Raw genomic sequence first — 72,089 nt, forward strand, 5'->3', positions numbered from 1 at the left:
CTTTTTCTACTCCCTCATGTTTTTCCAAGCATTATTGTCTTTTCTAACGAATAGTGTCTTGTCATTATGTGTCCAAAGTATGACACATGATCACTGAAAGTGAGGGTGGCCTCACCCATGTTCCTCCTTACTAAGACTCCTCTTAAACACCTAATATGGACACAACAAGAACATATCTCTCTTCCCCATCTCCCTGGTTGTCTCCTTCACAAATCCCCCTTCCCCATGTGTTCATCTCCATATACACATCCCACCATCCATGCCCAATCATACACACACACACACCCCTTACCTATACCCATCCACAAACACCCACCCAGCCATTCACATACACACGCCTATCTTTGTATGTTCATGCACACCAGCCATGCCTATGCACATCCCACCTCAACACACAGCTTCCTAGTTAACACATCCAAGAGCATTCTCTTTGAGATAGCATTGAATCATATCTGCTTTGCTTGTGCACATACTATGCTAATAGCAGCCAAAATAAGGTTTGGGCCACCCCCAAATCACACCACACATGCAGGAGAATATCCTCTATGAGATGGCACTGTTATTTATATATTGGCTGTTAGTATGAGTATGCCATATTTGACAGTGTTCTGTGGGAAAAACGAAGCACTGGGTCAGATAATTCAATGCCTTTTTATAGAAGGCACTCGCCTGGATGTGTGGGTTTATGATTTGGAGTGGCCTAATTTGTTATTGTGGGGTGCACTCCCCTAGTTCTTTATTTTTTAACGCTTGGAGCATGCACAGATGATTGAGCGCCTTTGGTGCAAACAGAGGGATACTCATGAGTACTTAGCCCAAAGGGCTAGAAACATCTCTCCTGCAAACTGGTTCAGTACATTTGCAAAGTTGTACCTCTCACAGATATTAACAGAACAACATAATTATAATTTCAAATGATTTTATTAAAATTGAAAACCGAGAATAGTCTTATTATACATTCGACCAGGGTTGCTTAGTGAAGCCAAGTTGTCTTTGGACAAAATGTTGTTTCATGCCAAAAATCATCTGCTCTGATAATTACCAGAAAACTGTGTTTCATGTTGAATTATGCATAGACACATCATTGTGTCACATCAAGCTAAAACAGAAAAGAGAACTTTTGCCATCGTTCTGACATTGCCGATTAATTTTCGCAGCACTTGCTAGGCCAACGAAACGGAGAATATCACAACCAGCCAAGTCTTATGCTTGACAGAAAGTTGTTCTGTGCCAGAGTGAACAGCAGTATATTTTGATACAACCATTCAGAATATATCTTTGGTACAACGCAGATTAAAATCCGTCTAGTAGGACAGAAAATATTTGTATCAGTTTGTCCTACCTCATTTGATGTATTAAACATCCATCCATAAAAAACGTACTTTAAAAGTTAACCGATTCAAGCAATGCTTAACTTGCATTTTAACTCAACGTATGAAATCAGTAAGATACATAATGTAAAATGCTGTCATTTTCACAACTTTGAATTCTATAATGAATTGTTCAGCTATCTATTTTCTTCATGCCGTGTCCATTAACACTGCTAAAAATTTACTATCTAATTCCTATCTTCCTCAACAGCAATGATTCAGCATTTCTTTGAAGAGATCTATTGCTTCCCTAAAATCTTCATGCAACGTCTTTTAATACCGCTATAGATAAAAACAAAATATCCGCTTCATGTCTTTCTCTACAGCAATGATTCAACATTTCTTAGTTATTTGAAGAGATCTATTGCTTCCCTAAAATCTGATTTGTTACAAAATAAGACTTTAGCACTTAAAATTATAGACATAACTGCAATTATAATGCTTTCCAGTTGTCTATGATAACACGCATTTTTTTTCTTCTTCACTGTAATAGATTAAATATGCAGGATAAATTTGATGCTTCTCAAAGATGACAAAAATCGATGGGTCTACTAGGTTATCCACACAGCTGTCGTAACAGTGGACCATGTCAACTGATTTAGCTGGGGGACGAGTGTACGTTGCATTCCCTATAACAAAATCGCCAACCAGAACCTGAGCCACAAACATAGTCTTCACTTTTGCATTACGCTTACAGTAGTTGTTGGAATACTGTGCATCTCTGGCAAAGTAGCTTCCTACAAAGAAGCAAGAGAAGAAAAATTCAAAATGCTAACTCGATGGAAGATATAGTTGACTGCAGTTAAATAGATTTGACACTCATTTTGACAACTGACACTTTACGCAGCTGAAGGAGTTTAAAACCACAAGCAATTCTGCCAAGTCTGGCAAAAAGATAAACGAAAAGGTAATTACATGAAGGCTTTTCCTGTGTTGAGAACAATCAGTACTTTGTATTCCATGCAGTAATAGTCCTCATATTTTAAATGAATATTGTAAATGTTGATTTAGTAGATTTATAAGCTGCCTTGACACCGTTTGCGAAAGTATTATATAAATATAGGGCAATATTGAGCTATGACAGAGTGGAGTCATTCCTAGTATAAGAGTAGACTGCCTATGTCCATATAAACCAGCCCAAACCCTGTGTTCCTTGCTAGAGACCTTTCTTTGTGCGTTCCACCTCAGGGAGGTGTTGGAGGGTGGCTATATAAGAATGCGTCTTTTCAGTGGAATGTTCTGAGGCAGACATGCCTGGTGCCACCTTAGTCACCAGGCTAAGGTCTTTCTGTTAAACAAAGGCTTCAGTGAATGTTTCCTCCTACATTGGTGTTCATCTTGGGTTAGGTAGGACTTGGTCATTGTTAATATATTGCTAGAGCATTTTATGGATTTAGCATTGTCATTTTAATTTTTATGGTTTAAATTGTTTCCATGTACAGTATTTTATTTTGTTGAGTTGCTTTGAGACTTTTTTATTGTATAAAACTATAAATGAAATAAATAAATAGTAAGCTAATGAATTCACTTAAGTCTATTGATTTCAGTGGGATGACTCCAAGTATGACTGATTTTATTCATTCATTCAATTTATATCCCACCCTTCCTCCTGAAGGAGCGGGGGGGGGGCACACAATAAAAAACTCTTTAGAAGGCATTCTAAAAACAATTAAAACATTCAACCAGTGATTTCAGGGTTGCCAGGAACAGCCATCAAATGCCTGGGTAAACAGGAATGTTTTAACTTCATCCTGAAAGTCAATAATGAGGGGAACAGATGCACCTCACTGGGGGGAGGGGAATTCCACAAATGGTGAACCACCACTGAAAAGGCTCTGTCACAGGTTTATGCCAACTGAGCAAACCCCAGGGGCAGCACCACCACCAAATCCCCACTTGCCAATCATAGAGTCCATGATGATAGATATTGGGGAAGGCACTCTTTTGGGTAGTTGGGGCCAAGCCATTTAGGGCTTCGTATGCTAGTACTAACAATTTGAATTTGGCCTGGTAGCTCACTGGAAGCCATTGCAGTGTTTTCAGGACAAGTGACATATAGCCCCGTCAGGCTGCCCCTCCTACCAGCCTAGCAACTGCATTCTGCACTAGCTGCAGCCTTCGGGCTGTCTTTATGGACAGCTCCATATACAGTGCATTACAGTAGTTTAGACAGGAGGTCACCAGAGCATGGACAACTGAGGCCAGACTATGGTCTAGGAATGGCTGAAGCTGGTGAATCACTCTAAGCTGGGCATAAGCGCTCCTAGCCACAGAAGCCATGTGCAACTCTAGAGACAAGTTGGAACCCACTACTCCCAGGCTACAAACCTGTTCCTTCACGGAGAGTGCAACCCCTGCCAGAACAGGTCTTTCACCTAATTCCCGACACAGAAATCACACAGAGGATTTCCATCTTACTGGGATTTGGCTTCAGTTTATTGACCCCCATCCAGTCCATCACTATCTCCAGACACCTATCCAACACCTTCACAGCCTCTCCTGATTTAGATGGAATGGAGAGATAGAGCTGCATGATGGCACCATGCTCCAAAATCCACAGATGACAGCTTCCAACAGTTTCTTATAGATTTCAAATAGCACAGCAGACAGAATGGACCCTTGTGGGACCCACTGTCCTAAATCCATGTAGCTGAGTACTACTTTCTGATAGGAACCCTGCAGGTAGGAGTGGAACCACCATAATACAGTGCCTCCAGCTCCCACCTCTTTGAGTCACTCCAGAAGAGCACTGTGGCCAATATTGTCAAAAGTCACTGAGAGATCAAGGAGAACCAACAGGGTCACACCCTCCTCCTGTTTCTCTCCTGACAGAGGTCATCAAGGCTGTTTTGGTACCAAAACCAGGCCTGAATGGATCTAGATAATCTGCTTCCTCCAGGCACACCTGCAGCTGGCTGGCCACCACCATCTTGATCTCCTTACCCAAGAAGAGAATATTAGAGACTGGATGGTAGTTTTCCAAAACCTCTGGATCCAGGAAGACCCTCTTCATGAAGGACTGCACCATCACCTCTTTAAGGCGGTGGGCACCGACTACTCCCTGGACCTATCCAGTCTATTCCCTCCTATCAAGATTTTACTGCCCATGATGGGCAGAGATCAAAAGGGCATGTAAGTGGCCTCACCACTGCAAGTGTCCTGTCCAAGTTCTGAAGCTGCAACCACTAAAACCGATCCCACAAGCGGTAATTTGACGGTGCTCTAGGGATCTCCTACAAGCCTGAGCCAATTATGTTAGATATCACCCATTTTAAAGCAAGTGAAGAAAATATTATAGGGCATATTTTCCTGCAATGCTGTCCTGCACAAACCTCACTGAAATTAGTTAGCTGTGCAAGACCATGGTCAATGGCAATTACATAATAAAATATCTAAGGGCATTGCACCTATATTTAAATATGAGGAAAACCATTGCATGAAGTATTGAGTGATTTTGTGATTTAATATAAGCAAAGAGAAGATGCACATTGCTGAAAGGAAATCATAGTAATCCAGATAGATTTGAAAGCCAATGTTGTCCAGAAGACTGTTGTAGATCTTGAACTTGTATCAGGGAGACATGGGTTCAAATTCTGAACTCATCCATGAAGCTCACTAGAATACCTTGAGCCTGTCATTGTCTGTCTGCCTAACTTAGTTCAGTGTTGTAGTGAGGATCCAATGGGATAACACCCATGAACAACACCCCAAGCTTTTTACAGGAAGGACACGACACAAAGAAAGCACTCTTGAAAGTTACACTTTCATGATGTGCAGTGATGGGTATGCAAAAGAAATCCTGGGATCTTCTTTCAGTCCTTTAGGCTCAGAGCACTATGCTGGATTGCGATTCTCAATAAACTTACTAAGCAATATTCGAGACAAAATTATTTTATTACAGCGAGATGGAGCATGAGGTAGAAGGACAAGAGTTTAGTCAAATATCTGTATCAAAGGCTTGAGAGGAGACTGATATCCTCTGGAATGATACAAGCTAAGAGACGTACTTCTGATTTTATACACTGCAGCTCCTGATGTACAGTTGTCGGTGCTACCCCTTGGAAGACTGAGTGCAAACATTCCATTAATTGATTTGTCTCGCATGTTGCCCACCATTCAATTTTTGCATCTGATGAATCTCAGCCTATGAAAGCTAATACCCTTTCAATAAATTCAGTTAGTTTTTAAAGGTGCAACTGGAATCTTATATTAAGGTCTTACAATGATGAAATAGTTGGATAAAACCCCAGTCATACTCTGACTAATTAAAATCAATGGATTTAAGTTAGTGAAATCCATTGGTTTCAGTGGATCTATTCTGAATAAGCTGGATACAATCCAAAGATATACCTTCATTCACTATTTTTTTAATTTATCCTTGAATTTCCATAATGTTTAAGTGAAAAATGAATGGCAGTTAAATAGAGAGGTGAAGTTAGCACTCGCATCACTCTCCTGAATGGTATGTTAACAAGTTTTTATTTATGCCTGGCCATTAGCCCTATTTCAGTTATATATCATAAAATGATCATCAGATTAAGATCAATTTCCCACACATATACTTTTCTTTCCTGGAAACTACAAAGACGTTTGGGGGGTGGGGTTGTACAATGAGCTTGCTGCTACCTCATTTACCATTCATCCTACATACCTTTTCCAAAGACTGTCCCATTGGTCCCACAGATTCTCCAATCAAAGTTGTCATTACAGATGGCTTCTAAGCTAGAAGAAGTAGTCCCATGGAACAGGAGTCTCTCATCTATGGCCTGTCCACTTTTCTTCTTCATTTGTTCTTTTTGCCTAGTATAAAACAAATATTTCTCACCTCCTATTGACTTTTAGGCAGGCAGAAGCCATTGCCCTCTACTGGCATATTAGGATGATCTGCCCCATGAGACTAATGGGTGCTCCTATCAATGTCCTGACCTCTCTGTGGAAGACAGGCAGATGACTCAGACAGCACACATGATCACTCCTAAACACCCTCTTCTCACCAGACCCTTGGTATAATAGGGAGCTGGAGAGGTAACTACAATAAATGGAAAACACTGAGAAAATTCAGCTGACCATAGATAAAAGTTCATCATCGAGCTGACACCACAAGAGTGGCTTATTTTAACTTTTTTTAAACCAAAATATTTTCCCCATATATTAGTAACCATGATACATTGGAACATTCAGATATATGCTTCATTCCATCAGCAACTGGAAAAGATTCTTGGAAAGTGAGACACTTCCAGTTCTGCATCAATTCTTAATTCAAATACTGTACTAAGAGCAACTTGATTCTGCAACTTGCATAAATTAGTCAAGCAAAATTCATTGATACAATTTATTCTGCAATTTTTATTATTTTGAATAATTTATATTCACTGTGCCAGTCATGGGGTGGGGCAAGAAACTAAGTCTGCAGGACATTTAATCCACCAGCTGTGAACCTTATTCAGCAACCACTCTGGATTCTGAGATTTCAAAGAGGCATCCCACCCCTAAACCTTTGAGCATATCTTTGTAGATGTTTTTGAAAGAAGACAGAAAGCTGTGAGATGGTTGTGAGCTCACTTGTGCAAATAAATAATCATATGTCTGGTTTTTATTGAGCTCTCGGCCTACTTTGAGATTGCAGCTTCTTTTCCATTAATAGGAAAATCACAACAGGAAAATCACAAGTTGCATTTTTCCTGTTCGTGGAAAAGACCACTTAGCATTTACAGTACGTTTTAGAAGTGCTGAAAATTCTTCACATACATTCCTTTGTAATTCTTGCAAAAACTATACAAGGTTAGCCTGTATTATTATTCCCATTATAACTGAAGCAAGATTCAACCCAGGGACTTTCTGATTGATAATTCAGTCTGTTAGCTACAGTGTTATTAAAATGCAATCTAATATGACTGATACTCCATGTTGCACTGCTCATGCAAGTAGACTAAGAGAGGTGATCTGAAAAATGAGCTGGCTACTGATTGTGAAAACAGATTCTGAGTTCAATGCCCTGACTATATTCTTTATTGATACTAAAAGCAGGGGTTCTCACACTGGTCTGTGGACCACCAGTGGTTCACAAACTTCATTCAGGTGGTTTGCAGCACGTCTGTAAAAATACAATTAAAATTCACACAGCATCTGTCACAGTGCATTACAATTGCTACAACAGGCAGAAAAATAATTTAAGTGATCGAGCAAAACCCTCAGCAATTCTCAAACGGTCTGTAGGGGGGAAATGTTTTGAGACCACTCGTCTACATCAATTCCCTTCTGTTTTGTTTTTGATAGTGTCCCTGTGTCTAGAACCAGGATGAGTGGATTTTACTGAGATATCCATTTTTGCCTGAAAACCTGTTGCTTTTTGACCCAAGAAGCTTAAGAGACCCTGCCAAACTGCATTAAGATACAAGCTATCAGCGCCAGCTGGATCTTACACAGGAGATGCATGTATAAATCTGCTTATAGTCGGGATTTCTGCCGTTCAAACTGCAAGAAGTTTGAGTGAGGGGAACCAGACTGCCGGGTGTTTGAAATAAAAAAGGTAGTAGAGCAGTTTGAAACTAATGGGGGGGGAAGCCCACAGAAGCTGAGGAAGGTCCAATTCAGAACAAATCTCCCCCCCCGGGATGGAGATGAAAAAATCGATGAAGGTGTAGAACTAGGCACTGTGGATGCAGGGGCATGGGATAGCAGTTCAGAGAGGCCAAAGCACCACAGGCCAAAACATAAGTACCAAAGACACTTGAAGAAAGACCCTGTATGCCAAGCCTCTGAGCCAAGATGGATAAACTGGTGAGCTTGGTCTTAGAGGACAGCATCGATGTAGTGAGCATAATGGAAATCTGGTGGGATGGAGAGAACCAGGAAGGCCAGGGAAGGATGTACAGGAGTTGGTGTCACTCTGTATGTCAGAGAGGGCATTGCATCCAACAAGCTAGAAATCCTAGAAGGGACAGACTCCTCCACAGAATCATTGTGGGTGATGATTCTGGGTCCCCAAGAGCAATTTAATACTGGGGATGTGCTACTGTCATCCTGATCAAAATGCTTAGGCAGATCTTGAGTAAAATGAAGGAAGCATTCAAAAGAGGAAATGCTGTAGTAATGGGTGACCAACTACTCTCACATACGCTGGCTACACGTTTTCCTGTCATGATAAATGTAAAATTTCTAAATACCCTAAATGACTGTGCCCTAGAACAGTTGGTCATGGAACTGGCCAGAAGGATGGCAACCCTGGACTTAACCTCATGTGGCAACCAGGACCTGATGCGAGATGTGTTGTTGAACCTATTGGGAGCAGTGACCACAGTGCTATTAAATTTATATATATATATACACACACAAATGGCTAACTGCCAAGAAAAATCAATACATTTTACTTCAAAATACTAAACTTCTCCAAAATGGGGTGGTGGTGGTAAAAAGGAAGCTGAAAGGCAAAGTCAAGAGAGTCAACACTCTCCAAAATGCCTGGGAGTTGTTTACAGACACTATTAGAAGTTAAACTGGAGTGTATACCGCTGATCAGGAAAGGTATCACCAGGGCCAAGAGGATGCCAGCATGGTCAAAGCAATTAGAGTCAAGAAGGAGCCCCTCAAAAAATGGAAGTCTTGTCCAAATGGAGAGAACAAAGAGTAACAGTGATGGCTACCAACTTGGATGGATTTAAAAGAAGGCTGGACAAATTCCTGGAGGATATGGCTACCAATGGCTACTAGCCACAATGACTATGTTCTATCTCCACCATCAGAGGTAGTATGCTTCTGAATGGTGGGAATCGCAAGTGGAGAAAGCGCTATCGCACTCAGGTCTTGCTTGCACCTGGTTGGCCAAAGTGAGAACAGGATGCTGGACTAGATGGGCCTCTAGCTTAATCCAGCAGGCTCTTCTTACGTTCTTGGACATGGGCAGCAGGCAGACAGTGTTGTGTAGTGGATACAGTGTTGGGCGCAGACGAGGTTCATAATCCCATGCAGCCATGAAGTTCACTCAACTAATCACTATCTTTAAACTTAGCCTACCTCATGTTGTGAGGACAAAAAGGGGGAGAGCATTCCACACATAGAGGGCTACCACCATGTGGCCCATAAGAATCTGGCCACTGTGAGAAGAGGATGCTGAACTACATGGGCCGCTGGCCTGATCCAGCAGGGTCATTTTATGTTCTTAAGCTGGCAAATTGGGAAAAAGAACCAAAGTGGAGAAATGATTAGTATTTCCCCTCCCACTGTTTTGTCTTCTCAAAACTGCATTCTCTAAGTTCTTTTCATTCTATATTTTTACTGCTATGAATGAGAAAACTTCTGGAAAATGAGTATTTTGAATGGGCCCAGCAGGAAGGAAACAGTTAACCAGCCTGCCTTCATTTCCTACTCCTGATCATGTACTCAAAAACTTCCTTCAATAAATACTAATAAATCTAGTTTGGTCTTCAAACTTCCCTTGCATTGATGAATGGGATAATGTAATAAAATGGATACAAACCACTGGAATATTTGCCAGAGGGATGGATTCTGAATTCTCGTTATTCTCTGGATGACAAACTCTTTCATTGTCTTTTGAAAGAGATTCTCAATCTTAGTATATTCAGGAGACATTTTGATGAGTTCAACAGCCTAAAACGAAAGATATCACAAGGCACTGAATAAAGTTATTCCTATGGCTCCAGAAAAAAATGGCCCACTGTGTTTGCCATTTTTTAAAGAATCTACTGAATTAAAATGTATACAAAATACTAGAATGATACAGAATAATATTTAATACAGATTTTCACTATTTACTGTAATCATTAACCACATCTCACTCCTAAAATATTACATCCTACCTTATTCTTTCATTTCAGCACCAAGGAAGCATCAAATACTTCAATTTTAACTTGTTTCATAAATGTCATGAAAACAGACCAGAACTTTTGAACTGTTCCTTTTTCTATTTCCTTTCTCTCAATTGTACATTTTTTGTTAGACATCATTGTAATGTGTCACGCTTTATTAAGCCATTCTTGTACTGTAGGAATTGTGGGAGTACGCCATTTTGCAGCTAGTAACATTTTAGCAGCTAGTAAGTGATTCCTTACTCAATGTACTGAAGTAATATAGAAGTATTAATCTTTTAAGAGTTTAAAGGCAATGAATAATAATAGCTTTGAATATTTTTTACATAACCTTTTCCCATTGTTCTTTTAACTGTTCACAGCTCAAACACATATGCATGAAACCACACACTTTCAACACTGACTACAATAGATTGTAGCTAGATGCTGTGGGTTTAAATACCAACAATAAAAATCTTAAAAGTAAATATCTTTAATACTTAAACTTTTGAGATAATTCTAAATTGATGTTAAATATATTTTTCAATATTTCTTATGTATTATGTGTAAATCTGTATATTACCAAACATTATTATCCAGATGCTTCTGAATTCCTGATTTCTTTTTTACTTCAGAGATGAGAGGCTACTAGTTCTACTTGGAAAGCAATAAAGTAATAATGCTGCTGCTGCTACCAGATTGTCCTATTTGGAGATTATTATTATTATATTATTATTTATTAAATTTATATACGTTATATACGATCAATTTAACCCTATCCTCTTTACCTTCTCTCTGCCACAATTCCCCTGCGTATCTGTTTACCAGCATCCATCATGCAATTATACCCAATATATGTCATGTTGTTGTTGCTATGTGCCTTCAAGTCGATTAGGACTTATGGCGACCCTATGAATCAGTGACCTCCAAGAGCATCTGTCCTGAACCACCCTGTTCAGATCTTGTAAGTTCAGGTCTGTGGCTTCCTTTATGGAATCAATCCATCTCTTGTTTGGCCTTCCTCTTTTTCTACTCCTGTTTTTCCAGCATTATTGTCTTTTCTAGTGAATCATGTCTTCTCATGATGTGTCCAAAGTAGGATAACCTCAGTTTCATCATTTTTGCTTCTAGTGACAGATCTGGTTTCATTTCTTCTAACACCCAATTATTTGTCTTTTTCGTGGTCGATGCAAAATTGTCCTCCAACATCATATTTCGAATGAGTTGTTATTCCTTGTATCTGCTTTTTTCACTGTCCAACTTTCACATCCCTACATAGAGATCAGGAACACCATGGTCTGAATGATTCTGACTTTAGTGTTCAGTGATACATCTTTGCATTTGAGGACCTTTTCTAGTTCTCTCATAGCCGCCCTCCCCAGTCCTAGCCTTCTTCTAATTTATTATCTCTATTTTGGTTAGTGACTGTGCCAAGGTATCGATCCTTGACAAGTTCTATGTCCTGATTGTCAATTTTAAAGTTACATAAATCTTCTGTTCTCATTACTTTAGTCTTCTTGATGTTCAGCTGTAGTCCTGCTTTTGTGTTTTCCTCTTTAACTTTCAACAGCATTTGCTTCAAATCATTACTGGTTTCTGCTACTAGTATGGTATTGTCTGCATATCTTAAATTATTGATATTTCTCCCTCCAATATCCCTCCTTCATCTTGGTCCAATCCCACTTTCCGTATGATATGTTCTGCGAATAGATTAAACAAATAGGATGATAAAATACACCCCTGTGTCACACCCTTTCCAATTGGGAACCAATTGGTTTCTCCATATTCTGTCCTTACAGTAGCCTCTTGTCCAGAGTATAAGTTGCGCATCAGGACAATCAGATGCTGTGACACCCCTATTTCTTTTAAAGCATTCCATAGTTTTTCATGATCTACACAATCAAAGGCTTTGCTGTAATCTATAAAACACAGGGTAATTTTCTTCTGAAATTCCTTGGTCTGTTCCATCATCCAACGTATGTTTGCAATATGATCTCTGGTACCTCTCTTCCCTTTCTAAATTCTGTTTGGACATCAGGCATTTTGCACTCCATATATGGTAGAATCTTGAGGATTACTTTATTTGCATGGGATATTAAGGCAATAGGCAAAAGGATCCCCTTTCATTGGAATTGAGATATATATTGAATGCTTCCAGTCTGTGGGCCATTGTTCAGTTTTCCATATTTGTTGACAAATTTTTGTCAGAATTTGGACAGATTCGGTATCAGTAACTTGTAGCAACTGTTGGCATGCCACCTGTTCCTAGTGATTTGTTTCTTCCAAGTATTTTAAGAGCAACTTTCACCTCAGATTCTAAAATTTCTGGTTCTTCATCATATGGTTCCTCCGTGAATGAATGTCATCCTTGCATCTCTTTTATAGAGTTCTTCAGCGTATTGCTTCCATCTTCCTTTTATTTCATGTCGGTCAGTCAGTGTGTTCCCCTGTTGATTATTCAACATCCCTACTCATGGTCTGAATTTCCCTTTCATTTCTCTAATCTTTTGGAATAGGGGTCTTGTTCTACCCTTTTTGTTGTCCTCTTCTATTTCTATACAGTAACTATTGTAATAGTTCTTTGTCCCTATGTACTAGTTAATGTATTATTGCATTTAGGGTTCTAACCGTGTTTCTATCTCTTTTTGCTTTCACTTTCCTTCTAATCTTGAACCATTTTAAGTGTTTCTGCAGCCATCCATTGAAGTCTTTCTCTCTTTTTAACTAGTGGTATTGTCTTTTTGCATTCGTCTAATGTCTCTGACTTCAATCCATAGTTCTGGTTCTCTATCAACAAAATTTAAAGCCTCAAAGCTGTATTTGATCTTTATATTCTTCTGGGATGTTATTTAAATTGTATTTTGGCATTATGATTGCTTTGTTGTTCTTCTTTCGCCTTACTCTGATTTTCGTTATGACCAGTTCATGATTTGTACCACAGTCTGCCCCTGTCTGGTTTTCGCAGAAAGTATGGAACTTCTGCTACCAATTATATAATCAATATGATTCCTATGTTGACCATTTGGTGATGTCCACGTGTAAAGTCGTATTTTCGGTTGCTCAAAAAATGTCTTCGCAAGAAACAAATTATTGGCTTCACAGAATTCAGTAAGTCTCATGCTTCATTTCTATCTCCTAAGCCCTATTTTCCCACAATTTCTAGTTCCTCTCTGTTCCCTGCTTTTGCATTCCAGTCCCCATAATTATCAGAACGTCTTGTTTTGGTGTGTGATCAATTTCTTCATGTAGTTCTGCGTGAAATCTCTCCAATTCCTCTTCTTCTGTGTTTTCCATTGGAGCATAGCCGATGGTTGTTAATAGGTTTCTCATTAAATCTCATTGATATAACTCTCTCAGACCTTGCGTTATAGCTCCTAATTACTTTTGCTACATCACTTCTCACTATTAAAGCAACCTGTTTCTTAATTTCTCATTTCCTGCATAAAATATTTTGTAAATGTCCCATTCTCATCCATTTTAATTCACTCACGCCAAATTTTGTAATATTGATGCGTTCCATTTCTTGCTTGACAATTTCTAACTTTCCCTGGTTCATGCTTCTCACATTCCATGTTCCTATTGTGTGCGTCGTACAACTCCGGACTCTCCTTTCGCATCTGTGCGCATCAGCCTCTGGCCTTCCATTCTGCTTTGACCAAGTGACGTCATTAGTCACAGCACTACTCGTACTTGTCCATTGTTCTTCCCCAGTAGCTCGCTGAGTGTCATCTGACCTGGGGTTCTCATCTTCCAGCACTATCTTGTGTTGCATTTTGGATACTCCGTTCATAGGGTTTTCATGGTAAGAGGTATTCAGGGGTAGTTTACCACTGCCTTCCTTTGAGTTTTGATGCATCCTAGTCTGGTGTATCAGCAATGACCATTCCGCCTTGGGTGACCATGCTAGGAGTCTAGACTCCTGAGGGCATTGCTTTCAGCTTTTTCAACACTCTCAAACCCCCTCACCATGTTATTCATCCTAGAGAAGCCATATATGTCATATGCATCTTATGCCAGAGGAGGCATATATATGCATCTTATTTCATGATTGTGTTTTGTTGTACAGAGATAGGGACTCGAGGCCACACAGATATAAATCTTCTGATTAATGCTGGAGCCTATGTACACTTTACTCAAGAGTGCCCCACTGCATTCAATGAAATTTACTTCCAAGTAAATATGCGTAAGATCCAGCTGCATGGTAAGATTTCTTATATCCAAGGTCATGCTTGACTGTTTATCCACCAAAATCTTTAAACAATCTTAAACAAGTGAGGAAATCCTACAGCTTTCTAAGAGCCATTTTTAGGCCTTCTGTAGCAACTACTCCTTCCCTTTGTAGCAACAACCACATTTTTAGATTTATTTGGATTTGATCTATTACATTTATATCTCATCTTCTTTCGTGGAACTCAAGGCAATAAACACAGGGTCAAACACTGGCCAGATACAAGCCTGGTTAACATCAGCAAGGTTATCCTCGAGCACTGGACTACAGCTCCCATCATCCTTGGACTTTGGCTAAGTTGCCTGGGTTGATATGAGTTGTAGTCCGACAACATCCAGGAACCCAAAGTTGAAGAACGGTGTTCTAGGCTACAGGATGCGCTATGAAAGTAAGATGATCTGCCTTCATACCATGCCCTAGAATCCAGCTGATGTTGAGCACACAGATCCCCTCCCCTGTATTCTCCATACATTACAAGAAACTCCAAAGGGGAGGGATCAAGTCACTGTGCCAGGCACTAAAATCCAACCAGACCCCTCTCAAAGTCCCCTGGCTTGTACACAGGACATGGTGAAAGAAGTCACTTCTCTCACATTGTGATGGGCACAGAGGAAAGTGAAACAGCAGCTTTAAACTTTCTCACTCCTTCCCACCTTCTTCTTCACTTGGCCCAATGTGACTAACTACACCAGTCAAGCCATAAGCAATGAGAGAAGCACAAGACGCTTTGCCCTCCCCAGGTCCTCTACGCATCCAGAGAACTGTCACTGAAAAGAAAGAATGTCTTACTGGATCAGACCAAAGGCCTATTTTGTCGAGCATCCTGCTGCCCACAGTGGACAACCAGATATCTGATGACCTATACTATACAGAAAAGAGAGGTGGAGACGCTCTTGAACTGGCAGAATAGTGAGTGTCTCTCTACCCTTAGTTAGATAGTACTAGGAACTCTTTTCAATCAATTATGTATTTCCAGTAATGAACCTAGAGTCTTAGCGTGATTATATCCAGGGGGAAAAGGTGTGCTCCTTCAGTCAAGATTCACATACAGGTCAGCTACAGTGCTGTTTTTGTGCTCTTTGTGTTAATGGAGCTTAGTCCCAGGTAAGTAGGTGCAGAACGGCAAGCTAGGCTTGGTTTAGGATTGGCATTGAGGAAAACAGGGTTGTTTGGAGAAAACAGTTGTATCTTCACAATCAGGACCAGCAAGGCACAGCTGACTTCCCATGGTAAACATGAGATTGTCTGGGGGAGAAGCAGCAATAACTGTAGTCATTTGGTATTATGCCACACCCCTGTGGCAGGCATTTTATGGCTGGTGCTATCAGCACTCCCTCAAAATTCAAAATGTGCTCTGGTATACAATGACAACCTCTGCTATGCAATAATGGCTGGCTACAAAACCAAACTAAAATGAGTGGATCTCTGGTCACTCCACACGAGATACACAAATCTCAGTGGCTTCCTGCCGACTACACTGAAGAGAGAGCTGCAGACAGTCATGAGTTCCTGATAAATATATCTCTATGACATGCATGATTGCAAATATGTGCAATACATTCACATTTTGCATTGCTTATGTACTTTAGAATAACTTAAATGTATACCTAAAAATGTAATGTGTGGCAGAAAGTTTATTTTAGGGCCCACCTGCCCTCAACATTGGAGGAGTTTTTCTCCCCAGAACAGTGTGATGCAGTAATTTTAGTTTGCTGATTACTGTAAGTTCCGGGACAGTTTAGCTGCCATGTGCAGTACATATTAATTTGCTCTCTGTTTACCAAGCAGCTTGCACGCCGCAGCACAACCCAAAATTTGGTAATTTTCTCCACATCACCACACAAAAAAAAAAGAGAGAGAGAATTCTACTTTACCAGAGGATGGCAGTCTAAAACCCAGAGCTTTATTACCTGCTGCCCAAATAACATCTCCAGACCCAAAAGAGAACAAGCAAACCATGGAGACTTCAGAAACGGAACGTAGGGCAATTAATGCAAGTGGTCTCCAATATAAAAAAGAAATGGGACCTAACATAGTTTGAAACAAAAACCTCAAGCGAAACCCAGGAGGTAGGAGTTGCAGAAACAAACAAAACTATTAAAGGAGGACTTGACTGACTTATTATTTCAAACCACGAAATCACCTAAGCAAAAAGCACTAAATTGATCTGAGCACTAAAATGGAAAGCACAGCTGGGCTATGGACCTTGGATTAAAATATGTTGGGGGGGAAAGTTTAAAACTCATGAAAGTCCAGGAATATCTAATGATTTGGTTCATTGTAAATTGAGTAAAAACTGACTTTATGAGACAGACAGCTCAGACATACAAAGAGGCAAATGAAATTGCATCCTATTACACCATGGGTGGGGTACTGGATCTGGCTAGGGGGCCAGATCCTTACTTTTCCAAATCCCTAAGGTGGGCAGGGCTGTCCACCTATCAATCACTTGACAGGACATCAGATGATTATTTTTCTTTACCCACATTGAAATCACACAACTTTGCAGGCATCAGCCCCATAGCAGGTGAGCATGGCTTGACTGAAAGGGCCTTGTGGGCTAAGTGAGGGGGCCTGGCAGGCCTAATTAGGCCTGTAGGCTCCTCATCGCTGCATTTACACTACAGGAAGCACATCTGACGTATTGATGGGAGTTTCTATTTCACCTCTTGTTGTCAAAAGATGGCATTATCCATCAGCAACAAAGAAAAAAACAGTAGCCGCTGCCCCCGCCCCCGCCCTTGCCTTGTTTAACACAAATCCTCTGTGAAGACTTTAATGATGATGTGTAAGAGAAAGAGTATGAAGAAAACTTGCTTGGTATGGCTTGGAGGGTGGGACACATCGTGGATAAAAGTAATGAAGACAGAGAGACTGTTTCGGATATAGTGCAACTCCGAAACCCCTCTGCTCCTCACAAAAGAAAAACATGCTGACAGCTAGGAACAATGGTGGAACACAGGAGTAAAATGTCAGAACAAATACATATATAACATAGCTTACTTGAAGATTCAATAGGGTTCTAAGAACATGTGGGACTGTGCTTGCAGGCCAGAACCAGGCTCCCTTAGATGAAACAGACTTTTTAGATCAATTTCACTTACGATTTAAGAACATAAGAAGTGCCTGCTGGATCAGGCCAGTGGCCCATCTAGTCCAGCATCCTGTTCTCACAGTGGCCAGCCAGGTGCCTGGGGGAAGCCCGCAAGCAGGACCCGAGTGCAAGAACACTCTCCCCTCCTGAGGCTTCCGGATTAGGGCCAGTTTAGGGCCAGTTTTGGAATAGAAGCTGCCTTGGTCCCCCTGTATGATCTCTTTGTCAAGAGAGAGTGTGCCCCTATTGACCCTCCTTGATCTCTCAGCATGATCTCTCTGGGAGGGTGGCACTGCTTTGAAATGTTGCTGATCATGTCACTTCTTACTCGCCTTTTCTCTAAACTCAAAAGCCCCAATGCTGCAGCCCTTCCTCATCTCCTGGAACACTTGATTGCCCTCTTCTGAACCCTTTCCAACTCTGCAATACATTTTTGAGGTGAGGCAACCAGAACTGTACAGAGTATTCCAAGTGCCATCGCACCGTAGATTTGTATAATGGCATTATGGTATCAGCAGTTTTATTTTCATTTCATTTCATTTCCTAACAATTCCTAGCATGGAATTTGCTTTTTTCACAGCTGTCACACACTGGGTCAACATCTTCATCAAGCTATCCACTATGACCCCAAGGTCTCATTCCTGGTTAGTCACCACCAGTTCAGACCCTATGAGCATATATGTGAAATTTAGATTTTTTTGCTCCAATGTGCATCACTAAATTTGTCTACATTGAATTGCATTTGCCATTAAATGAAGGAAATCTTGTTGCTAGACACAGATGACGCTCAAGAGACATCCAAGTGTCACCACCTTTATTGCAACAAACATGAGTAAAGCACTTACCTTGTATCCAACTGCAGGTAGTGCTGATTTATCCCAGTTGTTAGGATAGGTTGTTGATGGAGTAGATGCTGAAACATGGTTCGTGTGGCTGTTTACATGGAAAATAAAAAAATGAGAGAACATATTTGACTGCAGCTTGTTCTCTGTACGTATGCAATCTTTCCCCTGTGCCTCCAATTACTTTATCTTTGTAGGACAAGACTGAACAAACACCACTGTACAGACCTAGAGCTCTGGAAAGGGCCCATACATTTTGGTTTCTCTTAATAACCACAAATAGTTGGCTGGTTAGTATCACTGACCCCTTTCATGAGATGCCAGCAGCACCTCACAGCTGCTGCCACCTCCTGCAAAAAAGTCCAGCCAGAATGGCATCTTTGTCCTGGGCATGCACGACAGGGCTACCCTTGGATTTATGAAGACAACTAAATTGATTTAAATCCTACCAAATGGATTTATGAGTCCTACTAAATTCAACAGTCCATATTCCAGACTGCTAAAAATATGTACCAGTCTAGAATGTTGTTGAATACATGCTTCGAAGATTAGCCTTAGAAACTGTTCAGTTATCTCCCTGGAAAATAGGACACACCATTCTCCAATATTACCCTCCTGTCTCCTAGCAAATACTTCTAACTACTACTTTAATGTAGTGATTCTGGAATACAGAAATCCATGTAAACAGCTGAATTTGTATTTGTAGTCTTCAGGAGGCTTTATTTGTAGGTTTTAGGAAGATCTTGCCCATTATCTGTTCCATTGTCTATTGTACTCCTCCGCAAGGCAACACATTTTGGCAGAAAGTTTACGTTGAATGCCTAACATAGGGAAGGCTGCAAGATGGCAAGTTCTTGCTGATATGGACAAAGATCTGCCTTGCAAGTTACATAGTTTTGCTTTGACTACGTGAAAAATTAGAAATAAATTTATTCCACAAAAAGTAGTTACATATGTAGTTACAGTTAATTAATGGCAAATAGGGCAACCCATTATCTGAAGTTTTTATTTACAGATTGTTTTATTTGTAAACATGACAGATGATTGTATGTTTTAATTTGTACATAGTATAAGCATAAAATGAATTCCTCTCTTCGCTCAGAGGCAGAACTTTATGCCTTTAGCAGCAGGGGAATTTTCCCCTCATCGATATATGCATGTAGGAAAAAATGTCTCCCATTCAACATTGTATGTCAAGCAACTATTAATGCCAGAAAGACAGACAAGTGCAAAGGATATGTAGTCGGGTGGGCAACTTGAAAGAGGAGGGGCTTGCCTGGCCTAAACTTTCCCTTACTGGAAATTTGTATCCTCTACTCTCATAGGTCTGTTACCTCCTCCTTGGAAGAAGTAAGATGGTTGGTGTTTGCAAGTTAAACCTCAATGGGTAGCAAGAATCACCCTCAGGACCCTGTCCCACTTGTCCCGAAGCTTTATGTTCATCCTTGCCCTCCCCCGGGCCCCGGTTTGAGCACCTAGGTTCTAATCGTCCTCTGGCACCATGGTCATTAACTACACAAACCACAGTCACTTTATAGCAGCATAAGGGAATCAGAAATGAGACATTCCTGTAGCCAACAGCAGCATGCTCTTCCAAAACATATGATGAAATTATTCAGCCAATCTAGGGCAATTAGTTAGCTACAAACATGAATAAACAATGTGAAACTTGTGGTGGGGAAAGATGGGGGATTCACACACAAAAAAAGATAATTTTATACAACGAATAATCTGCTTTGTAAAGCAAAAATGCTAAAAATACTGATTTTATACCCTTTCTTTGTCTTTACATCTTCAGAGGAAACAAACTTGGGGCGCCTCTGGATCTCTCTCTTGGTTTGATAGAGCACGTTTCTCTGTGTCATATCTTGAAAAAGAAAATACATGTTTTTTATGTAGCAGGTCAGAGGATGCAAGCCAATTCCCTTCTTTTATTTACAGGAAACAGTTGCTGAACAAGAGCAGCTGGTCTTTGGCCACCAAAGCACACTTGAATAAAAAGATTTTATACCTCCAAAAGAATTCAAGAACAGAGCAGCAGCCTCTCTATGCACCCCTTGCAGTCTTCGTTAACGTACTAATTGTAATCTTTAAGTGGATATTTTCCCTGTCAATATTAAATTTTGCGATGGACTATAAGGATGCAACAAATCTCTTAAGACACACTGGGCCTCTGGGAAATTTGAATATATCACAGCCTGTTGAAGTAACAGTACCTTTAAAGTTGATCTCATATTGCTGGGAGCCTGCTGTGAATGGGATGCTGCCACTTGGATCTACTAGGAATAAATTCTCCAGATCATCAGAATTTAAAATAGAACCCTGGAGTTGCCCATCCTGTAGAGAGAAAATGTGAAAAAGTAGCCTGTAAAGTCATGGGGAAGTAATTGGGACATGCACAGCTAAGTATTTTCTCTATTCTTGAATGAAATGCTTAAGTCAGGGGCTCCCAAACTGTGATCCACAAGCTTCTATTCAGGTGGTCCATGACATGTCCATATTAAGCATTCAGACTGATTTTTAGTGGAATTTTTATTACTTCTTTTATTTCTTATATTGTATTTCATTGTATTACAATTTGAATTCTATAAAAGAAATAAAAACACACTTAAAATTATATCGCATCCAACAGGACAGGTTATGGTGGTGTGGTGTATCAACCCAGATTTCCCCTTCTAAAAGGCTAAGTTATTAAAAGGGATGGCTGTGAAGTCCTTCCCTGGCACCATCTGTGACGCTCTCACTTGTGGCTACCAGCAGACAGGATTGTCAGGTTTGTTCTTACCCTTTACAGCACTAGCACCGATCTCAAAAGATCCCACCACTGCCACCACATGTGACGTCCTTCCCTGGCACCATCTGTGACGCTCTCACTTGTGGCTACCAGCAGACAGGATTGTCAGGTTTGTTCTTACCCTTTACAGCACTAGCACCGATCTCAAAAGATCCCACCACTGCCACCACATGTGACGTCCTTCCCTGGCACCACCTGTGACACTCTCACTTGTGGTTACCAGCAGAAAGGATTGTCAGGTTTGTCCTTACCCTTTACAGCACTAGCACCGATCTCAAAAGATCCCACCACTGCCACCACATGTGACGACCTTCCCTGGCACCATCTGTGACGCTCTCACTTGTGGCTACCAGCAGACAGGATTGTCAGGTTTGTTCTTACCCTTTACAGCACTAGCACCGATCTCAAAAGATCCCACCATTGCCACCACATGTGACGTCCTTCCCTGGCACCACCTGTGACACTCTCACTTGTAGTTACCAGCAGACAGGATCGTCAGGTTTGTTCTTACCCTTTACAGCCCTAGCACCGATCTCAAAAGATCCCACTGCTAGGCAGCACCACCTGACACTCTGTAACCCTTTTAGCCAATAGACTGTGCCTGGTTTCTGCCTGGCTATTCCAATACCTTGTGTCAGCAGCCTTGTTTACTTTGTTATTTCTAATTCTTAATAAATATTTCTTGGTTAAATAAAAGCCTGATTCCTTCAGCTGGGATACACATACCAGGGGGAACAGCAAAGTAACCAAGGCTGAACAGTTTGTATCGAATGGTGGCAGCGGCGGATCGAAGGAAAATGTATCCAGTCCCACAGAGAAACCCAGGGCTGTATGCTTCAGAGTCAAGGGGCTACAGGGGGGTTTACAAATTACCTATACCCATTGACACAAGGTATTGGAATAGCCAGGCAGAGAGTAGGCACAGTCTATTGGCTAAAAGGGTTACAGAGTGTCGGGTGGTGCTGCCTAGCAGTGGGATCTTTTGAGATCGTTGCTAGGGCTGTAAAGGGCAAGAATAAACCTGACTATCCTGTCTGCTGGTAACCACAAGTGAGAGCGTCACAAGTGGTGCCAGGGAAGGACGTCACAATGGCCACTCCCACTGAGCCTAGAGGTGATTTAAGAGATAAAATTGGTAACACCATGATGGTTACATTCTACCTCTACTGTCAGAGGCAATATGTCTCTGAATGCCTGTTCAGAGAATCACAATTGTGAAGAGCGCTCTTGCACTCAAGTCCTGCTTGTGGGCTTCCCACAAGCATCTGGTTGGCCAATGTGAGAACAGGATGCTGGACTAGATGGGCCACTGGCCTAATCCAACAGGCTTTCAATGTTCTTACGTGATACTAGTTTGGCAAATCAGGAAAGGGCAAGCAGCACCACTCAGGAGATGGGATTTGGGCTCAGGGGTGTCAAACGCTGGCAATTCTTACCAGAACATAAGTCTAGGAATGTCAAAATTCCCTCCCTTTCTAGAACTGGTACTATAAAAACCCGTAACCTAGTATGTAGCATTACCAACAGCTTAACTTGTTGCAAAGCTTCCTCCACCCCCACCCACACACTAGGAAAAAGCATTTGATTAATCTGGTCTTAGAACCAGATAAAAAAATCTGCCTTAATCGGGATTTAACAAAAAATGAGATGCATTTGACAATAACCTAAAAGTAACGTAAAAATATGAAATTGTATTAAGCAATCTTGTTTACAGTACTGGGGATTCAACTACACCAGCAGGCTTATCTGCAGTTTGTAATAGTATCCAATGTTAATTCCTACAAATGAACCTTAGTTTAATTCATACTCTTGCATTTTTTTTCTTTTATTATACACCTCCGAGGTTATAAACAATAAGTAAATAAATAACCAATCCTTGTATCAAGGAAAAGTATCTATTGTGTTATTAAATGAAAATTTTAACCATGTTGGGATCATTCAAATCCCAGTACCTTAGCTGTACAGTTTCATTCCTCCACAATCCTTCAATAAAAAAAACCCAACAAACAGAGAATTTTTGATAGATCACCCATATAATTTTTGACATAGTTGTTGGGAAGTAAACCCTGTGTAAGTGGGACTTACTTCTGAGTAAGTGCACACAGGATTATAATAAATTTTATTTGTTAGTCGCCTATCCGTCCAAATTAACGGACACTCTAGGCGACTTACAACAACAACATAATAAAATACAATGCTGTATTTTATTATGCTGTAAATGAGCACTACAGATCTCTTAGCTGTATAATATACGAACTATGAAGAAGCATAAATTAGGGGAGATATTCTCCTATTCTTCTCTTAGGGAAGTAATTCAGTTTTTATGCCAAATAAATAGGAGGATTAAATCCTATGTTACTTTGGCTTCATTGTATGGAGGGATATGCAGGAACTGGAGTCTCTAACTGGGCCTGAGATTTCTCTTCAGGAAATAATGTCTGAACAGGCCCAGATACCCTTGCAGCAGGCATTGTCCATGGTACCAGAAATGGACAAAATGCATACTGACCTCTTTCCCATATTCGACCCATTGGCCCAGGTCATTCTTCCAGTACCAAAGCCACTTTGTTGTCATTACAAATTTAGCAGGTTTGGTGACAGATGATGGAGTACACAGGCGTCGAACAGGGGACAAGTTAGAGGTCATGCTCTTAAAGTTGATGTATGGATCCAAAATACTATAGAATGAGAAAGAGGGAGTGTGTTTAATTGCATATGGGCACCAACTATATAGATATAACATTGCACTTTCTAATCAGGCAGTTAGAGGTTTTCCAAATCTATACTATCATCCTACCTTCCAACTCCCAAGTTCTCAGTTTGTGACAGAACTGGGGTGGAGAAGATGAATGTGAGCCCGCAGGGACATGCTCTTTATTTACTGGTAAGAAAAGCACTCAGGCGTCCAGTAACAAGGGGACAGTTAGGAGACCAGCCATTTGTGTTGGGGAACATAGCAGATTCAAAAGTCTCCCAACCTAATTTTTTTCCTGCCAGCTCTGCAGTCTACAAGAGATGGAATTTCCTCCTTTTCTCCTGACCTCTGTGATTCTTGTATATAATAGCCAGCTCTCAAGTTTCTCACTCTTTGTCACACCCTCCCAACATGCTAGCACGACTAACACAGGCAGGGAGGACTATGCACATTGGGGCAAGCTCAGGATTCTCAAAGTTCCAGTTGGGACAAAATAAACAGGCTTCAATCTTAAGACACAGTTGAGAATGGAAGTTGCTTTCCATTCCAGACGAATGGATGAGGGAACAGGTTTATTCCTCAACCCAGTGCATGCTGATCGAGTGTGTGTTTAATCTCCCATGGAAGAGAACATAGGCCTGAGCCCACTTTATGCTGTGCCCAAAGCAATTGCATCCAGAAAGGATGGGAGGATGGGGAGAGGCGCTGGGGAAAGTAATGGAAAACTCCAGTCCTCTCCCAGATGTCAAAACTGCCTAAAAATCTATTGTTGTTAACTGGAAAATTGTATTGCCATGCATTTAAATTGCATATTACTGACATGGATCTAAGGCGGCAATATCCTGAGAGGGGAGCAAATTAGTTTTGAAAAAGGCCATTCTGCTATGGACTGTGCATTAATTCTTTTTACTTGGCTGAAAAATATTCCAAAAGCAAAGAAACTATATTCTATCTTTATAGATATTAAGTCAGTTTTTAATACCTAGAGATTGGCTCTGGGGGTATATATGCAGTATCAAATGATAAAAAGTTGCTATATATGAATGACAGCCACACAACAATTCAACAATGCAGGTTAGATGTAACCCCAAGGGTGATCTTACCAAGCCAATACAATGACACATGGGGCAAGCTGCGGTATGTTTTGGCCCCTCTGCTCTTTAATCTTTATTTGGATGATCATTCTCCTAAACAATATGTTCAACAACAGCACTTGCCCAGACAGGCTAGTACAGAAATTCCTTTGTTACTATATGCAGAATATGCCATAGTACTCCTACAATCCTGGGTTGGATTTAAAAAACTAAGTCCTCAAGCTGCTCCAAGGCAGAACGGGTGACAATCAATTATGATAAAACTGAAGGGTTGATTTTTGCAAACCAATGTAAGAAATATAAATGGGCCCTACACGGGCATGTAATAAACAAGTTAAGAAATTTAAATATCTGGGAGTTACTTTTCAATCTACTCTGGCCTGGTGATTTCAGATTTACAATATTACACAGGGAACACTGAATTGAGGTTCACCATTAAGGTTCTACTATACAAAAAGCTGCACTACTGAAGTTCTAAGCAGCTGGTATAGCCCAGTGGGGAGGAGAGCCTGGCTGGGAGTCCAGAGTCTGTGTGTTCAAATCCTGGGTGTCAAGGGCCAGCTAATTCTGTTTTAAACACCCTATTATTTCTGTTAATAGCTGGTATAGCACAGTGGGGAGGAGAGCCTGGCTGGGAGTCCAGAGTCTGTGAGTTCAAATCCTCGCTCGTGTCTCCTGGGTGTCAAGGGCCAGCTAAAGATCACCCCCACAGTGAGGGGCTCAGGGGTTACGTGCCCTGCCACCTGTGCAGCCGTGGGCAAGCGGCATAGTCCCAAGGAGCCCAGTTGCCCCCCAGCTGGCAGTTGCGGACGAGGAAGGGGCTGGCTGGTGCAGCTGTGGCAAGCTGAGCAGGCCCGAGCCAGCTGGGGAGGACTAGCCTCAGAGGAAGGCAATGGGAAACCCCCTCTGAATACCGCTTACCATGAAAGCCCTATTCGCAGGGTAGCCATAAGTCGGGATCGACTTGAAGGCAGTCCATTTCCTGAGGGTCTACTGCACAAATTGTGGTCAGGATATACCTTTGGTTTTGAAGGTGTATAAAGCCAAACAACTTACCAATATTATGTATGGAGTTCAAATTTGGATACTAGGAATCAATGAATCCTTAGAGACAACACAAACCACTTTGACAAAAATCTTTTATGTACCAAGATGCATCTCCTATTTAGTCTTATGACTTGACACAGGCATTTGTTCTCTGGACAGAATAGTGTGACCCCTTACAATTGGTTACTGGCTTTTCCTGAAATTACTTTCAACAGATTTGGGCTACTTATCCCTGGCTTTGCTCGATAATTGTGCTTGCTGGTTAAAATTTTGTTAATCATAAAGTTAACACCGTTGGCTAGTCACTACCCCTCTTCTGCCACTTGGGTTAGAAAAAGCAACAAGCTGCATTAAACAGACTTCTAGATCTTAACTTGCAAAATTCATTAGCTCTGGCAAAACAAGTTTGCTCACCACTGTACCTTGGCTTAAAACCTAGTGGTGATTATCGGCCTTCTGACTATTATACAACATTAAATATTTATCAAAACGGGACAGCACTTTCCGTTACTAAGTTCAATACTGTGTCATCAGCAGGTGGACAATTAATTAGGCTGCCTTGGCACCTGGAGTTTGTCCTTGCAAAAGCTGCTCAGTTCCAGAGTTATCTCACGTTCCTCTTTTGCCATTTTATATGGATAAGATCCCAATTCATTTCCCCTGTACTTTCTCTACACTTGGGGGACTCAAATGAATTCTGTGTTTCAATTTTAATAGCAAACTCCACCCCTAAAGTGGCTCACTGTAGCCAACAAAACAGGCAACAACTGTTAAAGGGAAGATGAGTTCCAAGTCAGAACTGTCTGCATTTTAAAACTGATTGTTCATGGATTTTGTTACGCTTATTTTTAAAGGCCTCCATTTGTGTACATGTATATTGTTTCTTTCTCTGCTGTGATTATCTTGAAAATCCTATGCTATATTTGATGTTTGTTGTCTGTAGACCAAATTAACTAAAACTGGTATATATGTGCAAATAAGCAAATATTACAAAAACACAAGACCCCAGTACTCTCCACACAAGGAAACTGGACCTGTCAAAGGCTTTCCCCTGAAAACTCCTTCTGCTCACAGAAAGGGGGGGGGCAAAAAGCCACAATTCTTAGCATGATATAGGGAATGCCAATTAAAAGCCTTATGGCAACTACTCTGAAATAAATATTCTTCAGTTTTTGAATCAGATTCCCAATAATGATTTGTTTGTTCCATTTACATAACATCCATGCAGCGTTAGCTCTCTCTGTGTGGTGTAGAAACCCAAGGCACTTTTTGCAGACTTGAGTTCTGTTCCTCATTATCAATCAAGCAATCAGGAACATTTCCCCAAGGGCTCATTCCATCTGACCACCAACTGGGGAGGGGAAGAGAACTTTTTCCATGGTAATATCTGAAACTTCAATGTTATTTTTAAAGTTTCTTTAAAATGTTTTTCTAAATATTGTTTTTTCTAAATAAATTTGTTTTTAAAGTATGTTTCTAAATTGTGTATTTGTTTTAATGTTTTTGATTGCTGTAAACCGCCCAGAGAGCTTCGGCTATGGGGCGGTATACAAGTGCAATAAATAAAAATAATAAATATTGTGACAGATTAAATAATTTATAAGGGCTACCAGAAAGCTACATTTTAAAAACACGAAAGATACGTGTGTGATGTGCTGCCATAGCAACATGTAGGACCGAGAAGCCACATGGCACAATCACCATCTTTTCATTAAAGGAAAGAGATCCACAAAAAGAAGTCAGACTTAGAAGCTATCAGAGGAATAGCAAGGTCAGCTTTATACCAGATAGTACTTGGGTCACAGTAAGCTTTTTCTATTTCCTCTCTTTTGGCCAAGTCCTTCCAACCATTTCCAGTATAAATCTGCCACCGATAAGGTAGATCGTAATGAATCATGTTGCAATTGTCTGCAAAAAGAAGAAATAAAAGGAAGTCAAATGGCTGCTTCAACTGATAAGTCAAGTGATGAAACAAAACTAATTTGAGCACAAATTCTGCATGCCTATTTGCTTAACATTTCTAATCTTCCTTAACAAAATCATGAAGACAGCACTGCAACTAAAAAAACAGCCAAATTACACTAAAAACAAGAGAAATGCAAACAATATTAACAAACAGGCAGGAGCAGCAAATAAAACAAAACACCCAAACAAGTGAGAGATGGTCAAGTTAAAAGCCTACCAAATCAAAGACATTACTGGACCCAAGGCCATTCCTTGAGTTGGGGGATGGAGCAGGTAGCAGCAATGTGAACAATCTTGGAAAAGTGAATGAATGAGTTATGACTCCTGAGGAAGCCTAAATGGAAACCTGCCTTGGACTTGTCTATTGAGACTTACTTTTATTTTTGCAGAACTGCCAGACATAGTAAAGACATATCTCATCACTTTTCTCCTTCTCTGTATTCTGGTGAGATTTAGAAGAAGGAGCTGCTTTTATACCTGTAAGAGGAAGGGGGGGGGGGAATAAAGGAACAATCTATGCAGTTGTACCAAATACATGAATTGTTAATTTATATATATACAAACAGCAACAATTCTGAATAAAAATTTTTTAAAGCCACGTGATGGTACTCTGTTTCATCAAAAAGCAACAAGTTGTACAGGAATACTCCGATTTATGTACCTTCGTTTTACAGACTCTCATGATTACGGACATGCTCCATACTCCACCATACCCCACTTAACACATGCACGCTTCGCAATTACGGACACTGACAGAACGCCCAAACTTGCGTTCCGCGTGCCACATGCGTTGCAAAGCGTCGTCTCCCGTAGCGTTCAGAGCGACTCTGAGCGACTGCTGACCCAAAGGTTCTCGTTTACAGTACAGTACAGATCTTCTTTAAATTGTTTAAATTCTTTAAATTGCTACTAAAGTACAGTACTGTACTTTACTCTGTACAGTACAGAGCGATTGGAGCTCTGCCTGCCCCGGCCTAGGTCGGTGGCAGCAGTGTGTGTGCGCGTGGGCACCTCGTGCTCTTTACAGTACTGTAGATCCCGATTTCATTTTATACCTCTCCATTGTCCCCCATTGTCCCACCTTCCTTTCCTGCTTTAATTGATTGTGATAAAATAAAAATTAAAAAATTCTTTAGATCCCCGATTTCATTTTATACCTCTTCATTGTCCCATTTTATACCTCTCCATTGTCCCATCTTCCTTTCCTGCTTTAATTGTGATTAAAAAAATTTAAAAATTATTTAGATCCCCGTGATTTCATTTCATACCTCTCCATTGTCCCATCTTCCTTTCCTGCTTTAACTTGAATACTTTTCTCTCTGTCTCTGCCCATCATTAGTTCTGGCTTTTGCCACTGCTGGCTTATGACTACCAATAGCGTGTGTGTGTGTGGGATGTGTATTGGTACTGTTTCCCTTGCCTTCAGTACAGTACAGTACCACAGTACTGTACAGTATTACAGTACATAATGGCAGATACAAAGAAAAGTCATAAATCTATCACCTTAGATACGAAGCGTAAAATGATTAAACTGTCTCATGAAGGTGTTTCTCAAGCTGAGATAGGCCGAAGCCTAGGCTTTACTCGAACTACAGTTAACACGGTCATGAAGAGCAAAGAAAAAATTCTTGCGGAAGTTAAGAGTGCTACACCAGCGAACACAACAAAAATTAGAAAAAGGGATAGCGTTGTTGCAGACATGGAGAGACTCTTAATAGTTTGGATAGAAAATCAGACTGCACGCCAGGTTCCTGTAAGCCAGGCAATGATTGAAAGTAAGGCCTTAAGCCTACCTGAAGGCTAAGAAAGGTGAGGCAGCGAAGGATGCTGAATTTGTTGCAAGCCGTGCATGGTTTGACAGGTTCAAGAAGAGGTCTAACCTACATAACTTCAAAGTGCAAGGAGAGGCAGCTGCTGCAGATACTGAGGCTGCAGAAAGCTATCCATGCAACCTTGCCAAAATTACTGAAGAGGGAGGCTACACCAAGGAACAATTTTTTAATGTGGATGAGACTGGGCTGTTCTGGAAAAAGATGCCTGCAAGAACCTTCTTCGCAAGAGAGGAGAAAACAATGCCAGGCTACAAGGCAGCCAAAGACAGAATAACCCTTCTGTTAGGTGGCAATGTCTCTGGTACCTTAAAGCTAAAGCCTATACTAATTTATCATTGGCAAAACCCTAGAGCTTTGAAGAACTACATTAAAACTAGACTTCCAGTGCATTGGAGGTCTAATAGAAAAGCATGGGTGACTGCAGCCATTGTCGAAGATTGGTTTGACACCTGCTTTGTACCAGAGGTGAAAGCCTATTGCAAGGACAACAATATCCCTTTTAACACCTTGCTCCTTGTAGACAATGCTCCTGGCCACCCTCGAACTTTAGATGAACTGAACCCTAACATTCGAGTGGAATTCCTACCACCGAATACCACCTCACTCCTGCAGCCCATGGATGAATGTGTCATAGCCACCTTCAAGTTGAACTACTTGAAAAGAACCTTCAGTAAGTGTATTGCAGCAATAGACAATGAAGAGGGGACAGGGCAAGAAGTCCTAAAGAAGTTCTGGAAAAGCTACGACATCTTGGATTGCATCAAAACTTAAGAGATGCTTGGAATGACATCAAGGAAACAATGAAAGGGGCCTGGAAAAAATTATGCCCACAGTTATTTCATGATGTCGAAGCCTTTGAAGATCCTGTAGCTGATGTTACTGAAAATACTGTAGAGATGGCAAGGCAGTTAGAGCTGGAGGTGAAGCCAGAAGATGTTGCTGAACTTATGGTGTCCCATACTGAACCCCTCAGCAATGAAGATCTTCTGGAACTTGAAGAGGAGGGAGAAGAAAATGTGCTGGATGAGGATGAGACCATGGAACAGCCTGAAGGCCTAACTTCAAAAATTCTCTTGGAAGTTTTCTGTCATCTTGATAGCGCCATGGCTCTTTTTGAAAAGTATGATAGGGACTTTGAAACAAGTTCCAAAGTCAATGATAACATTCTGGGGGTTTATGCCTGTTAGAAATAAATCTACAGGGAAAAGAAAATAGCTACAGTTCAAACCTCCTTAGACATCTACTTTTGTAAAAGGCCAGCAGCAGCACCCAGTCAATCTCCCAGACCATCAACATCCACTGAAAGTCCATCTCTAGCATCGACATCAGCCCCAAGCCCTACTCCTACTTCAGGTAGTCCATCCAAATCGCCAGCAAGAAAGCGTCTAGCCCTTGATGGCATATCTTCTACTTCATAAGTTGAGTCCTCTCCTTCATCCTTTACATGTAAATTTTCGTTCATCCATTTTGCATCTGCCAGCTGACATTAAAGGTAAGCTTACCCTTTTTCATAAAGGGTTTATTTTATTTTATGTTTATTTTAGTTATAAATGTGTCATTTACTTCAGTTATGCCTGTATATGATGACTGCAGTGCAGTACATGCATCGATAAGTGAAAAAAAAGTAGTGCTTCACTTTAAGTACATTTTCACTTTACATACACACTCCAGTCCCATTGCTTATGTTAATGCGGGGTATTCCTGTACTCTCAGTTCAGGACAAGGCTAATGTACCATTAGGACTACAGGGAGTAAATCTAAAATTATGCTACAAGGCACATTGTATAGAGCCGCCCTCTGAAAACTGGCAGGGTGTGATCCACCACAATCTTATCTAAGATGGGCATGGCGCTAGTAGCATCCTTGTCTCCCTCCCCTTGGGAACTGTCAGATGGGTAGAGATCCCCCAACAGAATATAATCAGCAGCATCACCACACTACAATTTCTAGGATTCTTTATGAGAGGCAGCAACAGCTAAATTATTATAAAGCTGATACAGTAATTCTACTCTAAGAGAGAAAAAGATGTATGCCTCAGATGTGGTGACAGCAATAGTCACATCTAACTGCCAACAGTCCTTGACATGTCTTGTGAAGGCCTGAAAACTCCAAAGATATAAATAACTTTATTTATACCCCACCTTCCAACTCCCTCCTCCCCATTTCATTTATCCCCACAACAATTCCATGAGGTAGGTTAGGCTGAGAGGTTCCCAACGTTACCCACCATACTTTTTGGCTGTGGAGAGTTGAACCTGGATCTCCTCAGTTCTAGTCTGGCACACTAGCCTCAATGCAATAGTCAACATCTGATTGTGTATTATCTGAAAACTAGGGATTATTTCCCCTTTTTTCCAAAGTTCAGAGACAAGCACCAGTCCTTATGTAGCCAGAATGGCACCTTCCTTTCACATATAAGAGAAAGGCATCAACAGGCTTGGAAGAACCCAAACAAAAGCCTAAGAGGGGTGGGAAAAGACCCAAAAACAGCCCCTTGAGGGCTGAGTGTACTCGCCCACAGAATGCTGACTGTTTGGCAGGAAGGGACAGAAAGGATTATTATGGAAGAGAGTGTGGTTGTCTGCAAACTCTCAATAGGACAAGAGCACTCAACAATGCAACATTTTGTGGCAGGGTGTGTGTGTGTGTGCGTGCGCAGCAGTATATATATTTTTGAGCATTCACAAAATTAATCTGAGATTGGCATGTACATATGAAATGCCGTAATTCCCTAAATTTTGGGCAACTGATGAAATATGCCGATGGTAATAAATTAATGTAGATTGATCAATACAAGTTTAAAAATCGGTCCTGTATCGCACATTGGGGTTAAAGCTCAGCCTTGGATCTAGCATGATTTAAGGACACAGGAGCAAAGTACTTTCTTTATAATGAGGATACAGATGGTCTAGTTTAGGTCTACTCAACCAACTTTGCTCATATGCTAAAACGTATATTGGTTTACCTTGGCCAGGGCCTAGGTTGAGGTTCATGAGATTAGGTACATCATAAGCTTGCTCAGGTCTGCTTTCTCTCCAACTCCCAGTACTTGATTTTTCTCCACTTGCTGCAGGTCTAGTGCTTGAGGAAAAACCTAAAAGAACGGAGAAGAGCTTCAAAAGATGAGGAGAAACTGGGTGCTTTCACATATCAGAGTCATGCAAGTGGTTCATTATGCCCAGAAGCTTCCCCACCCCCAGTAAGCACTCACCCCTGCAAGGACCTAATTCCATGGCCAGTACAGCAGTTTTGTGATTACAGATTGTCTGGATATTCCAGGCCATTTTATTGTCCACTCCTCCTTCAAGCAGCAGCTTCAGAGCATTTGGTTGCAAAAGGTTGTGAGACCTCTTGCATCGGGGAAACCTACATTGTCCTCTCAAAAAATACCGGCAAATGTGAAGCTTGGTGCAATTATCTTGCTGGACACAATTTCCATCCCCTTTGTTGTAGAAACTGCATACCTAGAGACGGGTAGAAAAGGGAAGACTCATGCAAGATTTTCACATCAATACTGTGTTGATCTGAACTGCACCCAAAGAGGGCAAATACAACGCTTGTTAATATTCGTAGGATCTATTTCACATTTAGAATTTGAAAATTTCACATTTACAGTTCAGAAGATATGCTTGAAAAATATGCGGGCAATACCCAGTGATATATCAGAAGATAGAAAAAAAGGGGAAGGGGAGAGGTGCATTTTGAAAAATACAAGAAGCACTGGAGGAGAGGAAGATGGCTGCTGGCAGGCAGGTCCACTAGCGAGCTCTGGAGCTCATACCCACCTCGACTCTTTTTTTGCCATCTTTAGAGTTATTCTTTGGAAATTTTTATTCTGGAACCTAACAGCATCAACAACACCTATTTTTTGAAGGCTATGGAACCATTTTATCAGCAAGAAAACAGACTCTTTATCAGCCGGTGAGTCACAACTCTGCTTCGCACTACTAACTCAAGGAATATAATTTACCATAACAAAATCTAAGGATTCCTAAGATAAAACTACTTAGCCTTGGAGTCGACAATTTATAATTATACCTCCGTTCATCTTAGAGTTTAAAAGGCAAACCTTATAGTTTTTAAAATGGTTCAAACAAGGAAAAGATGTTATGAACATGACCATAAATCAGACCAGGTTTTGGAAGAATCTGGGAATGGGGATCAACAGCTTAAAATTACAAACTTCTTTTTACCAACCAAAGCGGATAAGACAAAGAGAAATGCGTCACGATCTATTGAGAAAACCCCTTCCCAAATCGAAACAGAACAATTCTGTACCTGCTTGAGTGAGGATTTCCAGGCAAGGGATGACCCAGAAATTATACAAAGCCTGGTGTATGGAACATCCACAGATCCCCTTTTTGGGCAGACGCATACACCTAGTCTGATCAACTCTCTGCTGCAGGTACCTGAGAGCAAGGAGACGCCATCTTCCTCTCTGTACAAGGACAGTGACTTACATTCCCCCTTAGACATTCTGTCTACTGTGCATGCTACAGACATCGACAGCCTGACTCCCGTTTTTACTCAATCACAGCCATCTTCTGCCTGCTCTACAGAAGTTACTGAAACCACGGAACTGGCACAAATTGGCCAAAAACTACTTCTAACTGGCCAAAAATGTGTGCAGTTACAATTAGCCATCGTGGCAAAAGAGACTGAAAACATCAAAGCTTTTTTGGAAGAAACAAACCACCTTCTAAAATCATTTATGGAAGAACTATCCAAACTATATTTGAGTTTAAACTACACTCTTCCCCCCCACAAAACAACAACAACACTGAAGTGTGCAAACATAAAGAAACCTCGTATTGCACCTAAGGAGAAAAAATCCAAAAACATAAAAAATTACAAACCGCCAAGGAGTAAGAAGATGAACTTTCAGAAACTTTTTAAAGTACTTAAAGCTCAACAGCAAACAGCTTCGCAAACAAAGAATTTATCTGCTTCATCTACAGCGAGAACACCCCCTAGATCTTATTGCAAAGCCTTACCAGAAAGAAAAAAAAGTCCAAATCTCCCAGAGCTACTTACTCACCCCAACCCGAGGTCCTATAGCGGAAAATGCTCTACCAATAACAAGATTTCACGACGAGAGAATACAAATGGGAATTGGCTTCTCAAATATAATTCAAACAAACTTGCACTGCTGAATCTTCCTCTTCTTAACATCAAAGAAAAAGTAAACATCAGGAAGCAAAGAGTGTGTTACGCCCTCCAGTCGTTAGGTGTAATGGATTTACGGCCTGACGATATCTCGTATGTGGAATTCCTTTACAACCCCTCAACAAAAACGTCTGCTTTATTTACCTTTAAATCGGCTGAGACAACAGCACGGATAATTGCAAATAAATCCCTTCTCAGCTACCATGGAATATCCGTTCAGAGACATTTCACAAACCTGGCTAGTCCAATTTCCCTGTTCACAAAGAGAACTCCAACAACAAACCTTATCTCTTCACAAGAGAGGAGGAAGTCTTCCTCGAACAGCAGCAAAAATACATCAAACTCTGGAAACTTGGATCCATTCCTGGAACAGCTTCCTCTTAAAAGCACATTAAACATGAACTGCTCTTCTCTATCATTAGGATCAACTATGCTGGAAAAGAATTTATCCCCTTTGACTCCCCCAGCACAAGAAACGTTAAACTTTGAAACACTTAACTCCATAAACTCTGATCTTATTATTTTGGATGAAGTAAGCTCCTCCCCACCACCAGCTCCTATTTTTGTTCCATTACAGTCACCTTCTTCTCTGGTAAACAGTAAGGAAAATCAAGATCTTGCATTTGACTTTGCTTGTGAGGGAGAGGAGGAACTATTAAATAGTTTCCATACATTCACTGAGAATGAACAAAGTGAGGTCATAAACAAAATGCAGAACCTGTTAAACAATCTAAGGGCAAAAAGGACATGTTCCAGATACTTGGAGGACTATGAACTGAACTCACCATCCAGCATTCAAGTTTCTCCTCTGAAAGTTCCCTTAAAGGTACTGCCACATAGTTACTCAAATGTTTGTAGACCTAGCACAATATGTGATGTGATAGTACATGAGGTTCCTGAACTGACTTGACAACCCTTATTAAATTCTAAAAACCCGATTCTAACCTGTGAATCTCCTGAAAAAATGGTAAACCCTCATTTCAGGACATCACAGCACTCACTCTGCAAATCTTATACAGCAAAGGAAATTTCTAATCCTACGAATTCAACTATTAATGCATGCCAGGTTTCTGTTCTCTCACCTAATTTTACATTCCACCTTCTCTCCTGGAACATTGCAGGGTGGAATGCCAAACAAAAAATTCCTGACTTTATTACTTTTCTGAACAAATTTGACCTAATTTTCTTACAGGAGACGTGGTGTACCCTTAAATTAATAGTGGATGGTTTCTCTTGTTCATGTTTACCAGCGACCTATTCCCAACCCAGTTCCAAAGGCAGACCCAAAGGAGGCCTAGCCACACTCATTTCTACTTCTGTAACAGCTCGCTCTATAAGTTTAACCCCTTGTAAAAACATTGCACAGGCTGTTTTATTATCTTTTAGCACATTTTCTCTTCTGTTAGTAAATGTTTATATTCCCCCTCATGCCTCTCGGGCACAAATTGACCGTGACTGGGACGTTCTTACCAATTATCTAACATCACTCGAGGCTAAATTCCCCAAAGCGCCTCTCATTGTTATGGGTGATTTCAACGCCAGGTCTGGCCCCCACAATGATGCGCTATTTGCTTCAAACCTCTGGGGGGGCGAGGACACCGCCCCATACCTCCCAGGCTATGCTAGGACTTCCAAGGACCCCAAGATAAATTATGGTGGAATATGTTTATACCGATTCCTTGCTAGACACAGCCTAATAATGTTGAACGGTCATAAGCAGATAGATTCATGTGCGGAATTTACCTACATTTCTGGCCTCAGGTGCAGTGTCATCGATTACGCCTTGATCTCGCATTCCCTGTTCAGGTTTATTTTGGACTTTTCTGTCGGCTCCAGACAGGATAGTGATCACCTTCCCCTTACCTTTTCCTTTTATCTACCAGAACGCGGTCGCTTGCTCCTTACCCATAAACCAATGGCAAATCTAATCCACCCCACCCATAAAAGGACATTTTGGACTCCCACAGTAGCCTCTAATGTGGCCTTATTTCTCACTTCCCCCTCTGCCCTATCCTTACAGAGGGAGATCATGCATGCTTCTGATTCATATTTAGCGTCAATAGTGTATAACTCCTTAATTACAAAACTTAAAGCCTCTATTATTCCACCATCTTCTTCCTTCAGGGCTCCTCCTACCACTGGTTTTCCCAGATGGTTTGATAAGGACTGTCTTGATGCTAAGAAACAGCTGAGACGGCTATACCATCAATATCGACACCAAAATTTAACCACCCTCCCCCCTGAGTATTTTATTATCAAAAAATACTACAAGCATATGATAGTCATCAAAAAAAGGCAGGTGATGCACGAAGATTGGGAAGCCTTAATTCAAGCTTCCAGATCAAATCATTCGAAGTGTTTTTGGGAGCTGGTTTCTGGTTCTATGAGCCCACTAAATCCGGCCCCTTGCCACATTTCCCCATACCTCTGGGAGAAATATTTTTCTGCAAACAACGAGACTGTAAATGCTGTTTCCTTTATTGATAATTTAACAAATCTTCCCACTTGGCCACCTGTAACCCAAAAAGAAATTATTGATTTGATTGCTAGCTTGAAATCCGGCAAAGCTCCTGGACCTGATAATATACTTTCTGAAATGTTGAAGGCGCACCAAGCTTGGTGGGCCCCTCTTCTAGCAAATTTCTTTACTCTGATCAATAATTCTGGATGCTTCCCTGAGTCTTGGCTTGAATCCATAGTTATCCCTATATTTAAAAAAGGGAACAAAGAGGACCCAGCAAATTACCGCCCAATTAGCCTCCTTTCCATTATTGGCAAACTATATGCCTGCTACTTAAAAGAGAGACTCTCATCTTGGTTGGAGGAGGATAATATCCTTGGGAGGGAGCAGGCAGCTTTCCGGAAAGGTAGGTCTGGGATAGAACACTGTGTGATTTTAAATCACTTAGCTGAAAAATACAAGAACCGCTGGGGTAACGGCCTGTTTGTTGCCTTTGTCGACTTGAAATCGGCTTTTGATTCCATCCCTAGGGAGATACTATGGGCGAAACTCGCAAAATCTACGATCGACAAGAGACTCCTCTTCTTAATTAGCCGTCTGCACCACCACACATCCTTTCGTGTTAGATGTAGTCGTGAAGGTCATCTCACAAACCCCATTACTACAACAAAAGGAGTTAGACAAGGCTGCATACTAGCCCCACTTTTATTTAATTTTTTCATGAATGATCTGTCCCTTTATTGTCAATCCCCGGACTTCCACCCCCCTAAGTTAGCAAACCTGCATTGTCCCTTGTTATTGTATGCAGATGACGCTGTTCTCCTTTCTGTTTCTAAAGTAGGACTCAAACGCCTAACTAAAGCTTTTATGAGTTTCTGTCATGATAACAAACTATCTATAAACTTTTCCAAAACTAAGATCTTAGCTTTTGCCAAGCACTCTCCTGCTCACGCATGGACAATTAATACCCATAAAATAGAACAGGTTTCTCATTTCAAATACCTTGGTATACTTTTTCATTCCTCTCTGTCCTGGACTCCCCATATCCGTGGGGCTATTTCTACTGCTCGCAACTCAGCCAGTGGTATTCGAAGGTTCTTCTTCACTAAAGGAGGACAATACATTCCGGCAGCCCTAAAGGTTTTTAGATCCAAAACTATTTCTCAACTTCTCTACGGGGTACCTTTATGGATTGGCGCCTTCAACCCTTCTGCGGAGGCAGTTCTCTCCTTGTTTCTCAGACAAATTTTTGGCGTTCCCAGGTGCGTTCCTGCGGCGGTCCTTAGGTTAGAATCTGGTCTAGTCTCACTTGAGTCTCAAGCGTGGTTGGCCGCCCTAAATTTCTGGTTTAAAATGTCTTATGAAAAATCTACTGGCTATCTCCCTTTACTCTGGGAAGACTCTTTTACCTCGAAATGGGCCCGTACATTTACAAATTACCTTGCAAGTATTGGCCTCTCAATTGAACATCTGATGTCCCTCGCTCCAGAGACAGTTAAACATTCTATCCGGACTCGTATTAACGATATGGACTTCCAACGCTCCATAACTGCAGCCACCTCGACCTGTTCTCCTATTCACTTTGGTCTGAGCTTTGTGCCTATGCTCAGTGCCCCTTATCTGGAAACTCTTACGATCCCCAAATATCGTCTAGCCTTTACAAAGGCTAGATTTAACTGTCTTATCTCTGCCTTACTTGAAGGGAGATTTAAACGTATCCCGTATGCAAACCGATTATGCCTTTGTGGTGTCAGCGCCATAGAAACTCTCTTTCATGTCATCTTTGAGTGTGCCCTATATGACGATATTCGCTCCAAATTCATAACCCCCATCATAAATAAATACCCCTACAAACCGCTTAACTGTTTACTTTTACATCTCTTGTCAGCAGCTAATAAGGATACTGTCTTGTCAGTTGCTAAATATATTTTCGCGGCTCAATCAATTCGGAAGGCATCTATCCCTTCAGAAGCTTCCGCCACCCAGCTGTAACTGTTTTCCTTGTTGTTTTATTGTTTTACTGTTTTTAACATGACTGCAACTTTGTAACCTTTTATTATAAATGTATGTAGTTTTATTTATAAATGTCTTTTGGTCTATGACTGTATCAATAAAGATTGATACAAGAAGCACATTTGCAGGAAGACTAAGCTGAGCTATTCTCTCCAACATGCCAATCTTCCATTTGGAATTCCCTTCTTCCTATGGGGAATGTTGTGTCTGAGGATTCTAGTGGCAAAATCGGCTTTAAAATTGAAAATGAAAGCCGCCACATTAGCGGAACGCCGGTAAGCAGGGCCCTACTGTATATTAGGAGGTGGATTTTTTTTTTAAAGTCCCTTTTCAAAAATAGCAGTGGAAATTTGCTACATTAAAATCTGATCCTCAACTGTTGAGAATATGTGCATTAATGGAAAATTTGGTACTAAATCTAAATTGGGCGGAATTCTAGCACATCTCTATATACACATGTGTATATACTGTACCCTCTTTGAAGGGGACTGAAAAAATTGGAGGTTTTTACTGTTTGCTGTGTTAGTGCTGCAAATTATTTATTTCCACAAATTATGATAAAATAGCCTATGTTTGATTATTTGGTCCATGTCATTTTTTTTTCTTATGATCTTAGAGACACAGAGATTAACAGGGCTGTGGAGTCGGTACGCCAAACCTTCGACTCCAACTCCTCCATTTTTCTACTGTTTGACTCTGACCACCCAAAATTGCTTCCAACTCCACAGCCCTGGAAAGGGCTGTAAATGTCTTTTTAAATTGGAAGCTCTCGTAGGAGCATTTTTATCGCTGCCTCAATATGCGCTGGTCTTGGCATCACAGCATTTGTCTTCATCTGGGTACACTGACACACAAAATATTTTCCATCTTGAGTTATGGTGAAATGCTCAACTACAGCTGACTTCATGGGAAGCTTCTTTGACGTTTTGAATTTATATTTTTTAAAAATTGTCAATCAAAATTTATTTTGAAGTCAGAGTCGGTACATTTCTACCGACTCCAACTCCACCCAAAATTGCTTCCGACTCCACAGCCCTGGAGATTAAAGCTGGAAAAGATTCAGAAAAGGCAACCAAAATTGTTAAGGAGGTGGAGAGATTCTCCTATGAGGAAAAGTTACAACATTTGGGGTGTTTTAGTTCAGAGAACAGGTGAGTAACACGAGACATGATAGAAGTGTATACAATTGCACATGGTGTAGAGAAAGTGGATAGAGAGAAGTTTCTCTCCATCTCCCATAAAACTAAAACTCTGGACATGCAATGAAGCTGAATATTGGAAGATTCAGGATGAAAGAAAGGACTTCTTAACACAGCACACAATAAAACTATGGAATTCATTCCCACAAGAGGCAGGGATGGCCAACAACTTAGATGCCTTTAAAAGAGGATTAAAGCACCACAAAACTAACTGAACAGCCAAGGAAAAAAGTCCCAACTTTAGGCAGATAAAAGCCTGATGACATTCAGATACTTTGGAAGACCTAATAGCCAAATAATTTTAATGTATTTGTCACAACTAGAAGGAAAGTTTGAGAATGCCCACATAACTGAATTAACATATATATGTCTGGATGTGGCATTCAAGAGGTTAATAGATATTATTCCTCACAGCTCCAGTTGGCATTATTTCTTTTTGTACAACTGTTTAGATGCTTGTGAGATGGTATTCCTGTTTAATCTATATTGTTTGACCACTGAAGAAGACTCCCTGTTGAAATATGTTTTTCATAGTTTCCGAATTTCTGAATTGTCAAGATTTTGTCAATCAGTACTGTATAAATTTGTTTATTATTTTATCATGCTTTTTTTTAGTCTTTCAGACTTTGTTATCCATTACTACACGTTTTTTCTGTTTAGTCTTCTAAGATTTTATTAGCATTTGCAGTGTTTGTTCTTAACTTGTTTCTCAATTTCCCATAACGTGTTGGTGCATAATATTCGAATTCCTGATTCTTTCTTTACATTTAAAAGAGGATTAGACAAAATCATGGAGGATAGGGCTTTCAACAACTATTAGCCACAATGGCTATGATCTGCCTCCACTGTGGGAACCAGACGCTGGACTAGACAGGCTACTGGCCTGATCCAGCAGGCTCTTCTTACGTTTGAACCAAGTATTGTGTGACCTGTATTAGCCACTTTTGACCAGATTACACATACATACCTTACATTGTGGAAGCTAGGATCCCCACCTGCTTTATACATTTGTGGGACAGATGCATATTAAAACAAGTGTGGCTAACCCTGTCTCATCTACTTTGGCCTCAAGGCCAAATAACTTGCAACAACTTGATAAGAATTTCTATGACAATTTTGTTGTCATCATCCACTCTCTTTTATCACCTCAGACAACACTGAAATGTATCCTGTTGATTACGTCTTCTCCTTAAGTGACCAACCAAAATCTAAGTGATGCATAACTTACATCAGGCAAGAGAAAAGGGTCATTTTGGAGAAGGAGAACATGCAGTTCATTCTCATTGAGGCCAGAGAGTTCATGATTCTTCAGGATTTTTCGGTTAGCCTCTGAGAAAACGTCATGATGATATTTACACGCCCTAGGATAACAGGAAAAGGAGAGAAAAATCACAGTCAAACTATCAAAAGTACCTGGCGTTATAATAGTGCATGTGAAGTGAAAGCCTGTATATTCCAAGGCGCCTTCTTTTTCCCCAGTGTGCTACAAATCCTGAGTTTGTACACTATCCTGTGTTCCTTGGAGCAATGCAATGTTTTATATATTGTATTCATTCTACTAAAAACATTTCCCAAATCCTGTCACACTCTACAGCAAGGACTGAAGAACCCTGGGCCTCCAGATGTTACTGGACCAACTCCCATTAGTCCCAACAAGCATGGTCAATAGCCAGGGCTGATCGTTTTTTTTAAAAAAGCACCTAACAGCTCACAGGTTCTTCAGCCTTGCTCTTAAGTGATCAAGAAACAGACCACCAGGACGGGGCTATGGAGGTGAAGGGGTAAAATGTTTGAAGGCAAGGGTAGGCTTGATCATCAAAATGCCTAAGTTCATTACTGCCAAGGAGCAAACTTAGCTCTTGCCTGCGCTTTATCCTCGAGTGAGTCTCTTTAAATTGCCTCATGTATGTGAATAGTTGCCATTTGCTACTGCAGAGGAAAGTAAACTGGAACTTGGGTATGCTGATGTCATGAGGGGAAGCCTGCTCTCTTACCACTGCCACGCTGCACAGCCATATCCTCACTGGCAGCATTCCATAGGGTTGCTCCAAGCTACAAGCCCTCTTCCTAGGTACACACAACAGGCACCAGCCAGTGTGGTGTAGTGGTTAAATTGTCAGCCTGGGACCTGGGAGACCAGGGTTTGAATCCCCACTTGGCCATGAAGCTCACTGGGTGACCTTGGGCCAGTTATTGTCTCTCAGCCTAACCTACCTCACAGGGTTGTTGTGAGGATAAAACTGGGACAGGAAGAACTATGGTATTCCACCTTGAGCTCCTTGGAGGAAAGGTGGGATATAAATGTAGGAATAAAATAAAATAAATACTGATAGGCAACTAGTAAATTAGTAATCTGACAGAATACCTTCCACCCAGCTCTGATATTATAAGATTTCAGCTCAAGGTACAGTTTCAGTGTCTCCACCTAACATTATTTATGGCAGATTCCAACCCACTGATTTCACTGTTTTAGAATCAACTACTGAATCAGATTCAATGCCCAAACAAGCTGAATATTTGTTCCTAGTAACAAATTCGGCTCAGTGTTTATCCAGAGGTCAAAGTCTTAACTAAGAAGGTAATTTAGAAGCACAACCCAAGATATCAGTGATGTGATGGCTAAAAACAACAACAAAAATCTTAGACTTAAAAATATATTGAATTATCTGTACTTTATCCACAAACCGCTTATTATAACAGTGCTACAACTTGACTGTTTAAATCAGATGGGGCAATCTGTGGCTCTCCAAATGTTGTTGGATTCCTGTTCCTATCATCCCTGGACACTGCCATGCTTGCTGGGGCTGATGGGAGTTGGGAGTCCCAACAACTTCTGGAAGGCCACAGGTTACCCACACCTGGTTTAGATACATGGATATCTCTGCCTTCTCCTCTCACCCCTACTCAGGCTACTATTTGTCTTCTCAAACTCTTAAATTAAGAAAAGGAGAAATCATGGTCATTTGTTTTGACTGATCTTAGGATCCAATTGCAGATTACAATCCATTAACCAAGAACAATGGAAGACACGCTATTGCTTAGATGCCAGCAATCCAAGTCCATATAAGTAAACTTCTGAAATCATTCCCTCGAGGACTGGCTGTATAGGCAGCAAATGAAAAGGCTTTAAAAGCAAGCCAATCCTATATCAACAATGTTCTCTTCCTCAGATGATCTGGGATAAAATTCAATAAAATTGGCTGTGCATGCTTATGTAGAGTTCATGCTTTTGAATTGTGCTCATGGTAAAAGAAACACAAGTGGAAAAAACTTTAGGCACCTGATCACTCAGATACCTAAAGATTTCATGCTGGAAGCACACAGGAATTTGAAACTCTATTTGGAATACCACGTGATGCTGAGAGCGGCAGATTGGAGGCTGGTGCCAAGGAACTGGAAATCTTTCTCCAGCACTTACCTTGAGGCTGTTGTTAGACAACAATTTTTGAGGGCAAATTTGCTTTAAAAGATGTTCTCAAATATTTTTTAAAAGACGTTTTAAGACCTTTTTAGTGTTCTGTCCTTTGTTTGCTCCCCTGGGCTTCTTCTGGGAAGAAGGGCAAGATAGGAATTTAATAAGTAATATCTGAATTGTAATTCATACAGAATTTACAAGGAGTCCTTGTGGAACAAGACTTCTCTTGTGGCATATGTAATTCTGGAGGAGTACAGAAAAAGAACACGTATAGAATGTGGTAGTGGGCAATGAATTCAGTTCCATGCCAACCAGCAGAGGATGGTCCATTAGGGCACAGCCCTCTCAATGAGAATGTCAAGCCATTTTTTCAAAAAAATCCCCCGAATCTCAAAACCACATGCTCTTGCTTGTTCCAAACACATTTTATATTTCTCTTTGAACTCAGAGAAGCTCTGCAACCATTACTGTCAATCTACTGCTCTCTGGCCAATCAGCTCCCTGCACTACTCAGCCAATACTAATCCAAATGTGTAGCTAAGACAAAGAGGTCCCTCGCCTTAGTCTGCCTGCTTATCAGCCCTCTTAGAAGGCTTCTACTCCATCTGTTGTTAAGAAGCCCATCTAACATAGGCACTATAGCAAATTAGGGAGGAGTCTAGACTGCTTCAAGAGTACCCACTTGGTAGTCTTAGCCTGTATCAGAATCACACATTGGTTCTGAGCATGCTCAGATATACAGACACACAGCAGTGAGAGGAATGGTGGTAAACTACTCTTAAAGACAGTTTTCGTTTCTTCATAGGCTGGACTGGGCCCTATTTGTTGTAGGGGATTGGGAAGGGAAAGGAGATTCTTCTTGGTGGCAAAATGCCCCTAAAACTGTTTGGCTGGCATCATAAGGGGGGTGGGGGTAAATCTGGTTTCTTCATGGGCCAAACTAGGGTTTTTTTTATTATCCAGGGAAAGAGGATATTCTTGATGGCAAACTGCCCCAGAAATGTTTGACTGGCATCGTAAGGTTTGTGTGTGTGGGAAATCTGGGCCTTTTCATTATCAGGGTGAGCAAAGAGGAGATTCTTGGTAGCAAACTTCCCCTACCCATGTTTGGCTGGCATCATGAGAGGGGAGAATCTGTTTTTTTTCAGGGGCTGGACCCAAACTAGACCATTTTTATTGTCAGGGGAGGGGAAGAGCAGATTCTTGGTGGCAAACTGCCACAAGAATGGACTGGGCTGGACTGGACCTTTTGAAATTTATTTTTATTTATTTAAAGTATCCGCAAATTTGATATAGGCTTATGCAAGATAATTAACCCCATAGGGATAAGAGCAATAACTTATTATTGTAATTAAAACAAAATGTTTGGAGCACTTTGAAGACCAGAGGTTTATTTTCTTTTTCAACCCAGGACTGTGTCTTGATGAGGGCTGGGGGACAAGAGATCAGGAGAGTAGTTGACAACACAGATATTTGGGCATTGGTAATCCAGTTAGCAGGGCATCCATGGGGTTGTTGCACACTTCCAGCCCCAATTTCACTTTGAGTGGGGAGGTGGAACCTGTGTAAATATGGTTGATCAAAAGGAAAAGAAATTTTGAGTTCAGCAAATCCCTGCTTTTACAAAAAACAGAGACTTAAATATACTTTGTGTGCATATCTGAGTCCCCACACCAGTGGAATATTGGAGGAACTTGTGGAATGTCCTGCTATAGTATTCAGAACAGAGCATATGGTGTGAAAGACTCCATTTTCCAACATTTTGGCTTCTTGTTTTTCCCCACATGCCGTAACTTTTTATCTGAGCAACAGGAACATAACAGTTTAGAGGACTGGTTTTATTTTTAAACAAAGAAACTCTGGAGATCTTTAGGCAATAACTGTTATCCTAGAATCCCTTCTGAATCAAAGCAAGATATTTACAGTTAGTTAGGTGCTATATGCAAAACAGGAATGCTTAAGCATTATGTTTGCAAAGGAGGATGGGGAGAAAACCAAAACCTGGCCACTCCCTCCTGACCTTGTTGATCACACTCCCAGATCAGCCCTGCCAGGTCCAGTGGGCTGCAGCCGCCACTGTTGCAAACCTCATCTTTTATTTTATTTTTGGAACAGAGAGAGACACAGAGACAAAAGACATATGTTCAGCACTTCACAGTTGTGAAGACATACTTGGAAATGCCTGGTGAAATCTGAGAAGCCAGAGTGAACTCAGTAAAAATTTCAGTGATTTGGAATAGAGTATTCTCCAAGTTGCAGAATTCAGCTTTTCTTATTAAAAAACTGGTTTGCCTAGGAACATTCAATTTGCACTTGTGAAAGGGAGGAGAAAAGACCGAGAGGCCTGTATGTATGCTTTCACAGCGAACAGATGCAAATGCACAAAATGCAGATTTTTCTGCTATTCAGTTTTGAAGGAATGGTTTAAAGAGCCCTGGCTCGTGGCTGAAACAACAGGCAGAGCCGCTGCTAACCCTCAAACTCTGGATCAGTGCAAAATCTTGATGCCTATTTAAATTAGTTCCCAAACAGGGCTGTAGTAGGAGTGAGTCGCACCTACACTGACTGGATTTCAAAGTCATTTGTGTTTTCTTGGGCCCATTCTAAACACTGGTTATTTTTCCAACATCCGTACCTGTAGGCATAAAGCAACCAGCTTCACTTCATATATCTGATGAGGTGGGCTCTAACCGACAAGCTAACGCCACAACAGCCAGCTTGAAAGTAATTACTCTTTGTAATTTGTAGTTGTTGTAGTAATACCAAACACTAATAATGTGTTGTTGCTATTACAACAGACCAACATGGCTGCCCTTCTAGAATTTATCCATGTTAAATGTAATTTGGACACCGTTCAGGTTTAAAAGCCGTGATCCAGCATACGGTCAAGGGCATTTAAGACTGTGAGCACACTAGTCGCCTATAGCAAAGCATTTCCATTAGCCACACCTGGAGGGGCAATGGGCTGATCAGGTGCAAACTCTCTTTGAAGTTGAACTTTAAAACAAATGCACTCGAACTGCTCCCACCAGGTTTTACAGTAAAAAGGGGTGGGGTTTGACTAGCGTTGTGTGCCCCCGTTTTCAGAAAAGAGAGGTGGAGACGCACTGGAACTGGCACAACAGTGTCTCTCTACCTCAAGCCTGGATGCAGGCTGAAAGAAGGCCTTCCCAAGTAAATCGATTATTCTTATTTATACCCTGTGGGCCTTGCGCAACAACATTCTCAAGTTTAAGGTGAACTAATTCAGTGAAGTGTATGGCAAAAAGGTGGGAGAAGCTAGTCTCCCCTCTTCTTCTGAATAAAGACACATTTAAGCTTTCAGCACAATAGAAGCAAAATAAATTGAAATATACATTTGCCTGCCTCCACTTTTGTAAGCCTTTCTAAAGGTCTCTTCACCCTTGGGTGGGGGCTATTGAATTGTTACATGCCAGCCCACTGTCCAATCCCACAGTCATCTGTCTGCCATAACAATGCTCTCATCCCTTTACACTCACCATCTGCCACAAGAAGGCCGGAAGCATCTGCCTTTAATGTAGTTCCTGCAGATATGAAGAAGTTCACATCCCCCACAGTCCTTCCCCATGCACAGCCGCACTGGAGACACAGCCAGTACCTGACATGAGGAGCCTTGCTGGTCAACCAAAAACTTTTCCTTCCCTGCATCCTGCAGGATCTCTCCTAACTGGTGTTCGGACAACCCCGAGAGAAGGGAGACCTCCTTGAAGCCTAAGGATCCCCCTTTAGAGCAAAGGATCTTTGTAATGAAACTGCACACAACAGGATCAGACATGATCACTCTCTGCTCTCTTTCTCTGTATTAAAGAGTTTGTTTGGTTTCCTGACCAGATTAGGCTCCGCCTTTTCTCTTCCAGTTCACTCGAGAATCGAAACTTTAAGCAAACGCTGCTCCACAGCAACTTAAACATCTACCTACTATGGCTTTCTAGTCCCGTCGTTTACACGGCATTGTAAAGTTGCCAGGCAGCTGTGTTTGCTTTCAGTTTCGATTCTGGTGTGAGCTGGATTGTAGAGCGAGGGTGGGTGAAGGAACAGCTTTGAAACAGCTCCACAAGACAACTCGAGTGCATTCGGACAAACTGCCTTTTTCATTCCGGTATCCTGCAGTCATGTTAAACATCTATCTGCGGTATTGTCTATTCCCACTTTTTATGTGGTATTGTCAATACGAACACATAACACTGGGGAGACAGACGCTGTGATTTGTCAGAATGAATCCAGGTTGACTGGCTGAACTATTTTATTTTATTTGTATTAAATGTATAGACCACCTTTTCCTCCAAAGAGCTCAAAGTGATGTACATGGTTCTCCCCTCCCCATTTTATCCTCACAACAACCCTGTAAGGTAGGTTAGGTTAGTTTTAAACTGGTTTAATAATTGCTGGCAGACTAGTTTCTATATTATTCAGGGGAAACGACTATTTGAGTAGATAGGAATATGTATCAGAAATTTCAGCTCAAATATTAACGTCAAGGACATTAACCTCCATTTTAATCAGGTTCTGGAAAGGCATGTGCCTGCAGCAAAGTATCCTTGGATTTCAGTAAGAACTAAACGTTCTTAATAGACTGTGTTCATAATTATGCTATTGTTGGCTCTCTTTAATTACTGCAAGATATTTAACATTTAAATAAATTAAAACTGTAAGAAAGGGGGCACACCAATGAATCTGAAGCCACATCAGAACTGGAGAGTGCAAAATTATATGAAACTGCTATGAAATAACATTTCCCTTCACCATCCAGAAAAAAATAAGTTAAAACACCTTTAAAGTTCTGAGACTTGAGGGCATGAGGACACGTGCGTGTATATCATCTGGCGTGATGCATTAGCCACGTTAGTATCAGCAATTACCATCTTACACAACCTTTCTAAAATAAGGTTCATTTCCCAATATCCCCGGATTAACTATTAATTTTTACAGAAGGACCACTTTGAGGATCTCATAGATTGCGGAAGGCCAACCTCAGTGACTCTCCAGGCAGCCTAACTACTGAGCCCCACCCTAGGCCATCAAATGAAGTGTCGCTCGAATCATGAATACCCCCCCCCCGCCAAAAAAAGTCTTCACACCATTCACGGCCCACTCCCACCGATTCACTGGCCCTACCATTCCACTCCTTGACCTCTTTTGCCCTCACCTGCTTTTACATCTGCCCGCGAGGTTGAGCTTGCAAAGATGAAGGTGATCACACCCTTGACACTCCATCCGAACGCACACCCTAATGGAGGAGACTGCCAGGACCCAAGTGGTGCTCCCTTGTTTGTGCATCAAGAATCTTTCCTGCCCCACATCCTCCAGGATCTGCCGCAGCTGTTGCTCGGGGAGCTCCACCTGTTCTGGGAGTAAGCCATAGTCCAAACGACCCCCGCTGGCGCACAGGACCTTCGTGATGAAACTGCACACGACAGGGTCGGACATGGTCGACGTACGCTCAGAAGAATAAGAGCTAAACAGCGGCAGCTCTTCACCTCCGCCCGCAGCGGGCAAGAGAGAATCGAAAGTGAGGAAGGAAGGAGTGGGTGTGGTTTCGGTGAGGGATTGGGTCGTTATTTCATTCCTCGTGAGCCAGCCTGCCGTCAACCCATTGTTTTAAAGGAGGTTAAAGATGGTTTCTTGTTTCCAGTTCCTCTTGCAACAAAAGAGATGCGTGAGCAACCTGTAGAAGGAAAAACGGAAGGTTATATACTCCAAATAAACCTTGAGCTATCCTATCTAACAGCATTTCCCAACCTGTGGGTCGTGAAGCCTGTGCAAAAGGGTCAAGGGCTTTATAAGTAAACCCAAAATAATCAGGGGTGTAGCTGTCCAGAGAGGGTCTTTGACCTCTTGCTTTTTTGGGAGCAGGGTCTCTCTATGTCTCCAGCATCCTGTGAGCATGAAAGGGGAGTGTGTTAGTCACTGAGAAGAGTCTTCTAACATGCTTCTTTGTCCTTGCTGATTGAAGCAAATCAGAGTGAAAGGAAGTGAGTCAGCCACTGAGAAGACTCTTTTCAGTAGCTAACACTCCCTGTTTTCATGCTTATTGGCTCCTAGAGATGTCTGGATTCTCTCAACCAAGCAGCAAAACGAGGAGGAGAGGGGCTGTGGCTGTCATGAAGAGATTCTGCACTTCTGAATTTGGCACTACATTACTAAAAATAATCATTAATTTTAATTTACAGTCAGGTCCTAAAGGAACTGCTGCCCGCCAACAGCCCCACCAGTCCCTGCCCATGCTCCAGGAGTAAGAGACCACAATGTAAAAGTAAGCTTTCTTCCCACCCATCAGGACAGAATGTCAGCAGGTGCTTGTTTGCTCCTATGCTGGAAGAGGCATTTTAACTCTGCAATGTCCCCCCAATAACCTGTTCCTTGGCAAAATGACACTGGAAATTAGAAGCAGGGAGGGTGACTGTGAGAGTTAGTGGAGGAAAGAGGGGCCAGGGGCGTTGCAGAGGTGCATATGTTTATCTTGAAGTCCACCAGTCAAACTTTTGAAAACTGAATTGCAACTCTCTTGAAGTACTGGTTGTCAGAAAAATAATCCTATGCCTTTCATTTGTGCTGCTTTGCATTACATTTCACTATAGGCAAAAAAGCTTATAAACCAACACCTGTTTAGGATTATAGTCTTAGTGTGTGGTCCTATATCCAGTCACCTGTGAGTAACTCCAATTGAACTCAATAGAATCTCCTTCATAGACATTACCTATACTAATTGCATTTAAACCCGACATAGTTATAATTGAACTAGTACTTCATGCAATTTGGAAACTATACTTCTCTGAATGCAGCCTAAAATAGCATTTGCCTTTTTGGCAACCACATTGCACTGTTGGCTCATATTCAGTTTGTGACCAACAATTCCAAGATCCTTTTCCTGTATCATATTGCTGAGTCAAGTATTCCACATTCGGTTTCTTTTTCCTAGGTGTAGAACTTTGCACTTATCCCTGTTAAATTTCCTTCTGTTGTTTTCAGTCCAGTTCTGTTTTTCAGTTTTGTTTAACTTGCTTTATCTAAGTGTTTTTTCTGCAAGTAAGAGCTCATCTCTGTGCTCTGAAGGACAACTTCCTAGCTAAAGTTCTGCTTGCTAGTAACACCACTGATTCCAATGAGCAAGAAGGCTATGCCCCACTTACTTGCTATTGGAGGGAGATCAAGAGAAGCCCCTTGTTCTGCTTTACCATCCTGAATGTTGCTGTTGAGCTTGGGATAACATGTCGTGGTGATTCATACCACAGTATCCAACAGCCAGAACAGATAGTCTGAGTTTAGACCCCTAAACAGTGAGTTACATCAACTAAGTGGGTAGTTATTTAATCCTGAGGAAACACTTAAATGGTGCAAGCCACAAATCAATTGAATTGGCAAATTTAAGCAGCATCATTTATAGCTTGATTTTATGTCAGAGTATAGATTCTGTTATGAGTGCTCGGGTTAACCCCCACTTTGGTTCATTTGGAGTCGAAGGGGTGGCAAGGCCCTGAAGTATTCTGGACTACAATTCCCACCCCACACCTCCAGTTTTCTGATGTGCCATGCCATCCTAAATACTGTGAAATGAGGACAAGAAGCACGAGCTATCTTTTGGCACTTTTGGAGGAACATGAAGACCCTGAATTAAATGTTATCTCATTTTTTGGCAGATTTCCCTCATGCCCAGCAGAACAATCCCATTGTTCAAAGAAAGCATTAGAAAGTAGCCTTAGTTCCTCTGAGATGAGCAAGAATCACACACACACAACAAGAAATCACCCCATACCCAGACCCCTCCGTTGCATGTTGATTTGTAAGAGGTAAAGTGTATTTAAGAGGGTTTGAGACCTAAGAGGACAATTCTGAGCTCCAACATGTGTAACTACACTCTCAAGGAATGCAGCGCAGGACTGCAGGCCACAGATCAGAAAGGGTTTTGTGTCTGCCTGCAAACCTTGAGGCAAAGAGATTTCTTCCTGCTTTTTAGCCATAGCACCTTCACATCACTTCAGCTGTATTCCACCGCACACTCCTGGGCCTAGGATAGGTAATTTCTGCAACTGGTCATTCCTTATAGCAGTAGGGACCTTTTATTTCTTTAGTTTAAAGTTATGAATAGGTTCGGATATTAATGATTAATGCTGCCACACACCCAATGATTTTGTATCACTATTCCTCTTTTCTCTCAATAAAATGGAGCTTTGCTTTAGTCTGGTTCAGACCTGCATTGCTTGGGTTATACACATACTGTTTAGGCACATTTCAGGGCAAAGTGCCTGGTTTATCTCTAGCAAAAGGTCCCCCTCCTCTCAAGGAGGTGTGTTTCATGGGGACACGTGGGTGGCAGGTTCATACACTCAGGTTCCCAATATCTTCTCTCTATTAACCTTACAGCATTTAACATTACCTGTCTCTTTTGTGTATCTCTCATTTCTTTATCCAGGCGCTGGGTTATACAAACACAACATAATAATAACCGCACAAACCAGGGGTGTCTGCACCCTCATAAATACATGTTGCTTTTTTATTAATCAGAGTGGGCAGATTGAAAAGGATGTGACGAAATTAAAGAATTCTATTAAGGTGTTCCATGCAGTAACTCAAGATGGAGCGAACTGGCTGGGAGACTGGTCCTTTGGATTAGGGTCATGGTTCTCAGCCTTAATACAGAAAATAATCACAGTATTGGTGTTTTTAGGAGAATTGATATTGGGAATCTATGTCGGGTTTAAATGTTGTGTTTGTATAACCCAGCGCCTGGATAAAGAAATGAGAGATGCACAAAAGAGTCAGGTAATGTCAAATGCTGTAAGGTTAATAGAAAGAAGATATTGGTGAGCCATTTTGTTGGCTCAAAGGAGGGCTTTGTCGTGGAATTTACACATTGGTTCAGGCTTTTGTGAGCTCTCCAAAATGGCCAGGCCTCAACATTGTTATGCACATTGCTGAAACTGCTCTTATAAGGCTGAGAAAGGAAGTAAGGCAAAAGTTAAGGGTTATAATGTATCAAACTGTTTGCTTGCATTGCCACATATTGTCAAGTGAGATATAAAGGAAATGAGGGGGGAAAGGGAATAATTTGTATGTGAAAGGAAGCAAAAAGTTATCTTGACATGCATATTTCGTAGAAATGTAGTTATGGGACTGAATGACATACGGTTATTTTTTTTTTTCCAATTAATTTTTATTCCAATTTTCAAAACCAAAACAATACAAAAGAAAACAACACAAATCAATAACTAGTACAATACAAAAAGAAAGAAAAATATATATATATATAAAAAAGAAAGAATATTGACTTCCGATTTGTCATAGTTCAGCTATAAATCTATAATATATAACAAACCTATCTCTTAATAGATTATAAAATCACCTTCCTCCAACGGTTATCTTAGTTGGTTTCAAATCTCATTAACATCATATCATTTTAATCTTCCACAAAAAGTCAAAGAGAAGTTTCCAATCCTTGAGATATATGTCAATCAATTTTTTTTCTAAATAAACATGCCAATTAATCCAACTCATCAAATCTACTAAGTCCAGTAATTTTAAATCGCTCTTCTGTCATTATCCATATTGGGTCCATCTTCCATCTTCCATCTTTACGCACCCAAAAATCTTGCTGTCATAGTCATATAATAAAAGTCTGATAGGAATTTCCTCCATCACAGATGTTTTCTTACCATCAAATCCAAACGTATCACTGAAGTGTTGTTGCAAAGCCGCATCTCTGTTCCTCTTTTCCACATGATACACTAGTACATCTCTTGAAGGTTTTTCCATTGACACAAAACAGGGATTAATTCTGTTAACTTTCTCCATTTCAAGTTCCATCAAATCCTTCCAGTCCAAGAATTTTCTTGAACCGATAATATCTTTATCTCCAATCTCTTCAATTCCTTCAAGGACAGCGCTGAATTCCAAACTATAATATTTGTCTCCAGGATCCATCACAGCCAGAAAATCCAAATCTTTTTTCATGTCCATAATTAAGCCAATCTCCATAGTTTGAACCTTGCCTTTAATTTCTCTTCCATCCTTTTTTTGTTTTCCAGATCTATCTTTATTCTCCTTTCTCATAGAGTCCTGAGTTTCTTTCAGCTCCTGTCCCATTTTGTGAAATTCAATTCTCCACGCTTGTCTATTATTTCTCAGTTCTTGTTTTATTGAGTTAATCCCATTCATTATTTTCTGAAACATGTCTAGAGATAAAGTCCCTTCTTGTACATCCATGATCTTCTTAATTGTCATTCTTAAAACCAAAGGAACAAAACTCCTTCAATTTTCAATGTCCCAAACAGAGAGCAGCTTATTTCTTTAACCAGTTACAAAGGAGTTAATCTTTCCAGCAAACTAACGTCACACGCTAGACAGCCCTTATCTCTTATCTGCCCAGAAGTGTAAGAACGGCTTTAGTTCACAGCGTCGAAATAGCTAGTAGCAGAGAGAATGAGCAGATTCGTCAAAAAGAAAAAAAAAAGTAGATCAAGAAAAATAGTCCCAGTCTTATCTCTTTCAATCAGAAATCTCTCATCCGTTTAATCTTTAGAATGCTATTTTCCATGTCAGCTTTTTGCAATAAAAAAAAAGATACGCTATTTATATTTTCTTCCCCCTTAGTTCCGTGAATAAAAAAAGGAAAGTCTTACCTCACCTAGGTTATCTCAATTGCTGTTACTTTGACAAATCTCTTTAGCTGTATAGATAAGAAAATGATGAATGTAGACAGGAGGATGTTTGCCTGTTAATCCGTATAAAAGAACGGGTCACTTATCCAGCTGAGCTAGCATAAAAATCCTCGCTCTGTCTGAGCTGCTGGAAGACAGACAATTCTGACGAATTCCAGACTCCAACAATCAAAACAAAGCTATGTAGGAAATCTCACGTTTCTTCTTTAACCGGAAGAAATTATTCCCAGTCAGAAAAGAGCCTTCTGACTGAATTTAAACTGGAAAAGTTTCATCCAAGACGAGAGCTCGTCTCAGAGGCTGCACAGGCGTAGGGATCCTCCTGGGAAGTCCAGTGACATACGGTTATCTATCGTCATGTGATAATTGTGTAATCATGTAACTTTGAAAAAGTATATAAGATGAAGTGTGCAGCATGTTGGGGGGCTTGCACTGAGATTTTTACCTCTGAGCAACCTCCCAAGCAGTTGCTTGACAATAAAGCTTTTCCGGCTGATAAGACTGGCGCTCCTGTCGAAGCCCTGGTCGAACTGTGGAACGCGGAGATGACCAGGGCTGTTGACACGATTGCTCCTGCGCGCCCTCTCCTGTGTAGAGCTCATACAGCTCCGTGGTATACTCCGGAGCTGAGAGCGATGAAACAAGATAGGAGACAGCTCGAGCAGAAGTGGAGGCGAACTCCTGATGGATGCAACTATGAGTTGGTAAGTGTTTCCACCAAACTGTATTTAGAGGCGGTGAGGGCGGCAAAAAAACAACATTTTGCCGCCACTATTAAGTCATCTCTTTGCCGCCCAGCGGAGCTTTTTAGAGTTGTTCAAGGGCTACTTCATTCTGGCCCTCAGGACATGATACAGTCATCGGTGGCCTGCTGTGAGGAGTTTGCTGGACACCTTCAAAATAAGATCTCATGCATCCGTCAGGACCTAGACTCCCAGTTTATAGCAGTTGATCCTAATGAGGTGTCCAGAGCACAGTCCTGTCATGTTTTATTGGATGAGTTTCAGTTCGTTCAGCTCGAGGACGTGGACAAGGTGCTTGGACAGGTACGTGCAACCACCTCGATACTGGATCCTTGCCCCCCTTGGCTAATAAAAACTAGCAGGGATGGAACAGCTAGTTGGGCCAGGGAGGTGATAAACGCCTCTTTATGAGAGGGAGTGGTCCCTGGCCGTCTGAAAGAGGTGGCAGTGAGACCACTTCTGAAAAAACCTTCCTTGGACCCAGATAATTTCAACAGCTACAGACCAGTAGCGCATGTTCCATTCCTGGGCAAGATCTTGGAGCGAGTGGTTGCCGGCCAGCTCCAGGCACTATTGGATGAAACCGATTATCTAGATCCATTTCAATCGGGTTTTAGGCCCGGTTTCGGCACCGAGACAGCCTTGGTCGCCCTGTATGATGACCTATGTTGGGAGAGGGACAGAGGGAGTGTAACTCTGTTGATTCTCCTTGATCTCTCAGCGGCTTTTGATACCATCGACCATGGTATCCTTCTGGAGAGGCTTGCGGAGTTGGGAGTTGGTGGTACTGTTTGGCAGTGGTTCCGCTCCTACTTGGCGGGTCGTCTCCAGAAGGTAGTGCTTGGGGAACATTGCTCAACACTGTGGGCTCTCCAATGTGGAGTCCCGCAGGGGTCGGTTTTGTCTCCCATGCTTTTCAACATCTACATGAAGCCGTTGGGTGCGGTCATCAGGAGTTTTGGAGTGTGTTGTCATCAGGATGCTGATGACACGCAACTCTACTTCTCCTTTTCATCCTCCTCAGGTGAGGCTGTCAATGTGCTGAACCGTTGCCTGGCCTCGATAATGGACTGGATGAGAGCTAGCAAACTGAAGCTCAATCCAGACAAGACTGAGATGCTGCTGGTGCAGGGTTTCTCTGATCAGACGGTGGATATATACCCTGTCCTGGACGGGGTTACACTGCCCCTAAAGGAGCGGGTTCGTAGTCTGGGTGTTCTGTTAGATCCTTCCTTGTCACTGGAGGCTCAAGTAGCCTCGGTGGCACGGAATACGTTCTACCATCTTCGGTTGGTAGCCCAGCTACGTCTCTATCTGAGCAGGGAGGACCTCACATCAGTGGTACATGCTCTGGTAACCTCGCGATTGGATTACTGCAATGCGGTCTACGTAGGGCTGCCTCTGAAGACAGTTCGGAAGCTACAGCTCGTGCAAAACGCGGCTGCCAGATTGATAACGAGGACCAAGCGATCCTTGCACTGGCTTCCAATTTGCTTCCGAGCCAGATTCAAAGTGCTGTTTTTGACCTATAAAGCCTTATACGGCACGGGACCACAATACCTGTTGGAACGCCTCTCCCAATATGAACCTGCCCGTACACTGCATTCTACATCGAAGGCCCTCCTCTGAGCTCCGACCCAAAGTGAAGCTCGGAGGGTGGTAACAAGAACTAGGGCCTTCTCAGTGGTGGCCCCCGAATTGTGGAACAGTCTCCCCGATGAGGTGCACTTGGCGCCGTCGCTGCTGACTTTTTGGCGCCAGGTTAAAACCTTCCTCTTCTCTAGAGTTTTTAATCTAACTTAATTCAGTTTTAAAGTGTGTTGTAATTGTTTTTAGATCTTTCATTCTCTGTACTTTTGCTGTATGGTATTATTCGATTTTATTGTATGTATTTGTATTGCTTGTTGTTCACCGCCCAGAGAGCTATGCTAGTGGGGCGGTATAAAAATTTAATAAATAAATAAATAATCAAAGCATCAATTCTGTGTCTTTTGAGTGTTGGTGAATAGGGCCTCCCAGCATTGAGCTTAGCAGGGGTTAGCCCAGTTGGGCTCCTGTGACACCTCTATTCGGCACTGGTTGGGCCTCATCTTGAGTACTGAGTCCAATGTTGGACACCGCACTTTCACAAGGATGAAGACCAACTTGAAAAGATTCAGAGGAGGGCAACTGGAATGATCAGCGGATTGGAAACAGTGCCCTATGAGGAGAGACCTTGGGCATGCTGAGAAGAGATTTGATAGTACTCTTCAAGTACTTGAAAAGTTGTCACACAGAGGAGGGCCAGGATTAGTTTTTGATCATCCCATAGTGCAGGACACAGAATAATAGGCTCAAGTTACAGGAAGCCAGATTTCGACTGAACATCAGGAAAAACTTCCCAACTGTTAAAGCGGTACGACAATGGAACCAATTACTTATGGAGGTGGTGGGCTCTCCAATACTAAAGGCATTCAAGAGACAGCTGGACAGCCACCTGTTGGGTATGCTTTAACTTGGATTCCTGCATTAAACAGGGGGTTGGACTCGATGGCCTTGTAGGCCCCTTCCAACTCTACTATTCTACGATTCTATGAAAAGCAAAACCTTTTGTGCCTTAGAAGTTACGAAGTGAAGGAACCAAACCACATTAGCTACTTTTGGCAAGATGGATTCTGGAAAAGGAATGTGCAGATTTAAGACATGGGTTTATTTTATAGTTTATTTATTTATTTATTTGTTTGTTTCATTTACAAACCGCCCATAGCGAGTAGCTCTCTGGGCGGTGTACAAAAAAGTTAAAATACAAAATATCACAATAAAATCAGCCTACAAACAATGAACACAAGCAGCAACAAAAGAAAGTAGAAAATTTAAAATTATAACATTAAACGCTTAAAATGCCTGGGAGCATAGCCAGGTCTTAACCTGGCGCCGGAAAGTTCCAGTAACCATCCAATGAAGTCCATATGAACTTGGCCAGATCATTCCAACTCCAAGCAGAAGGGTGATTGTGAAAGGACACTGCAACCCCAAAACAGTCTTCACACAGTTCTGAGTTAAGAAAGTAAGTTTGGGACCTGGGCCTTAGCTCAGATTAAGCCCTGATCTTCAATGCATGCTGATAGCTGATGCAGTTTGATTCCTTCATATCATATCTTCCATCATAACCTCCAAGGCAGTAGCACAACTCCCACAGTTTTAACACAAGATGTCCTCAGACCACACTTATAAATAAGGAACTGGGCATTTGACACCCCAGAATAAGGTTTGGGGCACCCCAAATGACACTGTTACACCATTGGGAGACTGTCCCCTGTCTGACACTTGTGAAGACCAAAACTTTGTTTTAGCACAAAACCAATCATGTTGCCCCTATGCCAAGATACATATAAATGAATTAGGAACTGGAGCTGTGTCAGAATTAATTCTAAAAAATCATAAATCATAGAATAGTAGAGTTGGAAGGGGCCTACAAGGCCATCGAGTCCAACCCCCTGCTCAATGCAGGAATCCAAATCAAAGCATTCCCGACACATGGCTGTCCAGCTGCCTCTTGAATGCCTCCAGTGTCGGAGAGCCCACTACCTCTCTAGGTAATTGGTTCCATTGTAGTATGGCTCTAACAGGAAGTTTTTCCTGATGTCCAGTCGAAATCTGGCTTCCTGCAGCTTGAGCCCATTATTCCGTGTCCTGCACTCTAGGACGATTGAGAAGAGATCCCAGCCCTCCTCTGTGTGACAACCTTTCTTGTACTTGAAGAGTGCTATCATATCTCCCCTCAGTCTTCTCTTCTCCAGGCTAAACATGCCCAGTTCTTTCAGTCTCTCCTCATAGGGCTTTATTTCCAGTCCCCTGACCATCTTTGTTGCCCTCCTCTGAACCCGTTCCAGTTTGTCTGCATCCTTCTTGAAGTGCGGAGACCAGAACTGGACGCAGAATTCAAGATGAGGCCTAACCACTGCTGAATAGAGGGGAACTAGTACTTCACGCAGTTTGGAAACTATACTTCTGTTAATGCAGCCTAATATAGCATTTGCCTTTTTTGTAGCCACATTGCACTGTTGGCTCATATTCAGCTTGTGATCAACGACAATTCCAAGAGCCTTCTCACATGTCATACTGCTGAGCCAAGTATCCCCCATCTTATAACTGTACATTTGGTTTCTTTTTCCTAAGTGTAGAACTTTGCATTTATCCCTGTTGAATTGCATTCTGTTGTTTTCAGCCCAATGCTCCAGCCTTTGAATTTTCTTTCTGTCTTCCACGGTATTAGCTATGCCCCCCAATTTTGTATCATCTGCAAATTTGATAAGCATACTTTGTACCTCCTCATCCAAGTCATTAATAAAAATGTTAAAGAGCACTGGCCCCAGGACCAAGCCCTGTGGTACCCCACTCGTTACTTCCGCCCAGTTTGAGAACCATTGATAAGCACTGTTTGAGTACGATTCTGGAGCCAACTGTGGATCCATCTAATAGTTGTTCCATCCAGCCCACATTTAGCTAGCTTGCTAATCAGAATATCATGGGGCACTTTGTCAAAAGCTTTGCTGAAGTCGAGATATGTTATGTCCACAGCATTCCCACAGTCTACAAGGGAGGTTATCCGATCAAAAAATGAGATGAGATTAGTTTGGCAGGATTTCTTCTTCATAAATCCATGTTGCCTCCTAGTAATCACTGCATTGTTTTCAAGGTGCTTACAGATTGACTGCTTTATAATCTGCTCCAGAATTTTTCCAGGAATTGATGTTAGGCTCACTGGTCTGTAGTTCCCCGGTTCCTCCTTCTTGCCCTTTTTGAAGATAGGGACAACATTAGTCATCCGGCACTTCACCAGTCCTCCATGATTTCCTAAAGATAATAGACAGCAGTTCTGAGAGTTCTTCAGCCAGTACTTCAATACTCTAGGATGCAGTTTATCAGGCCCTGCCAATTTGAACTCATTCAAAGTGATTAGGTATTCCTTGACCATTTGTCTATCAATCTCAAGCTCCAATCCTGACCTTTCTACTTCATGTTTTCCGAGAGGGTCATAGGCCCTTTTTTGGGAGAAGACTGAGCCAAAGCAGGAATTGAGCACTTCTGCCTTTTCTTTGTCATCTGTTATCATTTTGCCATCCTCACTGAGTAGCTGTGCCACCATTTCCTTTCTCTGTCTTTTACTATGGGCGTACCTGAAGAAAGCTTTTTTGTTGTTTTTAGCATCCCTCGCTAGCCTCAGCTCATTCTCAGCTTTAGCCTTCCTAACACCATCCCTGCAATTCCGTGATACCTGCCTGTACTCTTCCTTCGTGGCCTGGCCTTCTTTCCACTTCCTGTATGTGTCCTTTTTTGTTTTCAGGTTATCTCTAAGCTTTTTGCGAAGCCACATTGGCTTCCTCTGCTGTTTCTCCCCTTTTTTCCTTGTTGAAGTTGCTTGCCATTGTGCTTTTAGAATTTCCTTTTTTAGAAACTCCCACCCATCTTCGATTCCTTTTCTCATTAGGGTGGCTTGCCATGGAACCGTACTTACAATTGTTCTGAGTTTATTAAAATCAGCTTTCCTGAAGTCCAGGGTGCGCGTATGGCTACTCTCAGCTTTTGTTTCTGTTAAAATCAAGAATTCAAGTATGGTGTGGTCACTTTCCCCTTCTCCTTATTGGGTGGTCGGTAGTAAACTCCAAGCACCACATTCCTTTTATTACTTGCCCCATTAATTTTAATCCAGATACTCTCGGTGGAGCTACCAAGCTCATCTTCCTGTATTTCTGTGCAGGGATATATATTTTTAACATATAATGCAACTCCACCTCCCTTTTTATGCCTTCTGTTCTTCTTGAACAAGTTGTATCCTTGAATTGCTGTATTCCAGTCATGTTAGTCATCCCACCAAGTTTCAGTTATACCTATCAAGTTGTAATTGCCCTCCTGTATTAAGAGTTCAAGTTCGTCCTGCTTGTTTCCCATGCTCTGCGCATTAGTATACAGACATCGAAGACCATGTGATTTATGGCTTGGCTTCCTTACTACATTTTTCTAAGGGCCGTTACTGGGCTGTATTAGAGCCGATCTCTTTGGTCCTGCTACTGTGCATAAGCCTTCATCAGTCGTTACCACCAAGTTTACATCTCCCTCCCCTTTAGGATTCAGTTTAAAGACCTCCTGACGAATTTCTCCATGCTGTGGCCAAACACATTCTTCCCAGTCATTATGAGATGCAACCCATCACTTGCCAGCAGTCCATCTTCCAGGAATCATAGCCCATGGTCCCAGAATCCAAATCTCTCACATCTGCACCACATCTGCCATTCATTCACATGGAGTATTTTTCTTTCCCTTTCTACTCCTAAGTACTGGAAAGATGGATGAAAAAACTATCTGGGCCCCAAAGTCCTTGAGTTTCCTTCCCAGAGCTTCAAAGTCTGATGTGATTTCTTCATAGCTCCGTTTGGCAGTGTCATTTGTTCCCCTTGGATGAGGAGAAATGGATATTGGTCAGTGGGCTTGATGAGTGATGGCAACCTTTCCGTCACATCTCTAATCCGTCCTCCTGGTAGACAGCATACCTGGCGAGTCCACGGATCTTCTTGGCATACTTGGGTTTCGATCCCACGCAGTAGGGAGTCTCCCACTACTAAAGCTTTTTGTAAAGATATTTTTAAAGATGCTTTGTCTGAATATGTTTTAGAATGTTTTTAGTGTTTTTGCTTACCACCCTGGGCTCCTTCTGGGAGGAAGTAGAATAAATAAATAAATAAATTGGCAAAAATTGAATCCCAGTGCCCTGTTTTTCCTCAAAACCCATTTGTGTCTGAGTAGTACTTAGTCTAAACTTTATTTTAACGACCATGATGTAAAAGTATTGATAGAGCTCAATTACAGTCAAGCAGAAGCAGTAAGAGCCAGCAGCAGGGAAGACCCAAAAGCACTTCTGCCAACAGCACAATCCATAACATCAATAAACAATATTAGAACCTGCACAATGAGTTGGGCTGGCTCAGAACCATATTGTCATGACAACCAATACATAGATATAGATACAATACACAGAGCACTAAAAACCTGAGCAACTGCCACTTTTTGAATCAAAATCAACCAGGACCTAGTGGTGATCAAGCAGACAGAGTTGCTGGCAATTTTTGCAGCCTTGCTCCTATGCCTTTAACAGCAGTCTGACATCCAGAAATAATACTTTTGGAGCCAGATAACAAGCTGCTGATGAATTATTGTCACATGCAGCAACCCTCTCCCCAATTTTGATTTGCATCTTTCCTCAGCATCATGGGGTACTTCAGTGTTCCTTTCATGTTTATTTCTGGCCCACCTAGATATTTAATCCTCATTATTTCCTTGGATACTGAGATATCACAGTTGGTTCTGGGCAGCTGGGCTGAGCTGAGCACACCTTATTCTCCCAACATGGGAACTCTGGGCCTGCCACCAGGCTTGGGAGTCTAGAGCAACCATGCAAGTCTACCAGCATCAAAGAAGTATTTGGGCCTTCTGCCATTTTTGCCACTTGACTATGTCACATAAGTGGTTGTCTCCCAACCCTATGCTTCAGTGCATACTTAGGGGGGCTGTGACTTATTTTCTTAAAATGCCATTTTCTTACAATGCAATCCAAATTATGTCTACTCAAAAGTTGGGATGGAAAATTTTCGTTCTCTCAGTTTCTCATTTTTCCAATCTTAAATTCATTTCTGGAGCAATCTGTGATTTTTAAAAAAAAGTCCTCATGAAAATTCTCCAGCCATTTAGTGCAAATGTCTCCTAATAAATACATTTTTGTAGATGGTTTTGACTGTTTGTTTGTTTGTTTATTAAAATATTTCTATCCCACCCTTCTACCCTGTAATAGGTCACTCAGGGCAGCTTACAAAAATAAAATCAAACATGCACATAATACAGTTGTAAACAGGAAAAACACAAAAACATTAAAATAAATTAAAGTATATAAAATACAATTAAAATACATACAATACAATATAGGGGGTGGTACTAAAGGGATTACGAAGGTAAAATTTAATGTAGAAGGCATAACTTTCTTGACATCTTTTCAAGCAATTTTTCATATAATGCATTTCTGTATATTATTTTCACTCATATATTCATTTTTATGCACATTTTCCCCCTAATACAGATATTTTTGTAAACACTGGTTGGTTGAAGAACTGTATTGCAAAATATGAATAAGTGTGAATTTCAAAGAACGGCTGTGTTTCAATTCTCATATTGTTTCAGAAAGTGTAAATTTGATAGATTCAGCTTGCAATGAAACTGAATTGAATTTCTTGCCCATCCCAACTCAGAAGTAAGTCCTACTAAATTAAATGGGGATTACTCCCAGATAATTGGAGTTTGGGCTGCACTCAGTCTGTTTTTGAAAATAAGCTGCTTGCATTTCAAGGTCAGAACTTTTAACAGGACCAGACTAGGTTGTGGTAGCATGTACCCTTGTCAGCAGCACAGAAGTCTTCCTGAGAGCAAAGACATAAAGTTAAATCCAGTGTCTGCAGACTGATTTCAGTCTTGAAACCTAAATCCAAACTCCGTGGCTTCCTAAATTAAGTTGATTGGCATAACACTTGGATTATTTCACAACATTCTGCTTTTCAGGAATGCACACATTTTTGCAAAACTTCAGAGCCAGGCAAATTCCACCTGTTTCCTGTTCAATGATCCAGGCACCAGGACAATTTTTTTAGGAGCAAGTGGCACCCCAGTACCTATATTTGGTGACCCCTGGTATTTTGCCAGCTCTGGGGAGAGGGAAAGAGTGCTGGAGGACAGAAAACCTGCCCACTAAGACTGCCACTACTACAAGAATAGGAAAGGAGAAAAGAGAGAGCCACTTGGGATGGAATAACTCATATTCTACAGTTGCCTATGCAGCCAATATAATCTGAGCTCTCCAGGAGGATGTGTTACAGTGACTAAGAAGACAGAGATTATTTATTTATAGCAAAACATTTTGGCTTCCATCTTTTTCAGCTGCTGTGATGTGAATCAAAGGGCAATGTAGTAGCCAAGGTGGCAGTAATAGAACATAGAGAATGGAATATTCAGAAGTGCCATATTTGTTGCAGATGAGTGATACCAGTATTATCCTCTAGGATGAGACCCATGTGGTGTCAAGACTATAAATCCAGTAGTTCTCTCTTGCTTCTAATGTTCTTGGATCAGATGGCATCTGTATTGCACTAATCAATCAATCAATCAATCAAAAAGACTGATTATTTTGAGTTGAAATACTTTGCAAAATTGGAACAGGTTGTTCCAATTTTTTGGTCAATATTTCAGATTTATGGTTCCTAAATCACATATGTAAGTCAGTTTTTGTTGTCCTCACATACTGAATATGGCATCCTTGGAATTTGCACTCAGTGATGTAAATTACATTGCAGGACCTGTAGATGAAGTGTGGCTTCATAAAAGTTCTGCCAGTCATGGAGCTCTTGAAGATTAATGTGTCCATGAGAGAAATGCAGATGATATCGCATTTGTACCCACAAGGATGTGATCCAGGATTGGTACAGCTCTCACTAACAATCTGCATTGATTTGGAATGCTGGTAGAATGCTGTGACAGGAGGTTTGCTGATTGCTTTAGCAAGCATTCAGAGTTTTCTATCAATGAGTAGTTTTCTCTGATTGCCATGTGATGTGAGATGCTGGACAGAAAACTATCATGAATGCAATATGCTGTTCTTTGTTGACTGACACCTTTCTTTAATTGTGAAGAGTTTCCCTAGATAAGGTGGATGCCTGGTGGATATTAGATGAAAGACAGACAGAGCTGCAGGTCATCCACATATTGATGACAGCACACTCTATATCCTAGACAATCTCTCTGAGTGGTTCCATGTAGATGTTGAACAACATGGGGGCCAGGACTGATCCCCATGGGGCACCAGGCTGGACAGAAATTCTCCCATTATTACCTTTTGGAACCAAACCCTGACAAGGGACTGGAACTACTGCAAAACAGTGCCTGTCAAATCCATCCGCACCAGGCAGGCTAGTGTTATAACTCCTGTATCCAGCAGTGATCTGGACACAGAGTTGGAGGCTGTGGGGACACCAGATGGGGAGCTGACTGTTGAAGCTAAGGAGACCACTGCACCTGAGACTCTTGGACAGGAACTCCCAGAGGAACTTCCCAGACCATTAGGCCTGAAGCTAGATTTAAATGCATCTAAAGGAGCTGTCCTGCATGCGAGTTGTACCATGGGAAAAACATGAGCAGTGATATTATGAACAGAAATGTGTGTGAGTAAGGTGAAATCAGAGTTATATGAGCATGGTAGAAAGAATAATGCAACTCATCTGTAGTAATGCCATAAACATTATCTACAAGTGCCCAGGCTAGTTCTCTTATCAACAGCCTACAATACATCCAGAATAGCAAAGGACCTGCAAACTGGAAAAGCAATCATGTTTGCTCAGTGACAAAATATTGCACTTTAAGTGATGGGAAAATGTGAGACCTGCACAACTGAAGGAAAGCAGAAACTTATTATCATTACTACTACCCGCCCTTCACCAGCAGGCCCCAAGGTGGGTTACAATTTAGATAACAACATATAGGTAAATGTGTGTTTATTATGAGAGCTAAATAAATAAACAGTGTAGACAGGGCCTAGTAGGCATAAAAAGTACTAGAAAGGGACCAACTTGCCCCCTTCAAGATAATAGTTTCTCTAATCAGCAAACCTCAACAGAACGCTCACCATTTTCCTGAGATCTCATGACTATATTTGATTTTTTTTGTGCATGTATATTAAAAATTGCAACTTCAGAATATGTTCTGCATATCCTGACATGCATGTCATGCATGACCATGCTCCCTTCTCTGACTAGCTGGTTTCAAGCTTACCTGTGTTTACAGTTGGTGTTTTATTTTGTCTTTTACTGTGATGGGATGTAGGTGAGAGAGTGGTGGTGGTTATTGGCAGTGGCATCTAGTGCAGGAGAAGGACACATTGTAGTTGAGAAATCCTTCATGTACACTTGCTTAGGAATCAGTTCCACTGAACTCAGTTAGACTTATTTCTGAGGAGGTATTGACTGGATTATACTTAGTCATGCTAAGAGTAACTACAGATTAACTCATGATCAATCTTGGTTTGAATTATGATAATATTGGTTTGATTATTGGTTTGAATTATGATAATATTACAGTTCACTTAGAGAGAGACCCAGGTTCAGAACACATCCAGTCATTTACAACCTATCAGACCTATCAGATTTGACATTCGAATTAACCGATGAGAGTTTGGGTGGCATCACTAATAATGACCCAAGATAACATTATAATTGTTCTAAAATGACTGTTAATTTAATCTATGTCCATGAGGTAGCACCAAGATACCATCCATTCACTGTTGGACACTGTTGACTAAATAAAGGCAGTGACTATGGGAATAAACTCCGTTGAACAAGAATGACACGTACAATATCAAGGGTAGGGCAAAGCAGAGATAATTTACCAAGCATCAGAGGCACTTTACAAATACCAATTATCATAGTACTATCTTCTTGAAAAGTTGTTCAGACACTTAAATGAGTGTACACAATACAGCCAAAGTTAAATGCATTTAAATCCCATTGATTTTTCATAGGACAGCGAAGGATGTGCTTAACTCTCCTACTGAAATATGTAGGGTGTAATTTGGCTTTTCTGTATATAGATTGTGCTCTTTCTTTGTGTAACCTTTAGGTCAGTATCAAGGGATTGTTTTCCTCCTTTTATATTCAATTCTTGCTTGATCTCCACCCAGGGATACTTGGGACCTTAGTTTGGATGACTAGTCGCAATCTCCCCAGACATATCTGAGATATGGCCAACAGATTACATAGACAAAACCACAAAGATATCCCCAAGTTCAAAAAGTTCCCACCTTCTCCCAAGGCCTAATTGTGCTATGTCCTCTGGCTTTATTCATGGCTAGTTCAAGGATGCAATCAGTGAATTGGGGTCCCTTGCATGTTCCAGGAAATAAAAACATTGAGAGCATTGCCAAATTAAACTGTCCCAGCAGGTGGCAGCAGCAAATTAGAAGCATTGCTATACTCAAGTCTACAGGTAACAGCAGCAAATTTGTATTCCAATCAGCAGGTGGCAGCAAAAGGCTCCTGTAGCTGCTTTTGGTTTCTGCAGCTTCAGTCAACAGGAAGTTCAAAGCAAAATCCAACCTGCCAGTGTAGTTTATTATTCTCCCATCCTAGTAGTGATTGCAACCTGGAGAGATGAGCTACTTACTTGCGATTTCAGCCAATAGGAATTACAACATAGTAACTCTCTCCAGAGCTTAGCAAATTCTCAGTTTCAGGCATTCCGTGCAGCAATAGTTCAGCTTTTATAGACAGGGATGCAGAACAAAATGTGACAGCAACCAATCAGCATTTCATTCCACAAGAGAATGGTTCTTAGCCTCAGCCTTCTCTTTTGAATAGAGCTGTACCCCTGTGTTCAGGGTGATCAGCCTCTTATTAACAAGACTGACTGGGCAGGGGCGTCACTAGGGCGGTGCGGTGGGTGCTGGCCGCACCGGGTGACACCGCGAGACGGGGGTGACACCCAGAGCAGCCGGGCATGGCTACCGGCAAGCAGACAAAGGAAATGGCAAAGAAGCATTGTCTGTGGATTCAGCAGGCAAAAAAGCAACTCCTCTATTGCGCGCCCCCCTTGTGCACCTCTCTGTCCTCGGCGCGCTCCAGGCTCCGCCCCCTCCTTCCTCTTAATGGTGAATGGAGGCCAAGGAGAGGCCCCTCTATTGCCACCTGCCAGCAGAAAGCTCGCAGCACATCCTTGCAGCCTTGCCTAGAGCTTGGCAGCCTTAACAAAGCCGCAGAGAAATCACTCCGCAGCCCCAAAGAGGCTTATCCAGAAGGGCCGATCCCACAGGCGAGTCTGTTGCCTCCTCCTCTTCCTGGGTCAGGAATGAAGAGCCCCCCCTCCCCTTCAATATGCTCTTCCCTCCCTCCTCTAAACCATCCTGCCTCTCTAGGAGCCAGAGTTCTGTTCCTTGACCCTTTGGAGGACTGGATGGCAGGAGCTCCCCCTCCCTCCTGGGCAAGCCCCTGCCCCTGCCCCTCCCCCCGTCAGCTCTCTGCTCTCCTTGCTAAGTTCCTCCTGCCTGTGATGATCAAACTCATCAGGATTGGGACTTGGGTCAGGGTGAACTTAGCTCAGGGGGGCTGCCTTCACTCCCTCGGCTTCAGTGCAGTTGGCAGTGGTGTAACATTTTGCATCCACACCAGCCGTCCGATCCCCCAGTTGTGCATCCAGCTGCCAGCCGTGTTCATTCATTACACCACCTAGTGTTGCTATTTGGTGAAGTCCTTTCGTATTTTCTGCCTAGGAAGCTGCCTTATACCCAGTCACACCATCAGTCTATCTAGGTCAATATTCCCTACACTGACTGGCAGCGATTCTCCAGATTTTCACAGAAGGCTCTCTCCCAGCCCTACTTAAGAGATGTGGGGGAGGGAGAATGGAACCTACCACCGAGCTACCCCCGTTACCAATCCGTTTTCAGTGTTTGGGGTTTATGAGATATTGTTAAATTTCTGATACATGCAGGAAAATTTTAAGGATGGTTTTAGCTGCCTTGTGTATCTAAATGCCAGAATTGGACACTTCATATAGCCCAGTGTTGTTAGCTCTGACTGGCAGCACACTCCTCTGCCAGGGTCCTCTAGGTAGATAAGGGCCTTTTCCCATCGGTTGCTACCTGGCCTTTTTCTAAGTGGGGGCTGAAAGTGGCACCTTCTGCATGCAAAGCAGGTGCTCCCCCACTGAGCTGTGGGCCCTTCCCTATAGTCATCAAAAGACAGCTCTGCCGTGCGACCAGGCTGCCTCATTAGGAGAGGCAGGAAGCAGGACTGATTCCATCTGCTCTGCTGGAAGACCAGCTCCATCAGGCACCTCCTGCCCCTGAACTATTTCTAGGATGGCTAGTCATTATAACAACTACTGTTTAAGAATTGGTGCCTGGGAACTCCCGTCGTTATCCCTGGCCATTGGGCACGCTTGCTGGGGCTGATGAGAGCTGTAGTTCAGCATGGCCTGGTACGGGAGGAGGTCCATGGGGGTGACACCAAGAGTTACCGCACCAGGTGACACCAACCCTAGTGAAGCCACTGTGACTGGGGGGAAAGGCACCAGCATCCTAGGCACCAATTTGTTTCTTAATATATTGCAACAGTTGCAATTAAGAACATACTGCAGCTGTCCTCAACAGGCTCACAATGATCTTGGCTTTACAATAATAATGTGCTTCCTCCTCTAGCACTTGGCTTCTCTTTTCTCGGCAGCTGTATACATGTACTGCTTATTTTGTACTTTTAAACGAGTATTTCAGTCAAGTAGTCAAACCATTTAAAAGTTTTGGATCCATTCTGGTTTGGGTTTAGGTGTGACCCGAATTGATCCAATTTGGTTCTGGTTCAAAACCAGTTTCATTCAGCACACCTCTGGAACTGGTTTTGTTCCAGCTCACATGGAAAACTTGAAATATAATTTATACTTACATGCTAATTTTAAGCAAGTGTACACCCTCCCCCACAATTTACTTTCCCTTTGTTCCTTTTCTGCTAGCATCTTTTCACAGGAGTAATTCCTGTGCCTTTCACAGCACCCCAACATACAGAAAATTTAGAAAAGAAGCATTTTCAGAGATTAAGCCAAACTGATGGGTGAAATTACACCTGTTTACTTTTTTTGTTTGCAAGAAACAAATTATTGGCTTCACAGAATTAAGTAAGTCTTTCTCCTGCTTCATTTCTGTCTCCTAAGCCCCATTTCCCCACCATTCCTAGTTCTTCTCTGTTTCCTACCTTTGCGTTCCAATCCCCCCTGATTATCAGCGCATCTTGTTTTGGTGTGTGATCAATTTCTTCCTGTACTTCTGTGTAAAATCTCTCCAAATCCTGTGTTTGCCGTTGAGCATAGACTTGGAAACACTTTTTCTGAGCAACCAAAAAGACGACTGTACATGTGGACATCACCAAAAGGTCAATATAGGAATCATAAACTGGTCTTATTGAAAATCAGAGTAAAGCTAAAGAACAATAACAAAGCAATCATAATGCCAAAATACAATTTAAATAACATCCCAGAAGAATATAAAGATCAAATAAGGAACAGATTTGAGGCTTTAAACTTAACTGACAGAGAACCAGAAGAACTATGGAGTTAACTCAGAGACATTATCAGGGAAGGATGCAAAAATACAATACCTCTAGTTAAAAAGAGAGAAAGACCTCAATGGATGACTGCAGAAACTCTTAAAATGGTTAAAGAGAGAAGGAAAGCAAAAGCAAAAGGAGCTGGAAACAAGGTCAGAACCCTAAATGCAACTATACAACGACTAGTACACAGGGACAAAGAAAACGATTACAATAATTATTGTATACAAATAAAAGAGGACAACAAAAAGGGAAGAACAAGAGCCCTATTCCAAAAGATTAGAGAAATCAAAGGGACATTTAAACCAAGAGTAGGGATGTTGAATAATCAGCAGGGGAACACACTGACTGACCGAGATGAAATAAAAGAAAGATGGAAGCAATACACTGAAGAACTCTATAAAAGAGATGCCAGGATGACAGATTCATTCATGGAGGAACCATATGATGAAGAACCAGAAATTTTAGAATGTGAGGTGAAAGCTGCTCTTAAAATACTTGGAAGAAACAAATCACCAGGAACAAATGGCATACCAATAGAGTTGCTACAAGCTACTGAGACTGAATCTGTCCAAATTTTGACAAAAATTTGTCAAGAAATATGGAAAACTAAACAATGGCCAACAGACTGGAAGTGTTCAATATTTATCCCAATTCCAAAGAAAGAGGAATGCAGTAATTATTGAACTATTGCCTTAATATCCCATGCAAGTAAAGTAATGCTCAAGATTCTACAACAAAGGCTCTTACCATGCACGGAGTGAGGAATGCCAGACGTCCAAGCTGGATTTAGAAAGGGAAGAGGCACCAGAGATCATATTGCAAACATACGGATAATGGAACAGACCAAGGAATTTCAGAAGAAAAACACCCTGTGCTTTATAGATTACAGCAAAGCCTTTGACTGTGTAGATCATGAAAAACTATGGAACTAAAGAAGAAATGGGGGTGCCACAGCATCTGATTGTCCTAATGCACAACCTATACTCTGGAAAAGAGGCTACTGTAAGGATAGAATATGGAGAAACCGATTGGTTCCAATAGAAAAAGGTGTGAGACCGGGGTGTATTTTGTCACCCTATTTGTTTAATCTGTACGCAGAACATATCATATGGAAAGCAGGATTGGACCAAGATGAAGGAGGTATGAAAATTGGAGGGAGAAATATCAATAATTTAAGATATGCATATGATACCTTACTACTAGCAGAAACCAGTAATGAGTTGAAACCAATGCTGATGAAAGTTAAAGAGGAAAGCACAAAAGCAGGACTACAGCTGAAAGTCAAAAAGACTAAAGTAATGACAACAGAAGATTTATATAACTTTAAAGTTGACAGTGAGGACATTGAACTTGTCAAAGAATTATCAATACCTCGGCACAGTTATTAACCAAAATGGAGACAATAGTCAAGAAATCAGAAGAAGGCTAGGACTGGGGAGGGCAGCTATGAGACAACTAGAAAAGGTCATCAAATGCAAAGATGTATCACT

General features: G+C 41.5%; 1 protein-coding gene across 2 annotated transcripts; it reads right to left on the bottom strand.

Annotated features, from left to right (window-relative positions):
- Positions 1 to 902: 902 nt before the first annotated feature.
- Positions 903 to 49,706, bottom strand: LOC133363192 (zinc finger CCCH-type antiviral protein 1-like). Of its 2 annotated transcripts, none has more exons than XM_061582477.1 (13): positions 49,187 to 49,706; positions 41,833 to 41,965; positions 32,977 to 33,229; positions 32,731 to 32,859; positions 28,309 to 28,410; positions 27,753 to 27,876; positions 23,642 to 23,810; positions 20,555 to 20,675; positions 20,112 to 20,205; positions 18,342 to 18,429; positions 9,847 to 9,977; positions 6,022 to 6,170; positions 903 to 2,107 (listed from the first exon to the last, which is right to left on the bottom strand). In XM_061582477.1, exons 1-13 carry the CDS (start codon positions 49,465 to 49,467, stop codon positions 1,824 to 1,826), a joined length of 2,058 nt encoding a protein of 685 aa, XP_061438461.1. In that variant the 5' UTR covers positions 49,468 to 49,706; the 3' UTR covers positions 903 to 1,823. The 2 variants fall into 2 exon arrangements, with proteins under 2 accessions (XP_061438461.1, XP_061438460.1); XM_061582476.1 differs by lacking the exon at positions 49,187 to 49,706 and adding an exon at positions 47,520 to 47,882.
- Positions 49,707 to 72,089: the final 22,383 nt, after the last annotated feature.

This window comes from Rhineura floridana, chromosome 8, assembly GCF_030035675.1.
Source record: "Rhineura floridana isolate rRhiFlo1 chromosome 8, rRhiFlo1.hap2, whole genome shotgun sequence".
Taxonomy (NCBI): Eukaryota; Metazoa; Chordata; class Lepidosauria; order Squamata; family Rhineuridae; genus Rhineura; species Rhineura floridana.

Excerpts from the sequence above, each read along its gene's own strand:
- LOC133363192 (XM_061582476.1), bottom strand. The coding sequence starts at position 47,815 with ATGTCTGATCCTGTTGTGTGCAGTTTCATTACAAAGATCCTTTGCTCT. Across the intron at positions 28,411-32,730 it reads CAACCTAGGCCCTGGCCAAG|GTATAAAAGCAGCTCCTTCT; the intron begins GTAAACCAATAT and ends TTCCTCTTACAG. Across the intron at positions 20,676-23,641 it reads GGGTCGAATATGGGAAAGAG|GATGGGCAACTCCAGGGTTC; the intron begins GTCAGTATGCAT and ends TTCTCTCTACAG.